The 72,089-nt window shown below is 40.6% G+C and overlaps 1 protein-coding gene and 1 long non-coding RNA gene across 2 annotated transcripts in view; both read left to right on the forward strand.

Annotated features, from left to right (window-relative positions):
• The first annotated feature begins 17,436 nt into the window (after positions 1-17,436).
• LOC139782925 (uncharacterized) lies at positions 17,437-37,129 on the forward strand. The gene is made up of 4 exons (XM_071722008.1): positions 17,437-17,736; positions 18,388-21,852; positions 36,859-36,966; positions 37,019-37,129. Exons 1-4 carry the CDS (start codon positions 17,437-17,439, stop codon positions 37,127-37,129), a joined length of 3,984 nt encoding a protein of 1,327 aa, XP_071578109.1.
• Positions 37,130-70,719: 33,590 nt separating this feature from the next.
• LOC139782926 (uncharacterized) overlaps positions 70,720-72,089 on the forward strand; it is a 6,109-nt gene continuing 4,739 nt past the window's right edge. The window contains exon 1 of the long non-coding RNA XR_011721061.1: positions 70,720-71,216. This is a non-coding gene — a long non-coding RNA (uncharacterized lncRNA). The remainder of the gene's footprint in view (positions 71,217-72,089) is intronic.

The raw sequence follows: 72,089 nt of genomic DNA on the forward strand, positions 1-72,089 counted from the left end.
AACATTTGAGATTAAAATGAAAAATAAATTTTGAAAACTTTAAAACCTTAAACCTTATAAACTTTAAAACCTTATAAACCTTAAAATCTTATAACTTTGTAAATTTTATAACTTTGTGTCAGCTACATTTATTTTAGCTACTTTTTTGTAGTCTTCCTCGTATACATTCGAGGCATTCTTGATTAAAACATGTAAAAAATGTATTCTTATTACTTTCTTTGTATTTCAATAGTGTTGTGTACTACAACTAGTCTAAATTATCCGGAATACAATTTTGCAAAATATTAAAGTACGTAATGTAGCAGGCTTGCTACAACGAATTAATTACACACGCAGCTCGTTTTTAAAACATATTATTTATTCTGGCCGTTTACATCTCTTCTCTCTTGTCTCCGTCTCTACGCAACTCTCACTAGCGAACTTCACATAACACGGCGTCCCACTAGTCGTGCGCGCTACAATTTGGCCAGACTGACTGGGTTTGGTCCCCAAACCACAGCTACAATTCGGACCAATTCATGACATTAAATGTGATCTTAATTATATTATGACCTTGTATAAGTATACAATTAAAAGTTTAATTAAACACAAAATGAAAACGCATCGCAAATTAAAACATTACAACCTTAAAAGACACACAATCGAGTTTTACATTTTAAATAAATTTGCTAACTAATACATAGAATTGATAATTGAAGTAATAACTTATAACCTATTTATTAACTAATCCGGAGCCAGATCTTTTGGAGTTATCCAAGGACGAATATTACTAACGTCCCACGTACCCGTATACATTTTTTGCGTGTTTTGAAATCCTGGAGGATCCGTAATAACATACCGATTATTTCTCAAAACTTTAGCTATCTCATATGGGCCACGGAACTGTGGAATCATCTTTTTACTTACTCCGGGCGTACTATCAAAATTCTTTAGCATAACCAAATCGCCTCTTACATACTTTTTAGGGGCTTTATGTTTACTATCATACGCTTTCTTTTGTTGCTGTTGCGAACGGTTAATACCTGTAACAGCTTGTTCGCGAATATCTTTCAGATTCCGTTCTGTCAAATTAATAGTTCCCTCGAGGAAACTTTTTAAGTTATCCTCGCAATCACCACGTTGATCAAATCCAAAAACTATTTGACTTGGACTTTTCCCCGTGGATCTATTAACCGTATTATTAATGGCATATTCTACTTTATGAAGGACTTTGTACCATTGTTTGCCTTCTTTATTTTCTGCTAATTTAGCGATAATAGGCGCTATAATTCGATTCATTCGTTCAACTTGCCCGTTTGCTTGTGGAGATTCCGTGGCTATTTTAATGTGATTAACACTTTGATCACGAAGAAAATCTTCAAACTCTTGTGATGTGAATGCTGTGCCTCTATCTGATATTATGTTAATTGGTTTATTGTAATTATGGAAGAATTGTTTTAAACATGTTATGGCTTCACAAGAGTTTGTAGTTTTCGTTGGATACAGTTTGATATATTTCGAGAAGGCATCTACTATTAAAAAGATGTACTTTTTAAGAGAAAACATGTTTATCAACTGGGCCATAATGATCAATGAGAATTGTCTCAAAAGGGATATTACCTTTTGGAATAGGGTTTAGATAACCTTCTATTTTCCCTGAGGGTGGTGAAAAAGATATGCATTTAAGGCAGTTTTTTACGTGATTTTCACATTTTTCTCGGATTTGTGGAAACCAATATGTACGTCGAATAATATCTATCATTTTACCGGCTCCACAGTGGCCCATTTCATTATGATATCTAAACAAAACATGTTTCTCCATTTGTCGTGGAATTAAAAATAACAGATTTTCACCATGCTTTTTGTAAACTAGTCCGTTCCTTAATTCATATTGCGGGTCCTCCATTATTTCAAGTTTATCAATTATTTCTTTAATCCTGGGATCTTTACTTTGTAGTACAATGAGATTCCACTCAAAATAGTTATCCTCGATGACAAGAACACCAAAAGATCTGCTCAAAGCATCTACATGCGCCATTCGGGAACTTGATCGGTGCATAATCCTGAAATCATAATTTTGCAATTCTAAACTCCATCTAGCAATTCGCGTATTAATATCTCGTTTCTCTAGCGTTTGTGTAACGGCGCTACAATCAGAAATGATTACAAAGGATATACCTTGTAGATAAATTCTAAACCTACGTAGTGCATAAACAATCGCTAGTGTTTCGAGCTCAAAACTGTGGTACTTAGCCTCAGCTTCAGTTGTGCGTTTACTAAAATAGAAAACAGGATGCATTCTATCACCACGTTTTTGCATTAAAATTGCTCCGAACCCCTGTGAACTACCGTACGGCGCCTCTGCCCGTCGTCGGGATCTCACCGCTTACGACGGCACGGCGTCTAACGGTCGAACATGAGTTTCGCGAGTTCGATGTCGAGACTCGGAATCGTCTGTAGACGACTTAGGTACCTGGCGGGGTGTTGTACTCGGTAGAGCAGTTACCACGCTGCGATCTGTTGAGACTCAGCCCTCGGCTTGGGGATTCGAGAATAACAACGGAATCGCAATGGAGCTCCGTATATGTTTTTGGATCATATATAGCTAAAATAGGTGATTCTATTAATTTCTTTTTAAGAGTTTTAAAAGCGTTACGTTCTTTATCACCGAATTCAAATATTGTATCTTTCTTGAGAAGATTATACAAAGGTTGAGCTAATAAAGCAAATCCTTTAATAAATTTTCTAAAATATGAAGTTAAACCAATAAACGCACTTCCTTTGTAGTTTTCGGTTCCGGAAAATTTTGAAGAGCTTTAATGCCTCCATCCGTGGGCTTAATGCCGTTTTTGGTTATGTTATAACCCAAGTACTCAACTTCAGTACACAAAAAGGAGCATTTTTCTAAGCGTAATTCGAGCTTGTTTTCAACTAATGTTTGAAAGGTCTTTTCAAGAATATCTAAGTGTGATTATAGTGAATCCGTAACAATTAATATATCATCCATATAGACAACAACCGTTCCTTCTTTAATATATTTCTCTAGAATTTTAATAATAGATCTTTGAAACACTTGCGGTCCGATTTTCAAGCCAAACGGCAAACGAACAAACTCAAATTGGCCAAAAGGAGTTACAAATGACGTATATTTAATAGACTCCGGTGACATTGGAATGTGATAGAATCCATCTTTTAAATCCATCTTTTAAATCTAGCTTACTTAGTAAACCATTTTTTTCCCCGCAAAGCGTCAAGCTGATCCTTAATAAGAGGAAGAGGAAAATTTTCGCTCGCCATTACTTTATTTACAGCACGATAATCTACGCACATTCTTATCTGACCATTTTTTTTTCGGGTCAAGACAATAGGAGATGCGTACTCGGATGTACTTGGTCGAATAATTTTTCTTTTCAACAAATCATCTATTATTTCGCGTACCTTTTCTTTCTCACTATAACTTAATCTTCGCGGCCTAAATTGAATCGGTTTACTATCTTTGAGGGTTAAAACAGCTTCTACTTGCACGCTTGGTATCTCCGGACGTTTCGGTTTCAAATAACAATTAGAGAAAATATTTAAAAAACGTTCGCGATATTTTGGCGCCAGATTCGGATTAATATCAACACAGCCAGCTCCTTTAGGCTGTTCAAAATCGATATTCAATATTTCTTTAACCGCCTTATCATATTCTAAATCTCTGATTAATTTATATCCGAAAGATTTCAGCGTATCTCTACCAATCAATAATGGAATTGACATTGTATCATTTGGTACCACTCCAACAATAATAGGTTTGCTCGTACCGTCTATAGTAATACTACCTTCAACAAGACCCGTTATATTTAATTTAGAATTATTGATTCCTTGATATCTGTTCCAACTAGCGTTCGGAATTTTTACTACTACATTATTCACTAAATCTTTTCTAATTAACGTTATGGGACATCCGGTATCTATCCTGGCAATACAAGAAATGTTGTTACCTCCCTTTACACTCAAATCCACACCTTTTTTAAACTCATCCCTGAGTCCGCTTTGCAAATCCACGAGGTGAATCTCCTCATGAGATACCGATTCATCGTCCAAGTTCGTTTCCTCCTCAGCTGATTCCTTTCCGTCATCAACGATTAGTCCAACCTGGCGTTCTGTCGTTCTTCCCGTTGGCGTCGTTTCCTTAGAATCAATGTGGTCTTTCTTCTTAGCAGTACAATTCTTGGCAAGATGGCCCACTTCCTGACAGTTGTAACACTTGCTGCTTCCTCGCGTCGACACTCTCGATTTGCTCGGACTTTCCTTGTCTGTTTTAGGAACTCCTAGCTTGGGTTTGATGTATTGAGAGAGAGTTCCAACATACTCGCGACGAGGCGTGGTAGTTTCGGGCATTGTTAATTTAATTTTTCGGAATCCTCTTAGTAGCGCTGGCACAGTCTCGAAAGAATGCATCTGCATTGATTTCGTAAATCTTCTGACGGGATTCCTTCGATGATGTAATCTACCATCTCATCTTCTGCGATAGGAACCCGATTTCCCAATATGAGCTTGTCATGACAGTACTCACTAAACGTTTCAGTCTTCTTCCATTTACGGGCCTCAAATTGTCGTCTCCGCTCCAGTCGTCCCAGTGGTTGATTAAACATGGCGTCCATTTTCTCAAGAAGCTCGTCTACCAACAAGATCGAATTATCAGCTAGGGAATAATACCATTCCTGTGCTTTTCCTTTAAGTCTCGACCCCACCAAAATCTTGGCAGAATTCTCATCCAATTCATAAGTATTTTTTAATAAATAAATTTGCCTTCCAGCGTTCAAAATCGTCACTGGAAAAACGCCACTGGTATTCGCTAAGCAGTTCACTAATGTTTTTAATGCTCATAGTGGTTCTTGATACTGTCGAGGAAATACTTCTAGGAGACGACCGCAACATCTCGTTCTCCCTTCGCAAAAACTCGATTTCCTTCTGCATAAGAGCTTTTTCTCTCACCGTTAATGCAGCTTCTCATTGACGCCAATCGTTTCCTGACAATGATTGCGTTCCCGACGATGATTGTGTTCCCGACGACGATTGTGCCCCCTCTTGTTCCTGAGCGTCTACGTCATCCGCCTGTGCGTCATCTTCGTCTTCACCAACGTCAGCCTGCCTGGTCACCACGTCAGCCTGTCTAGCCGCTCTAGCCGCTTCCTCGATCCATGCTCCCGTCGGATCACGTTGTTGCATTCGCAAGACAAGCTCGGTTTTTCTTCCCGAAGTAACCAAACCATACTGCTGCAGAATATTTTTTAATTGAATCACCGTAAATGAGTGGGGATCCATCCTTCTTCACGCCTTCCCGGTACGCTCGTACGTTCTTCTTTCTTCTCGCACGCACACAAAACTCTTGATTTTCTCCGAATACGTATATCACCCGCACGCACACAGCAGAGCGAGATTTCACACGTATCACACTCACACGCACACAGCAATGCGAGAATCTTCCAGCGGAAAACCTATCTCTTCTTCCGCAATCTTCCGAACCGATATCCGTCACTCCCGTCTAGCCTCGCGCACACGTTATGTAACACTCGGCAAAATACGGGACGACTTTGAGAGATCCCACTTCTGAAATTGTAGCAGGCTTGCTACAACGAATTAATTACACACGCAGCTCGTTTTTAAAACATATTATTTATTCTGGCCGTTTACATCTCTTCTCTCTTGTCTCCGTCTCTACGCAACTCTCACTAGCGAACTTCACATAACACGGCGTCCCACCAGTCGTGCGCGCTACAGTAACTTATTCATAGCGCATGAAATAAATATATAGGTTTATTTATTTTCAACATTTATACGGGAAAATATTTGTTTATACTGTTTACATCTACCTAATCTATTGGCATTACGTTAGGAAACTGTAAACAGTACTGGAATTTTACCCCTACTTATGTAGTTGCATATTCCTTCAAGACGCAGTTTTATATTGTAATGAACCTGTACAATACGGCTGTCAGTAAAACGAACCAGCGACGTACTGAATACTTTCATCCTAACCAATACTAATAGAACGACAAGCTAATCAAGTTAAAAATAGTGTAACACTTGAAAAATAACTTACATAAAGCATTAAGCAAGTTCTAAAAAGCACGTTATCAAATGTACTTATCTCATAAAAACTATAATACTGCCAGGAATTGAACAAAACTTATGCAAAACGTTAGATATAGAACTATGAACAATTTCATGATATTTACAAGAGCGCTTTTAGCCGTAGTTTTGTTAAACATAACGAGTGGCATATTCCCCATGCTGGCATATTCCCCCGAGTTACCCTACATATTTTAGCTATATTATATCTACTCTATCTTCAAATTACACTTTATAAATATTTTTTATGTCCTTAAAATATACATTAAAAAATTTTATCTCAATTGTCATTAGAATTAAAAAGTTACGTTTTTCATATAATATAGGCAAAAAATATCTTTTACTAATTTTTCTAAATTAATTTTTCAAATATATTTTTTAATTGTTTTCGAACTATTACATAGATAGATATATAGATATACTTTATTTCCCTCAGGGTTACGAGATTACATACATACAAATTTCTTACCTCTAAGGGCTGTTGTGCCGCTGCCTTGAATTGGAGATCAGGGCCGGCACTGAGTTCTTTGGATCCGCCGATTAGAGGGAGAGAGGACACTGGCGATATTGAGTAGCAGTCGCGTTAAATAAAAAGATAGTTTTATTGATACACTTGTGGATTTCCACTACCCTGACTTGCGGGTTACAATTAACGTTTCGTTGACTCGCGGTACGCGCTCGGTTCTTAGACTGCCCGCCGTTCCTTGGAAGGGCGGGCTTTTTATCGCCTCGGCATTGCTGACCTAGCAGTCAGCGATTTTGACTTCGCGATCAACGTCCTAGCGGGCTGGTGATATCTCGAATGACCATATATGGTCATTACCGCGACGCGTGCTGGCTGTCGCGTCATCGGTCCTCGTCGCTAGGGTCGGATTACCCAGTAATCCGGCCCTCGTTGTTGCCAGGTGCTATAATTCGTCGCAAATACGTTGTGCGCTCACAACAGGGCTATCGCACACAAAATTGCATAAGCTGCATAAACATAGCATAAGACCGCTAAACGAATGAGCATCTAGCACAAAGTCGCCATATTTATTTGCATAAGATGCTTATTGGCCCAGACGGTCTTATGCTATGTATATGTAGCTGTCTTTTTGTGTGCGATAGTCTTAACTTAAACTTCAACTTAGACCAAACTTTGGATAATTGCTTTTTTTTAAATAAAGCAATATTCTGGATGTTAAAACATTTTTTATAGTGAACGTTTACTACGAGGACTCAAATTATACTTTAAACAGACTATTTGGCAATTAAAGTTAGCTCATGAATGTAATGTATTTTCCTAGGACATATCCTCGAATTATACTTTAAACATACTATTCGGCAATTAAAGTTAGGGGTCTCAAAATAATACGTTCAAATTTTACGTAGTTTATATATCGTAAGCTTACTTTGAGGTCATCTTTTATATGATGTCCTCGAAGTAAGCTTACGATATATAAACTACGTAAAATTTGAATGTATTATTTCGGGACATCTTTTATATGATGACCTCGAAGTAAGTTTACGATAAATAAACTACGTCAAATTTGAACGTATTATTTCGGGACATCTAACTTTAATTGCCGAATAGTCTGTTTAAAGTATAATTCGAGGACATGTCCTATAGGAAAATACATTACGTTCATGAGTCCTCGTAGTAAACGTTGAGTATAAAAAATGTTTTAACATTCAAAATATTGCTTTATTTAAAAAAATAACACTTATCCAAAGTTTGGGGATTTATCTAACATGGTTTGCAATTGAAAAAATAGGGTGTCCCAAAAAATACATTTTATATATATATATATATGTTAAATGTATTTTTCGATATATATATATATCGATATAAATATATCTCGTTATACTTTTTATTTTTTATATCAAAATAATTTCGGTACATTTATATATATTACTACAAAATTGAATATATAATTGTACTATATGGTCAATTCTAAAGTAATTTAAAAAATTTCAGCGTTTCTCAACAGAATATTTACAATCTCACGTCATATATATCACTTGACTGGCATAAAGCCAATTTCTCAATCAAAAATAGATGGATAGGCTACAAAAAATTAAGGTAAAATCGGTGCTTTGTGAAAATAAATTTTAGTAATTAATAACCATTATCGCGCTTTCTATAAAATAAATAGCATAATAAAATTGAAATATTTCTTATTCTTTTTATTTATTATATATATCTATATATTGTTTTTTTGCATCGATTTATATATTTAATCTTGGATAAATATATTGTTGCGCCCGTGCTGAGACACCCGTTGCGCGCTGAACTTCGCTCACGAATAGTTTCAAGCCGAAGCGCGATCCCTAACAACGGGATGTATTGATCGATTGATAACAACAACGACTGTCAGATCTACGGGGAGACTCCGATCGTTCGGACGTGTTCTCCACCTGAAACGCTTGTACAGAATTCTTAATAAACCTGAGTTCCTTTTATAATCAAGTGTTCTCCCTCTTTTACTACGCGGGTCCGGGAGTGCGCGGCGCGAACGCGTGTGACTGTGAGATAGCGGAGCGCAGCGCAACATTTTGGGGGCTCGTCCGGGATCGGACGAGCGGACGAGCGGAACTTAATGATGAGCACCGACGAGTCATCGACAGCGCCCGCGACGAGAAAGAGAGCGCGGATGGGAACCCCGAGGCCGAGTGCTCCACGGCTCGAGACAGAGACGGAGATACGACCCGGTTCGAGCGCCCCTCAGCTCTCAGCGGAGGTAGAGATCCTGCGAGCGATGCTGCAGGAGATGCGGCAGATGCGTGAGGAACACGCGGCATTGATGCGACAGCGGGAAGCGGAGCCACAGCGTCGAGAACTCCCGCAGCTAAGTTCTTTTTCATTTAACGCGACCGGAGATACGGGAGCGCGAGCAGCTGCGGAAGAAACGCGTGGAAGTGGTGCGCGTACGGAATCAGGCTTCAAGTTGAAGCCCGACACGTTCGACGGCTCGACGCCGCTGCGAGAATTCCTCTCCCAATTTCTTCTCATCGCGCGCGCGAATAATTGGGACGACGCGTTAAAATCCGTTGCGTTGGCCGCGAGTCTTAGGGGAAAAGCGCGGACGGTATTAGAGTCGGTCGAAAATTTAGAGAACTTATGTTTCAAAGAATTAAAATCGAAATTGGAGTTGCGCTTCGGTGAGGGGGGTTTGTCGCAAAACTTTTATACGCAATTTACGGGCCGAAAGCAGAGAAATGGAGAAGATTTGGCTTCTCTTGGCGCGGAATTAGAAAAACTTTCCCGATTAGCTTACCCCGAGTGTTCTTTTTCGGTTCGAGATAAGATCGCGTGCGCGCAATTTGTTTCTGCAATATCTGACGGCTTTCTGAGGAGGACTCTCCAGTTGGAGGGAGTAACCTCCTTAAAAACAGCCGTCGAAAGGGCGAAAGCGATAAAAGTTATTCAGGGGGATAGTTTCGAAAGAAAGAGGGAATATTTCGGAAAGAATTTTGAGAAGGTGGAAAGGAAGGACGCGCGGAAAGAAGTTGAAGGGAAGAAAGAAGGAAAGGAGGAGGAAAAAGAGAAAGGCTGGAGAAGCCGGAAGGGAAACTCGCGCGGCAGCAAATTTGGCGCCGACCGAAGGGAGTGTTGGACGTGCGGGAAATCGGGGCATTTTCGATCTGAATGCCCCGAAGAGGGAAACGCGGTTTAGTTGAGCTCGACGGGGCGGGCTCAACTCTTGCGAGAAATACCCCGAAAGTTTTTCGTTTAAAAAATGTTGTAGTTGATAAGAAAAATGAAAAAGATTTCTGTTATGATGGTTTTCTAAATAATAAATGTTGTTCCTTTAAGATAGACACGGGCTCCGATGTTTCTGTTGTTAATTCCAAAATGGTTGAAGATAAAATAGAAAGAATTAAAGTAGAGAAATGTAATTTGAGGTATCCAACTGGAGAAAGAGTTCCTTTAGAATCTAAAGTTAAAGTTAATGTTCAATTAGGTAAATATTCTGTCGAAGTTCTAATGTTTGTGGCAGAGATTTCTGATGAATGCTTATTGGGAAAAGATTTTCTTAAAAAAGTAAATTTGGAAAATGTTTTCGAATCTTTCTTTGTTGATCCCGATTTAAATAAAGAGAAAGTTTTCAATTGTTCTCGAGTAGAAGCTTCTTCTGGAGGAGACTCGTCTAACTTAGAAGAACTTTTTATGAATAATTCTCTGTATCTGAATGAGTCCCAAAAGGAAATTTAAAACAACCTGTCTTCGAAGCGCGGATCTAGCTCGCGGCTGGGCGGGGTTAAAAGGAGGCGCGGAGGAACAGACGCGGGGCGAGGTTGGCAAAATGAAGCGTATTCCCAGGTGTAACAAAATAACACGGTTTTATTTGAAAACAAATATTCACGGTATTTACAACGGATTGACATGGATTCGATAACAAATGCTCGCGATATTTACAATGGTTCGAGATGCGCGAGATACAACGATCGGCGTGCCGCGGGCGGCGCGAAGTAAAGCGCGGTGTGCACGGGGCGCGGATACGGCGGCGAGATCGCGGTAATTCGGCCTGACACGCTTGGCTCTAGAACACCGTGACCGCCGGGGCACGAACGTTTCAGCGTCTTATGGAAAAAGTCCTTAAACAATTTTTGAATAAAATTTGTTTAGTTTATCTAGATGATGTAATTATTTTTGGTAAAAGTTTTTCCGAAATGTTGAGAAATCTTGAGACGGTGCTTTTACGCTTAAGGGAAGTTAATCTGAAGTTGAATCCAAATAAATGTACTCTTTTTAGTAGAAGCGTTAGATATTTGGGACATGTTATTTCGGCGGAAGGCATAACTACGGATCCTGAAAAGATAACCGCGGTTAAAGATTGGCCAGTACCGCATACGAGAAAACAATTGCGGAGTTTCTTAGGATTTTGCTCGTACTATCGGAAGTTTATCAAAGGATTTTCTTCTTTGGCGTAATCCCTTTACTCCCTCACGGGAAACCAAACTAAGTTTGTTTGGAAGGAGGAGCATCAAAGAGTTTTTGAGGAATTAAAGCGAGTTTTATCTTCTCCTCCGGCCCTTTCTTTTCCTAAAGGAGAGGGAGAATTTGTTTTAGATACCGATGCTTCAAATATCGGTATCGGCGCGGTTTTGTCGCAAAGACAAGAAGGGAAGGAGAGAATTATAGCCTATTACAGTCGAGTTCTTAATAAGGTGGAGAGAAATTATTGTGTAACCCGTCGAGAGCTTTTGGCGGTTGTGGACTCTTTTAAATTTTTCCGTCATTATCTTTTAGGACGGAAGTTTTTAATCCAAACCGACCATGTTTCTCTGAAATAACTTATGTCCTTCAGAGATTTGGAAGGGCAGTTAGCACGATGGCTGGAAAGGCTCCAGCAATTCGAATTTGAGGTTATCCATCGTAAAGGGGAGTCCCCCAAGAATGCTGACGGACTATCTAGGCGTCAGTGTGAGAAGTTTGGCTGTGGTTATTGTGAGAAAGTTGAGAAGAAAAATTTCGAAGAACAGGACAAGATGGTTGCGCGTTTGATTCTTCAGAAAGAGAGCCCAGAGGTCTGGCGTAAGGAACAAAGTGAGGACACGGAAATTACATTCATTCTTCGAGCTAAAGAAACTGGGATCCGTCCTCCACGTTCTGAAATCCCTGACAGAGACGTTTCCGCCCAGATCTACTGGTTACATTGGGACGCTCTAGTTTTAAAGGAAGGAATCCTATATAAGAGGTGGGAGGCCCCAAATCTGAAAACAAGCTTTTTTCAGCTTGTTGTCCCCCGAAGTCGAGTCAAAGAGATTCTGAGGGAGGCCCACGATTTTCCGTCGGGAGGACATTTCGGTATTAATAAAACGTTGGAGAAAATCCGGAAGCGTTTTTATTGGGCAACTAGCAAACAAGATGTGGAAGATTGGTGCAAATCTTGTAAGGTTTGCATTTCCAAAAAGGGCCCTACCGGAAAAAGGAAATCTCCTTTGCAGATTTACAATGTTGAGGCACCATTTGAGAGAATTCAAATGGATATTCTTGGCCCCCTTCCAACAACTGCATTAGGAAATAAATATCTCCTTGTCGTTGTAGATTGTTTCTCTAAATGGGTGGAAGCATTCCCATTGAAGAACATAAAAGCTAGAACAGTAGCGGAAGTATTTACTAATCAATTTGTCTCCAGATATGGAGTCCCCTCAGAAGTACATACAGACCAAGGAAGGAATTTTGAATCAAAACTTTTTGCGGAGTTGATGGATCTTCTTGGTATTAGAAAGACGAGGACTACTGCCTTGCATCCTCAGTCGGATGGGCAGGTCGAGCGTCAGCATCAAACCATTACTAATTATTTGGCGAAGTACATTTCTGAAAATCAACGAGATTGGGATCGTTGGGTTCCCATGTTCTTGTTAGCTTATAGATCTTCGAAACACGTGTGACGTGACAAAGTCGCGTCCTCCACCCAGGCGGTGGCTCGGCCGAGGGGAAGGTCGGGGATGGCGCCTCGACTCGGGGAGGGGAAGGGCCATTTGCGCTAATCGTTTTAAGTTAGATTTCGTAGGAATAACAGGTGGTGCCGGAGCGTGGGATCACCGACGACGCAGGCATGTAACGACCGGAGTGTCGCAACGAGGGCAGGACGGGCGCTTCGAGAACGCTAGGCGGAGTGGTGGCCGACGGGCGGGTCGCCGGGGCCCGCCGCCGGAGGAGCGCAGGAACAGTCTCGCACGGCACGACCCTGGCCCCGCCGCAGCGTTACCAAGGGTGCACCCCCGCGACTGCAGCGCGGGTGGACGACCCATACATCTCCTCCGACGGCACCGATGGGCCGAGCGGCATAGCCACGGCCTGGCCAGCCGGGCTAAGACGGCAATGGGCCCGTATACGAAACAGCTGATTAAACGGACCGCGGGAAACGGTGGACATTACAAGTGGCGCCGCGAGCACGGCGACACGCACGACCAACCGGCGGGGCAGAAAACTGCAAGCTTAAGGCGCGTGCGCGGGGGCCCAGTGCGGTCCCGCCAGAACCAACCACTCCTCACTGTCGAACCAGCCGCAGCCGAGGAGCCACCTCTGGACGAGCGCCCCGACGCCGCCGAGCAGCAGCGAGCAGCTAACTTGTAAGATCTCCACTCCGGTACTGCCGCGATATTAAGGGCTCGATCTCGGCCACAGCCCCGTACGATTGAGCGTGACTATCGATTAGATTACCGTGCAGATCGACCGGATTAACCTCTGCACGTGGTTGCCGGCTCCCGTTGCCGTGGATGCCGGTTTGCTTGTCGTGGCTTGCAGTTAAGATCGCGGACGCGTGGCCGGCCGGGATCGCAGCCAGGAAAATTAGTGAAGGCCCTCCTCGAAAGCTCCAAACGCGGTCAATTCGCGTTAATTGTCTAATGTTGCATATTTGTGAGTCGTGGGCGGAAGCGTGCCGCGGGCGGTGCGCTTCGGCAGATATGGTTGTATAGTGTTGCGTAGTTGTGAAGATCGGTGCTCGTCGTGCGCGGAGGAGCATCGTGAGTTTTGGGGGACAGTGCGTCGGGCATATTGCGTTGTGCCGAGAGCTTCGCGGATATTTTGCGTCGTGTGTGCGAGCAAGTATCGTCGCGCTTGCTCTAAAAGGAATTTCGCGAACGTATTTTCGAGAAGTATATTGCGTCGGGCATATTGCGTTGCGCCGAGAGCTCCGCGGATATTTTGCGTAGCGTGTGCGAGCAAGTATCGTCGCGCTTGCTCGAAAAGGAATTTCGCGAACGTATTGTGAATTCACGTTTCGTGTACCATGTCGCGTTCATGAGAATCATTGCGTGTTCGAGTTTACGGTATTGCGTACTCGCGGCCGACTGTGCATTCGTGTTTGATGTGTAGCGCCGGGGTTTTGGGAAGGGTTGCGTATGCGGATTGATGATATTACGTACTCGCGTCGTGCGAACCGAGATTATTATACGGATCAAGCTTACCGCGTTTCCGCGACTATACGGATCGAGATTGCTGAGCTCGCTTAAGAGCCTCGCGGGTATTTTGTGCCGTTCGTCCGGACAAGTATTATCGTGCTCGCTCAAAAAGAGAGTCTCGCGGACATGAGGCTATAACGCGCCCCGTGTGTGTGTTAGACGCCGACTCGATTACCGCGGTGCTACCGAACATCGGAACTGTATTTGATCCTGAATTCCAACTATATTGTGCATACCGCTTATATGAAATATATCTATATTGTCATTATTTATCGCTACCACTTATTTTGTGCCGATTGCGTTACGCTCCCTCTCCACCTTCACCCCTCGCGACTTGGAACTACGCCCTGAGCTTGCGGTGAGGCAGTAGGAACAGATTTCGAGACTCGAATTGTCGAAACGTGGTGCGCGTAATCGCACCTGGCGCCCCAATCGGAATGTTTCGTCGGGGGATAACGTATACGGGAGGCACGGTGAGGAAATTGACCGTGAACACCTCGGAGCTGCCGTCTGTCTATTAGCAATTAATTTGCGGCCGCGCCCTTTCGGCTAGCGAGACCGAAGGAAATCGGGTCGCACACGAAACCACTGGTGTAACTCCTGCTGAATTATGTTTTGCTCGAGATCTTAAATTACCTTTAGATCTGTTACAGGGAGGTCCTCCAAAGCTTCGTGGGGAGGAGGAGCAGTCGGTCGGGAGATTTATTGGAAACCTAAAGGGGAAACTTGAGGAAATCCATTCTGGTGTCAGGGCACGTATGAATATCAAGTCTTCTCAGGTTAAGTCCTGGTATGATCGAGAGGCCAGGCGAATTCTTTTTCAAGAGGGGCAGGAAGTCTGGTTCTACAATCCTCGTAGGACGAAAGGAAAAGCCCCGAAATTGCAAAGCAATTGGGAGGGACCCTTCTGTATAATAAAGAAGCTTAGTGACGTGGTGTACTGCATTCAGAAGTCTCCCAGACACAAAAGAAAGGTTGTTCATTCGGATAGGTTAGCTCTTTACTTCGAGAGAAAAGAATAGTTAAGAAAAAGTTAGAGTAGATCGGAGCCCCAAAAAAGGAGAAATAAACAGGCAAATAATAATTAAATTGATGTAAGATTGTAGACGCTTGTAAATAAAAAGTTTCTTTAATGAAGTGTTGGATTTATTAATTTGAAAAGTTGTTCTGTTTAGAATTTACTGCGTGATTATTTTGGTTTTCTCTAGAGGGAATCTGCGGTTTGAGAGGGCTTGTGAGATCTCGACCTAAACCACCGCGGCGGAACAACGGCCAAGACTCCTTTGAAAGAGGAATTCTTTAAGAAGACTGTCTCGCCCACGGTTCTTTTGAGTTGTGGTTTTTTCCGTGGGACGTAGGGCAAATGCCGAGACAGGGACTTGGGGAGTCTTTAAGACGTTGGGTCCACAACAGTTTCCCCCCCCCCCCACCCTTGTCCGAAGATTTCGAGGAAGAGCGGCAACGTCGAGGGTTGTTCCCACAGAAGAGGATGGTTCGCCCTGGTGTCGGAGGGGAGGAGTCTGGCCAGCTCTTTCCCGGGAAGCCGAAAGAAGGGAAGCTACCTACCTCGAGTAAAGAAGTGTCTTACGGCGAGGGAACAATATGGAAAGGAATAGATGGGTATAAAAAACACATCCTAACTAATTAATAATTTTTTCTTATCTACAGATATTTTTTTTATAATACCTAACACAATATTTTACTTACTGTTATCTTTTTTGTTCAAGAAAAATATAAAAATAATTTTATAAAAAAATCTAAATAAAAAATTTATATTTTTAAAATCAATACTTTAATTTTAAGTAGAATTAATTTACGTAACAAAAATTTCAAAAATTTAATTTACTACATATATATACTTTATTCATTCAAATTCACGAAATAAAATTCTGATTTAATAAAATATTTTGATGTATATTTTATTTAACATTTAAAATTTTATTTAAAAATTATTTACATAAAACGCGATAGTTCGTCAACATAATTCAATAAAATAATATGAAACGATAATGAGCCCTTTAAGAGTTTGGTGCGTGCGATTTGTGCGAGTATTTCCTCAAGCACAATCGCAAATACATCAATAAACAGGTGACACCAAGATTAAATATTTGCCATAATCAGATTAGCCCATCAATTTTAAGGCAACGGATCTACGAGATGTAACAAATTTATACTGTAATTTATTGTCATAATTTGACATGTATCGAGATTCATTTGCTCTTTATTTAATTAATCGTGTAGATTCGTTACCTCAGTAAAAAAAAAATTCTGACTTACCAACCCGATGCGCAACAGGCGGAGTTACTCAGCCACGTAGCTACGATGATACTGTAACATACAAATATAAGATTTAAATTAAAGAAGCGCTCAAAATAATCAACATTTCAAAAGATAATTCTTAATTCATTATATTGGCCTCTAACTCTATTAAGTCAAACAAATGTTTCGCTCGACAAAGTAACAACTAAATAAATTCAAACGGCCAATTTCGAGCAATTATCAGGTGTTAAAGAAAAATATTTAATACATTCAATATTGTTCCGTAATTTTCTCGCGATCACGGATCAATACCGTACCGGTAACGCCATCCGTCAGTCGCCCTCCGAATGAAGGGATTTCGCGCCGCTCCCCCCGTCAACCCTCACCGCGAAGTCTCTCGCGGCACGTATCGATCCTGTCATGCCGTGATCGCATGATCCCGGAAACGCAGGTGATTGGTCGATACGCGTCGCGCAAAGGAAAGCTCCCGAAACACGAGAGTTCGCGGTCAGTAGCTAAAAGTACTCCGGTTCACGAGGTCGTATACCGTCGTGCTTCCGTTAACGTACCTCGGTTCACGCGGTCTCAAAAATACCGTCGTGCATCCGAGTTTACTGCTCTGTCAGAGCACCGCTAATTATCGCGCCGTTCGTGCGTGCTGCAATTCGCTCTCGCCTCCGCAAGCAGTGAACATTCGCGTATAAGTCACCCTGCGTGCCTCGCCATTGTGCGCTCGATCATCGTGATCGAGCCGACTTTTGTGAACATTCTCGCGTCTTGTGTTACGAACAAGTGCGACTGCTGTATAACGCCTCAAGTGCGTTCATCGCTTGCAAGCTACATTGCGCGTTTTAATTGCCATCGCCTCCGCGCTCTACGAACACTTTCGTATCACGTGATCAGCGCTCATCGAATCACGTGCGCGCCGAGTGTCGTGCTCAAATGAGAGCGCGGCAACCAGCATTTGTATTAACCTGACAATTAAACGATATTTGTGCATTCCTCCCAAATCAAGTGTCTCATTCAAACCGCACGTCGGATCCCTGTCGGGGTCGACCCGGCATCTTACGCCAATTGGCGAACCGGAGTTACGCCCGGAAAACATAAAATTCGCCAACATAATTTCTGGTCCTTCGAGCCGGATCGGCGTGCTTGTTGAGGACGAGTCAAACCAGCTGGTGCGAAATGGCACAGCAATTGGGCGGTCAACCGCAACTCCAAAGAGTGATCGAGCGTTGTCTTGAGAATTTCAAGAAGCTCGGGCGAAGCAACCTAACGCCAGCAAAGGTCCGTTCGAGGATCTCCGCTCTCAAGGAGACATGGAATCAGTTCGTCAGCGGACACGCCGCTGTAGCCAAGACCATCCCTGAGGACCTGCGAGCATCGCTGTCCTACTTCAAGGACAATCACTTCGAGACTACGCACAACGCCTACCAAGCAGCCTTGGACTACATGTCGGAGAGCCTGGAGGAGTTGGAGCCAGTCGTGAGTCACAACCAGTCATTTGCCGCATCGACGATGCGCACGGATCAGTCCGCGTTTTCTCTTTCGCACCTGCCGCGTATAAGTCTTCCTAAATTCTCGGGGGAGTTTCGCGAGTGGGAAGCGTTTCGAGATCAATTCACAGCCTTAATCATTGATAATCGCGAATTGTTAGACGTTAATCGCTTGCAATATCTGCACTCTTGCGTGAAGGGTGAAGCCAGCGATGCCATACGCAATCTGGCATTAACTGACGCGAATTTTAAGATAGCTTGGAGTTTGCTAATAACGCGATATGATAATCGCCGCCGCTTAGTACATGATCACATACACGCTCTGCACACGCTTCCCCAAGCGACTTCTGATGCCGCAGTGGCTCTCACCGCGTTGCGCAATAAAGCGAACATAGCAATACAGTCATTAAAAAACCTCGGTCGGTTTGTTGAGGCATGGGACGACATTTTGGTTTATTTGCTCGTTCAAAGGCTGGATAAATTCACACGAAAGGCCTGGGAATTGCAACTTGGCGATACGTCAGAGTATCCTACATACGATCGACTTGATAAATTTCTTCTATCACGAATACGTGCGCTCGAGAATGTTCTCCCGGCTTCGTCTCAAGTCAAGGGCAATAAACAAAATACCTCTGTTCAGAGTCACGCAGCGAACGCAAGTTCGACCAAATGTCCCATGTGTCAAAAGACGCACTTCTTGTCCGCGTGTCCGGACTTTCACAATAAGAGCGTCGCTCAGCGGCGTGATCTCGCGAAGAAATATCATTGTTGCTACAATTGCTTGAGTACACGGCACATTCGCGATGCGTGTTCAAGCAAAAACACGTGCCGTCAGTGTCAGCAGAAGCACCATACGTTGCTTCACACGACCGATGTAAATAATAATGGTAGTTCGACAAGTGAGAGCTCACCTTCATCTACGGAAACGAAAACAGACTCAACTGACGAAGTAACTTCGCATCTATTATCTCACACTAGCTTTTCAAAATCAAATATTTTATTAGCTACGGCCTGGATCAAGGTGAGCGGGCTCAACGGTCGACATAGTATAGTCCGCGCGTTATTGGATCAAGGTTCGGTCACTACTTTGATCACCGAACGTTTAGCTCAGCGACTGCGTCTCCCGCGTACGCGCGTCTCCGTATCTATCACTGGGATCGGCGAGACCGCTGCCACCGCACGCAGCGCAGCTAAAGTTCATGTGTCAGCGCGTGACGGCACGGGCCCGGCGCCCTCCGTTTCCGCTCTTGTTCTCAAGTCGCTCACGACTTACATTCCGCAACGCGTTCCGGATATAACGAAACTGTCGTACATTCGCGAACTTACGCTAGCTGATAACGATCCGACTAGCGCGGCGCCGATTGACGTCATTATCGGTGCTGATTTGTATGGCGCGATTTTACTGCCGGAGGTCCGTAATCGCGCCCCTCATGAGCCCGTCGCTCAAAAATCGATTTTTGGATGGTTCCTGTCTGGACCAATGCCTATGCCGTCGCAGTCACGGCCGACTCGCATTCAAACGCACCACTGCACGGTGTTGTCGGAAATCTCCGATCAGCTGAAACGGTTCTGGGAGGTCGAAGAACTTCCTCAGCAAACTCATCTCTCACCGGAAGAGAGTCAATGCGAAGAACACTTCGTGTCTACACATTCTCGTGCCCCCAACGGGCAATATATAGTGCGGCTGCCGTTCAAATCGGGGCCCCCTATCGACATTGGTGACTCAAAAAAGTCTGCAATCGCGTTGTATTCGCGTCTCGAGTCACGGTTAAGGTCGAATCCCGACCTTGCGAAGGAATACCACGACTTCTTGGCGGAATATGAACGTCTTGGCCACATGACCAAGGCACCTCTCGATGACCCCCCTGATGGTCAAGTAGTGTATATACCGCATCATGCAGTTGTCCGCGAGCATAGCGCAACAACTCGTTTGCGTGTCGTCTTCAACGCCTCTCAACCCACCTCCAATGGTCTCTCGTTGAACGACCATCTAATGATCGGCCGTAAATTACAACCCGAATTATCTTTCATTCTCTTGCAATGGCGTCAATTTCGGTTCGTCTTCACCGCCGACATCGCAAAAATGTATCGCCAGATTCTTGTCCACAAAAGCGATGTAAATTATCAAAGGATCTTATGGCGACCCGCGCCAAACGGGTCCTTAATAGCATATTTATTGCTCACCGTCACTTACGGTAATGCAAACGCGCCAAACGTCGCTCTTCGCGTGGTCGAGCAAGTTGCCGAAGACAAAGGCGCTGATTTCCCTTTGGCAGTTCCGGTATTACGGCTTCACACGTACGTCGACGACGCTGTGTTTGGCGCCGATGACATACCGCTCGCGCTTCAGACGCGAGATCAACTGATTTCTCTCTTGAAACGAGCAGGATTTCACCTCCGAAAATGGGCGAGTAACAATCCCGTATTGCTCGAAGGCATCGATCCGCAGGATCATGGCCTTGCTTCCGCAAAAACGCTCGAATCTGACGAGCGTCTCAAGATACTGGGTATCAAGTGGCATCCTCACACGGACGTCTTTCAATTTGACGTCACGCTTGCAGAGTCGGTTCCCGACACGAAGCGCTCAATTCTTTCGACAATCGCTCGAATTTTTGATCCTCTTGGTTGGATGGCCCCAGTGGTCATCACCGCAAAAATCATGATGCAGCAGCTCTGGCTTCTTCGCTGTAAATGGGACGATGTAATCCCTGATGATCTTCTCCGTAAGTGGCGAGATTACTATTCTCGATTACCTATACTGCGACAAATCGTCATTCCGCGCTGGACCGCTTACGGTTCCGATACACTCACCGCGGAGATTCATGGGTTTGCCGACGCCTCCGCCTCCGCATACGGAGCGGTTGTTTATTTAAAAGTTACGCATCTTGACGGAACAGTCGAAATTACGCTACTTCTATCGAAGTCGAAAGTAGCTCCGCTCAAGCCCATGAGTATTCCTCGTTTAGAGTTGCTCGCCGCGGTTCTGCTCGCGCGGTCAATCGCCGCCGTGCGATCCGCGCTCACGATTGCTATTCAGATCTACCATTGTTGGACAGATTCAAAGGTCACTAAAGCCTGGCTCTCGCAACCACCCTCACGTTGGAAAATGTTCGTCGCGAATCGGGTGCATGAGGTTCAGACCCTCTTGCCAAACGTCGAATGGCATCACGTGCCATCACAGCAAAACCCTGCCGATCTCGTTTCGCGGGGCGTCAAACCTGAAAATCTGATTCAGCAATCTCTATGGTGGACCGGGCCTGACTGGCTCAAATTATCGGCAGATCAATGGCCCTCCGAGCCTCAATCAAATTTACAAGAATCGCTACCGGAAGAGCGAGCGCACGTTTCCGTGCACCTTGTGCACCCTTGCCAACGATGGGAGCTCGGAGAAAAATTCTCCTCGTGGAACAAGCTGGTGCGCGTCACCGCTTATGTAATGCGATTCGCTCGCCGCGCTCGCGCAATGAGTTGCTCAAATTCCGTCAATGCGACCGCAAAACCCGCGTCGATATTACTTCTTCCGGAAGAAATTAATCTCGCGCGCGAATTCTGGCTCAAGAAAGTGCAACAAATGTTATTCCCCGTGGAATACGCTCAATTAGAGTCGTTAAATCGAATTTCGAACAGCAGTAAACTGCTACCATTAAACCCGTTTCTCGATAAAAACGGACTTATTCGCGTCGGAGGCCGACTCCGCAATTCGGCGTTTCCGGACGACAAGAAACACCCGGTCGTGCTCGCTGCACACCCGTTAGTTACCGCGTTAATACGCGAAACTCATATCCGTGCCCTCCACGCTGGGCCGCAATTCACGTTGCACCTGCTTCTTGAACACTACTGGATCTTGCGCGCGCGTCAAACGATACGAGCTGTTCTTCATAAATGTGTCAGATGCGCTCGTGAAAGCGCCAAAGCCGCGCACGAGTTAATGGGCGACCTGCCCTCGTGTCGCGTCACGTCGACGCCTCGCGCGTTCCTACACTGCGGGATAGATTATGCCGGACCAATACAGGTCAGATCTACTCCCGGTCGAGGACACACATCAAGAAAGGCGTACATCGCGGTGTTCGTCTGCATGACCGTCAAAGCTACTCATCTGGAGTTGGTTGGCGATTGTACGACTCCCGCGTTTATCGCTGCATTCGATCGATTTTGTGCACGTCGCGGCGTTCCCAGTGATATGTATTCGGACAACGCTACGACTTTCCACGGCGCTCAACGCGAAATCTCCGTCACATGGAGTGAGGCCATTCGCGATTCGAATTTTCAAAGTAGCCTAGCAACCCAAGGCGTTCGGTGGAACTTCATTCCTCCGTCCGCGCCGCATTTCGGCGGTCTTTGGGAGGCGTGCGTCCGCAGCGTCAAGTTTCACATGAAACGCGTCATCGGGGCGCACACGCTGACATTCGAGGAGCTAAGCACGCTCCTATGTAAAATCGAAGCGTGTTTGAACTCGCGACCGATCGCTCCCGGTTCAGACAATTTCGATGATTATAATTCAGTGACACCGAGTCATTTCTTGATAGGATCGGCGCTGACAAGCGCTCCCACCCCCTCGTTGCTTGAGGAAAAGGAAACGCGTCTCACTCGGTGGCAGCTACTTACACAGATGCGCGACAGCTTTTGGAAGCTTTGGTCAAATGACTATCTGCATACATTGCAGCAACGCCCCAAGTGGCGTCAAATTTAGAATCTAGCTCGAGTCGGACGCTTAGTACTTCTGCGAAATCCTCTCGCTCCTCCCAGCAGATGGGAATTGGGAAGAATCGTCGAGTGTCACCCCGGCGACGACGGACTCACGCGAGTCGTCTCGGTTAAAACAGCGCGATCCACGTAAAACGGGCCGTGGTCAAGCTATCATTTTTGCCGGTCGATATAAACACTCCGGAGTGACATTCCACGATGCCTATACGACAATAAAACTTTGTAAATACTTGTAAATATTCCTATGTATCATGTCTTATGTAAATTGATCATTCTAGTTTAAGTTGTTTCAGCACTCGCAGTGCTCCGCATGGCAAGCGGCTCGAGATCAACAATTCGTCACGGCGGGCGGCATTGAATTGTTGCGAATTGTTATTCGCGGCGGGCGGTTATGTTCCGTAATTTTCTCGCGATCACGGATCAATACCGTACCGGTAACGCCATCCGTCAGTCGCCCTCCGAACGAAGGGATTTCGCGCCACTCCCCCCGTCAACCCTCACCGCGAAGTCTCTCGCGGCACGTATCGATCCTGTCATGCCGTGATCGCATGATCCCGGAAACGCAGGTGATTGGTCGATACGCGTCGCGCAAAGGAAAGCTCCCGAAACACGAGAGTTCGCGGTCAGTAGCTAAAAGTACTCCGGTTCACGAGGTCGTATACCGTCGTGCTTCCGTTAACGTACCCCGGTTCACGCGGTCTCAAAAATACCGTCGTGCATCCGAGTTTACTGCTCTGTCAGAGCACCGCTAATTATCGCGCCGTTCGTGCGTGCTGCAATTCGCTCTCGCCTCCGCGAGCAGTGAACATTCGCGTATAAGTCACCCTGCGTGCCTCGCCATTGTGCGCTCGATCATCGTGATCGAGCCGACTTTTGTGAACATTCTCGCGTCTTGTGTTACGAACAAGTGCGACTGCTGTATAACGCCTCAAGTGCGTTCATCGCGTGCAAGCTACATTGCGCGTTTTAATTGCCATCGCCTCCGCGCTCTACGAACACTTTCGTATCACGTGATCAGCGCTCATCGAATCACGTGCGCGCCGAGTGTCGTGCTCAAATGAGAGCGCGGCAACCAGCATTTGTATTAACCTGACAATTAAACGATATTTGTGCATTCCTCCCAAATCAAGTGTCTCATTCAAACCGCACGTCGGATCCCTGTCGGGGTCAACCCGGCATCTTACGCCAATTGGCGAACCGGAGTTACGCCCGGAAAACATAAAATTCGCCAACAAATATAGTATACAATTTCGTTAACGTTTCGCGCCTTACTTGGCCTTCCTCAGAACAATAAAAATTACAAAAACGCATATATATCTCGCATTATTCTAAGAGTACAACGAATCAACTCATTACGACGCCACAATTTGCATTAATCCGGTCTCACCAAAGCAATCGGACAGTTAGTCATATTGAAGTCAAAAGTGTCAATTATTCGTCAATCCACGCACTGAGTCGGTCGCTTCTCCCGCTGTATGTCCCTTATTCGTGAAAACTCATATGGATGTAAATTCCTTGTCTCACAACCATCTTAGTGACAACTATGTTAAAAATAGAATTCACATAAGACCGAAAAAATTTTTTGATTTAAAACGAGCTTAGCCACAAATGACTCACATAAGCAGTCGATGAAACAAAGAGCCGGGGTGAATTCATTACAACGTCTCGTACAACGTGTGTTCATCGTGAGAGATAGCGGACGACTGAGACGATACCCGCATTACAAGGACACGAAAACATAAATCTTTGTTATTAACCCAACGTTCAAGATAATCGATTCAAGATGTCAAAATAAGCATCGTTTAGCAGTTCCGTGTCTTTATTTAAATTTATACCATTAATCTGCTCTTTAATATGTATCATTTCTGCGGTTAATCTCTTTTTGTAATTATGCTCAACTTCCAGAATGCGCGTATTATCCCAGTCAAACGAATGATTAAATTTAGTAGAATGTTCCGAAACAACAGAATGCTTTGAATCATCTAATCTTATATTGTTTTTATGTTCCTTTAATCTAGTTTGCAGCTGCCTTTTTGTTTGACCGACATAAGAGGCATCACAATTGTTACAACATATTTTATAAACTACGTCATTATTAGAAAAATGGGCGTTCTTATCCTTATGGACCTTAATGATGCTACTAAGATTGTTAAGAATGCGATATCCCACAGAATTTTCAGATTTATCGATTGCTGAAGCGATGATTTCGGAAGTGTGCCCCAAATACGGAATAACAATAAAACTTTTTTTCTCTGCATTTTCGGAATCATCACTCGTATTGTTATGCTTAATCGACTGAAGTTTCCTCAGTCTCTTGTTAATATGTAAAAAAATCAAATCAATGGGATATCCATTACCAAGCAATACTTTGATGACAAAATTTAAATTTTTATTATAAAAGCTAGGATGTGATAGCATAATTCCTCTGTCCACTAAACTATAAATTGTTCCTATTTTATGTTGAATCGGATGATTAGAAAAGAAGGACAGTAGCCTACGAGAAAACGTTTCTTTATGGAACCAATCTGTTATAATTGTGTTTCCCTTTACAATCAACATCAAATCCAAAAAGCTAAGACGGCCATTATTCTCGTATTCGATTGTAAAATTAAGTCTATCATGATAACCATTAAAGTGATCCAGAACATCTTGAACGCTATCCCTCGGAATCTTCATAATAATATCATCCACATAACGTTTATAAAACGACAAATGGATGTCCAATGCACTCAGAACACTCTCCTCCAAATCCTCCATGACAATGTCGGCCAATGTCGGGGATAAAGGGGAGCCCATTGGAGATCCAAAAGTCTGCTTATATGTGACACCATTAAACGTGAAAAAAGTGGATCAACATAAAATAGGAACAATTTATAGTTTAGTGGACAGAGGAATTATGCTATCACATCCTAGCTTTTATAATAAAAATTTAAATTTTGTCATCAAAGTATTGCTTGGTAATGGATATCCCATTGATTTGATTTTTTTACATATTAACAAGAGACTGAGGAAACTTCAGTCGATTAAGCATAACAATACGAGTGATGATTCCGAAAATGCAGAGAAAAAAAGTTTTATTGTTATTCCGTATTTGGGGCACACTTCCGAAATCATCGCTTCAGCAATCGATAAATCTGAAAATTCTGTGGGATATCGCATTCTTAACAATCTTAGTAGCATCATTAAGGTCCATAAGGATAAGAACGCCCATTTTTCTAATAATGACGTAGTTTATAAAATATGTTGTAACAATTGTGATGCCTCTTATGTCGGTCAAACAAAAAGGCAGCTGCAAACTAGATTAAAGGAACATAAAAACAATATAAGATTAGATGATTCAAAGCATTCTGTTGTTTCGGAACATTCTACTAAATTTAATCATTCGTTTGACTGGGATAATACGCGCATTCTGGAAGTTGAGCATAATTACAAAAAGAGATTAACCGCAGAAATGATACATATTAAAGAGCAGATTAATGGTATAAATTTAAATAAAGACACGGAACTGCTAAACGATGCTTATTTTGACATCTTGAATCGATTATCTTGAACGTTGGGTTAATAACAAAGATTTATGTTTTCGTGTCCTTGTAATGCGGGTATCGTCTCAGTCGTCCGCTATCTCTCACGATGAACACACGTTGTACGAGACGTTGTAATGAATTCACCCCGGCTCTTTGTTTCATCGACTGCTTATGTGAGTCATTTGTGGCTAAGCTCGTTTTAAATCAAAAATTTTTTCGGTCTTATGTGAATTCTATTTTTAACATAGTTGTCACTAAGATGGTTGTGAGACAAGGAATTTACATCCATATGAGTTTTCATGGACGAATAAGGGACATACAGCGGGAGAAGCGACCGACTCAGTGCGTGGATTGACGAATAATTGACACTTTTGACTTCAATATGACTAACTGTCCGATTGCTTTGGTGAGACCGGATTAATGCAAATTGTGGCGTCGTAATGAGTTGATTCGTTGTACTCTTAGAATAATGCGAGATATATATGCGTTTTTGTAATTTTTATTGTTCTGAGGAAGGCCAAGTAAGGCGCGAAACGTTAACGAAATTGTATACTATATTGAATGTATTAAATATTTTTCTTTAACACCTGATAATTGCTCGAAATTGGTCTATTAAGTCATCTTTCAATAAAATATTTAGCAATACAATTACTGTTTACCGAAAAAGATCTTTATAAGAATAAAATTTTAGATAATTTCTCTGTCTTTAATTACTTTTAACTTATCGAAATGAGACAATTCGAATAAATGGAAACGAATTATCAATTTTATGTAGTTAAGAAATGATACTTACCCCAAGGTTGCTCCACCGGTGCCCGATGTCTCTCTCGGACCTCCTCCTCCTCTCAGGACGTTAGGTCTCTCCTCCTTTCTCCTCTCACCGCACAGGACACTCGCGAGAAACACTCGCAAATAACAAATTACAATCGCGCGCGGACTATCAGTAAAAGTCTTTATATCACACGTGCGTGGAAAGTGGCCCATTACGCGCGTGTTTTTTGTGCGACAAATAACCAATTCCACACATCCACTCGAAACAGTGCGGTAATATCTCATTACCGCACTGTTTCGAGTGGATGTGTGGAATTGGCTATTTGTCGCACAAAAAACACGCGCGTAATGGGCCACTTTCCACGCACGTGTGATATAAAATAGTGTGTGTTACACGTGCGGGTTGAAAATTGGTCCAATTTTCAACTTCCCGTACTTGTTACACAAATAACTATTCTCGCGCGATGATACTGTACGGCACTCCCGTTTATAAAGCCCATGAGAAGAATATTCCGTCAAGTACGCCGTAATATTCTTCAAATAGGCTTTGAAAAAGTCTTTTAGTCCGAATACTTGTACGGCACTCCCGAAACAAACGCGACGAACCGGCTGCGGTTCGTTTGTTCAATTAAATCGGCGGACGGAGGGTACGTTAGCTTCCCCGTCTTTGGATTTTTATCCAAGCAGAACGACAGTTTTGCTTGGGTAAAATCCTCGTACTGGGTACTGGGCCTTCCCACCTCGCCAAGGTCGTACCCATGGGGAAGGAAATACTTTACTCTGTAATATAAAAGCAGATAATACAAAATTAAATTATATAAATATGAGATATTTCCCAAAATATTTTTACATTTTCTAACACGGATTTTTCGGGAAAATTTGAAAGAATCCGCGCCGATTGCCCCGATTCGTTCCGCGTTACGTTAATGACGACGAAATGTTCGAAGATGTCGGTAACTTGGCGCGACACCACGCGAATCAAGTGGACAGCTAGTAAAGACACACAGTTAATTAATCAAAAATACAATTAAAATTAAATATCGCACGCACAGAGTACGGGATAGAGCACGATAAATCTCGCAAATATAAAACTGCACTATACCTTGCACAACGAGAAGTTGCGGATTGTTAACTTACGCGGCACGACGAAATACACGAAAATAAGAAATATTAACGAACTGGTGTTGTATCACGTACGGCGCGTGCTATTACTCGAATCACTCGATACGATTTCACGTTGTCACTCTTTTCGAGAAGAATCGCGGAGATAGCTCGCATTACAATTCCGGCACAGCGTTCAAAGCACGACACTATATTTGAGAGTCCAGATATATGGCGACGAAACCGCGAGACGAACGATTATCGCCCGTGAATGCACAACGAAACTGCAAATCACTCACAAATCACATAATCATAATTGCCGTATTTTCGCCTCAACGTCTCCGCCTCAAGCGATTCACACGACACATTCATTCCGACACTGTCCGACAGACACTTTCGATACATTGCGAATTCTTGAGCGCGTAGTCGATTATTCCCGCAAAACGAGGAGCAGGAGTGCCAATCGCAGGAAAAAGCGCGTTCCGAAAAACACACAGCACCCACAGCCACAGCACGGAGCACGGCGACGGACGGGCGCACGGAGCAGTGAGCACAATAACTGTCCGAAATTTACCGGGAGAATGACCGAATGATTTCCGCAGGTAACGGTACTCCGAACATCGAAGAAAACAAGCGGCAAGGCCGCTCACCGACAAGAACAATCGATCGCGCGCCGACCTCGAAGGTACGCCGTTTCTACGTTCAACGATCGCGCCAAGTATGACGTCTGGTTACTGCCGCTGCGCCGCGCCGCCGCACCGGCGGCTCGGGGCGGCGGAACGTGATTGGCCAGATCCGGGGGGCTCGACTCGCGAGCCAATCGCGTTCGAGTCTCGCCCGACCGTGCGGCGGCAACGGCGCGCGCAAGTGGCACAAGTAATACGCGACACGTTCAACGTCGGTGTGAGACGTTCTCGATCGTGTAATTCCTTTCTCGTGAACGAAAAGAAATTCGGTTACGGGGTGTTGCAAGCTGACCGTACGCCGGATATTCCGTTCCTTCTTCGTGTCGACTGAAACGAGTGAGATGCCGTCGCTAGACGAAATAAACGTCGAATGCCGTACATATCACCCTGCCGGCTGTGATTTGGCGAGTCTCCTGCAGTGCGCCGACGTTGGTGATTGAATGGTGACCCGGGAAAAAAAGATTATATATATAATTATATATAAATATATATGATTATATATGAATTATATATGAATTTTGTCTATATGATCATATATAATTATATATAATTATATATGATTATATATAATTATATATGAACATATACATATAATGATATTATATAATCATATATAGGGTTATATATACTTCCATATGAATCTTATATGGATCCATATATGAGTGCATATATGATCTATTGTTCATATCTAGATATATTTTGAATTATATATGTCCATATATAATCATATATGTGGACCTATATATAATTTCATATATAGAGATAAAATTCATATATAATCATATATAATCATATATCTATATATATAAAATAGAATGTCTGTACGTATGTATGTATGTATGTATGTATGTATGTTCTTTATACACTCTTAAACTATTCGACCGAATTTTTACCAAAAGTATATAAAATAGGGGTAGAATTTTCCGGGGAGTGTTATAGAGTGTATAGTTTTTCGCTACCGATCTTTTTGGGAACCGGTATCCGAAATTTTTCCAATTTTTCGGGAAATAATTGACCGAATCTTAAAGAATTGTATATAAAACAGGGGTAGAATTTCCCGGGGAGTGCCATAAAGTGTATAATTTTTCATTACCGATTTTTTGGGAAACCGGTATCAGAAATTTTTTCAATTTTTCGGGAAATAATTGACCGAATCTTAAAGAATTGTATATAAAACAGGGGTAGAATTTCCCGGGGAGTGCTATAAACTGTATAGTTTTTCGTTACCGATCTTTTTGGGAATCGGTATCCGAACTGATAAAGGAATTTTTTTCGATTATGGATATTGAAACACAAATAAAGTCGTTTGAAGAAAAACGACTCCCGGGCGAAGCCCGGGTAACCAGCTAGTATTTATATATAATTATATATAATCTTTTTTTACCGGGGAGTGAATTATATGTATGTACGTACATATATGTTAGAAATAAATGATTCGAAGCGCGATATATCCGAATCTTTTAATGGAATCGTCATTCCGCGTGTCGAAGTCAAACGATAACCTCGGAATTCACGTCTCCTGTCTCCGGACTCCGTTTCGATTTCTTCGAATGAGTGAATCGCGCGGGGAGACGCTTTAATAATGAATAACTTGAACCTCTCGTGCGGGAATTAATAATTAATTAAGTGATTGAAGAGAACGATCGCGCGTTTGATGTTCGCATTTTGCTTGTCGCGATCGCAATAACGATCGCGAACGAAGGAGCGAGCTTGCTCCGAAATGCGTATGAATATCGAGAGTGCGAATAAGCTGAAATGTGTATCCACGAATACAATTCCGTTTTTCGTTCAAAAACAGACACGTAATTTGCTCAAAGCCGTTTTTTGCAATATGGTTAAATAATGCGAAAAATCACGTAAATTTTAATGAAAAATAATTATTTCGGGTAAATATGCAGAATTTGGGCCTCCTCACCTATTTCGTTAAACTTAGGCTTAATCGACGCGTTCTGGCGTGAAACAAAAGAATCTGGCAGAAAAAAGTGTCGCTTTGCCCCGCGAAGCGAGATATTAACAGTTAAAGTTGACGACTATCAGATTATGAGACCTGTCATACCGACAAGATGTAGCGACTACGAACATGCCCCGCGGCCACATGCGCATGCTCCGTGACCGCACGCGCATGCTCCGTAGCGACATATGTAGTGTACTTCGACGCGTCTTACTTAAATAAATATCTTGTTATTTACAACCTGCACATCTTAATCTTACAATGGCATACTCAGTCCACCAATTAAACAATAATCCGTGGCTTGCGATTCATCATTGGCAATGCAAATACGTGGCCGAAATTTATACGGCAAATGTTCTGGGATAAAAATTTTACGGATTATAACCGAATGATTATTGTCAATTTTGCATATATAAATGGGGTATTGGAAGAATTTTTGCATGATGTATTAGCTTTCACGCTAAAAAATGCATACACAGCTAAGAGGAAGCGCAATATTGAGTATAGATATCGATATTTAAATCATGAGGTAATTCTTTCAATATTAATTGATAACTATAGCAAACAAGTATATTGTTCTTTATTCTTTCCCGGGAAAAAATATTCATATCTGATCATAAATGATCATATCAATTTGGACATGTATGGTCAGATATGGAAATTGGCCAGATCTGAGGATAGGGGAGACCGGCGCTAAAAGGTCAACGGGGTTGAAGCGTCAAATCAAATATCTCGGAACCTGTATATTGTGCAAACTCGCTATTAACATTGTAAACGCTGCTTATGGTACCCATGTGACCAACGGAGTTTCGGCAGGTTACCTGCCGTGTTATGATTTTTACGAGGGCAAACGTGTTTTCGGAAGGTGAAAGTGAAATTTTCTGCGCGTGGAAATTTTGTAATATCTGCAATAATATTTGCTCTCCAAATCTCGAGGTACGTGATTATAAAGAGTAATGCATGCTGAACACGAATCCAGTGTAGTTTTTTCATTATCGTTGATGTCTAATATTTCGTGGGCGATTAAACCTGAAACTTGTGTTTGGGGCTAATCAGTCAGTAAGCACCCGGGGCTGGTCAGTCACTGTGGCGCGCCGGGCGCACGACTTCAGCTCACGGCGAATTCGGCGATTTAGGTTTCCCTCGAGCGTGATTCTGTCTTCCCTTGCACGTGTGTCAGTTTGTATAGGAGAGAAATAGTACGCACGTATCGTCGCAAAACGGGTGTTTTGGCCGACCGAAAAGATGGCGGACCGTTGTTTTTGAGATCGCTCGCGCTCATGGCACGTCGGCGAGGTACGGCAAGGCACGGCACGGCTCTGAGATCCCGCGATTTCCGCGCGAGAGTTGACATGCCGCGCGCGCGCGCGGTAGATCGTCGTTGTTGGTCGTTGTGTCAGTGACAGTCGCGCGTGCGACCACATCGTCCAGCGTTCGCCGCATCGTCTCGGCGTCATTGTCGCCGGCGTCGTAGTGGTGGTGGTGTCGGTGGTGGTCATCGTCGTCGTCGTCGTCGTCGTCGTCGTCGTCGTCGTCGTCATCGTCGTCGTCGTGGTGGTCGTGGCCGTCGTCGTCGTCGTCGTCGTCGGCGCGTCGAGGAATCGGCGCGAGGACGCCGTCGAGTCGGTAAAATGGTCGCGCTCCACCGCGAGCTTTTCTAACCCCCCTGTCGCTATTTATCGCTCCCCCGCGAGAAACACGGCTTGGTTAGGTTGCTCGAGGGTCCGCGCTGATCCTATGGCACCGGAACGCCGTCACGCGTGTTCCCCGTGGTTGCCCGCGTTGACAATATGACGTGCCGTTGGGGAGTTTACGATTTGGTTAACCTCTGTATTTACGTGCCTAAATTGTTTTATGGAATAGGTAAAACAATTATTTTTTAATAATTTTTATATTTTTCTCTTAAAAAACAATTATTAAAATGTATCCTATCATTTTTCCGGATTAGATGTACGTATATGTATTGAAAATGCAGTGTGACTGATTAGCCCCGGGGGGGTGACGCTTAAACCCCGGCATTTTTGAGATTTCAATTTTTCCACCGTTGTCGTTTTTGCTCTATACCGGTTAAACAAAGCGACGTAGATAAAAATTTCCTATATAAATTTTGTAGCTAAAGGTTCACTCTTTACAGTGGTATACCATATTTAACTAAAATTATTTATTTTCTTGTTAAAAATCGGCACCAAAAAAACTGACTTTTTAGCCCCGGTCTCCCCTATATGATCTGGTATTATTGTATATGTTAATATCTGATCAGGTATGATTAGGTGCGAACTGACACATCCGTATTTCATCAGGTATGATCTGATACGTATACATTTTAACATATATGTGATATATCATACATCATGTATGATCATATATAATCATAGATGATAATATTCATCCGTACATAATCCAATCTGGACATACATATTTAAGTAAGTTTCAGAAAATTGTTATATATTTTCAAAAGTTATTTTTTAAGAATGTGCCACTTTATTATAAAAGTAGACTCCACGATACAACTAATAAAAAAATTGTGCCGCTTAATAGCGCGAGACAGTGTCGTGTCTTTTGATACCGTTCTTATACTGTTTGTCAAATTTTAAATACGAGAAACAGATCCCATCGAATGCCATCTATCGAATACTTTGAGATGCAATATCTGATCTGATCATATATAATCTTATATGACTATATAGGTTCATATATGATTATATGATTTTCAGTTTAAATTATAAGATATGTTTGCAAAATAATACGATTAATATATTTATTTATAAGAACTATAATATATATTATATAATAGTTTTTTTCACGAATTATTACAGGTAAAATTTCACTGTTTACGAAAATATTCAATAAAAATTAATATGTCAATTAAAAAAGATTAAGTGTCTTATGCAAAATTAGAAAAAAAGGAAAATTTAAATTAACACAAGCAATGAGATGCCGTTTTTGGTCGAAGTGGATCTTGGTGCTTAATAATATTTCACAATATCAATTATTATTAAATACATTTTTCAGTTTTTTAAACTGCGTGCCAATATGGACTTTGTAGGACTTAAGAGGCATAGTTGACGCGCTTTAAACACTTAAATACTTTTAAAGCGCGTCACTAACCTACATAGGTTAGTGACGCGCCTTAAATAGTTAAATACAAAATATCTGCTTTAATGAAAATCACAACTTCAAAATAATACATTCAATTTTAATTATTTATTGGATTCATATTGATCTAACATTTCTCTATGGAAAACGCTGTAACTGTACATACGGCTGGGTCGCATTTGTCCCATATCCTACAAAGAATAAAAAACAATATACTTGTTTGCTATAGTTATCAATAAATATTGAAAGAATTACCTCATAATTTAAATATATATACATTTTAATAGGTTAAAAGGATCTAACTCTTATATATCATTATAATGATATAAAGCTAATGGCACACAATACGATTTTTAGATGTAAAAGAAGAAAAAGGATTACCTTTGATATAAATAACGTATAATTTTCGACGTGATCGACATGAGATCCCGGCCTGCCCGGCCATAGAAGGAAACAGAAAGAGATCAGGATCGGATTTACATGCAGATGGCGTTGGCATAGAAGGATAGCATATGGATATACAAACTTGTCCATTTTGGGATATTCCTACAGTGTCCACACATGTATATCCTATGGATATCTTTATAAGGTCCATGGACATCCCGACAAGAAATGGATATAAAACGGACATCCATAGGATATCCTGTGCTGTCTGGGTATCGATATCTATACTCAATATTGCGCTTCCTCTCAGCTGTGTATATTTAAAGTTGGCGCAGTTTTGCATGCACGTGCGGCCACTGAGCATGCGTATGTGGCCGCAGGGCATGTTCAGTGTTGCTACATTTCGTCAGTATGACGGGAATCATAACCTGATTCCTGTCAACTTTAACGTTTAATATCTCGCGTCGCGGGGCAGAGCGACACTTTTTTCTGCCAGATTCTTTCGTTTCACGCAAAAACGCGTCGATTAAGCCTAAGTTCAACGAAATCGGTGAGGAGGCCCAAATTCTGCATATTTAATTACCTTATTTCGGTGTAAAACAAACGTTATCCGACCTGTGCGCAATATTGGATAACTTTGCGCTTCAATAAAAAAAATCAGCGTTTGTCGTACGAAAAAAATACAAGGGTCCTTTTTTGTTGCAAATTTCGTCCACAACAAGATGCATACAATAAAATTCGTCTCAAATAAATTCTAAGGCCTGAAAACAGCAAAAAACTAAGACTATTCCAAAAAATCATTTGTTGCTTACATAGCTACAAACTAAAGAAAAAAGATTTAAAAAATCGGTTACACCATGAAAGGTATTCTTTGTAGTTCTCAGATGATGTGTGATTTTTGGGGGATTTTTAATTCCATTTTAAATGACGGAAAAAAATCACCAGCGCAACATAAAAAAGAATGATAAAATCGAGGGTTTTCGGGATCCGAGTCTCGGACTTTGACGGCGCGTGCAAGCTAAACGACTGACTTGACGATAAATGTTGTTCAGATCATTATTGTAGATAATTTTACGCTCTACAAAAAAGGTACGTATTTACCCTATCTTGCTTAGTTTTCGAGATATTTGAAAAAAAATAAAAAAAATCGTGTTTTTTGTTGATAATATTATTAATAACTTTTTATTGCGCGTTAATTTCGCGAAGCAAAATAAATCCCACTTATAGCACCTCAGACCAAAGCGATTCATGGTGGTTGCAACCTGGGAAGATTAATTGGAAGGTTCGATGTCTAATATGACTGGCCTAGGTGGCCAGTCTCGCGGCTACAGCATTGGACCTAAAACAAAAACTAAAAAATTTTTATTATCTAAATACTAGAAACTGAAGAAGTACATATGGATTTTGTGATATATAGAAAACTTTTTTTGCAATTAATACTTTTGCACGAAACTTTTAGGCAACAAAATGAAATTTTTTCTTTAAGTATATTTACCATTTCCACAAAAATGAATATTTCTAAATATCCATATGTATACTTCTTCAGTTTCTGGTATTTAGATAATAAAAATTTTTTATTTTTTGTATTAGGTCATTAAGTCTAATATTAATATTGTAGCCGTGAGACTGTCCACCGCTGAGAGCGTCAGTTAAAAAGGGCTTTCAGTGTCTCGGCTTTAGCGCCGCCATTTTATTTAAAAAATTTGAAAACAGATATTTTTTTTCCTTAAAGAGTTGCTTAATAAATGCCTTATTTTCAATTTTGTATTTACTTTGTTATGTCTTCAAAAAAAATCCATAAATTGTGGCGTAATGGATCCAGCACGACCGCTCACTGAGCGGCTACGCAATTAAATGTGATTGGTTGTGTCCAAAGGTAAGAGCCAATCACATACTATTGCTACTTAGCCGCTTAGTGAGCGGTTGCGTTCCTGCGATGCTCTCTATTGGCTACCGCGTCGCTCCTTGTCACACCGCAAACTTTTTCGCGCTCTCTGTGTGGCAGGAGCCATAGCCGCCACTAACGGCAGTCGGCAGTAACCGTTTAACAATAAAAAAGAAGAAATATTTGCAGTTCAGTTATTGATGCAGATTGCAGGGGAGACCGGGGCCTAACCGTCGCCGGGGTTGAACCGTCAAATCAAATATCTCGGAACCTGTATATTGTGCGAACTCGCTATTAACATTGTAAACGCTGCTTATGATACCCATGTGACCAACGGAGTTTCGGCAGGTTACCTGCCGTGTTATGATTTTTACGAGGGCAAACGTGTTTTCGGAAGGTGAAAGTTACATTTTCTGCGCGTGGAAATTTTGTAATATCTGCAATAATATTTGCTCTCCAAATCTCAAAGTACGTGATTATAAAGAGTAATGCATGCTGAACACGAATCCAGTGTAGTTTTTTCATTATCGTTGATGTCTAATATTTCGTGGGCGATCAAACCTGAAACTTGTGTTTGTGGCTAATCCGTCAGTAAGCACCCGGGGCTTATCCGGCAGTCTCGTCACTGTGGCGCGCCGGGCGCACGACTTCGGCTCACGGCGATTTCAGGTTAGGTTGTGACCGAACGGTCCGTAATTGGGCTACGCAACACTCTATTTGTCCTCTGAGTCATCGGTCGCCACTCGGTTTATCCTAATTCCACCGAGAAGGTAAGTATCTATGATTCTATGTTCAATCAATATGGCTAATTATATTGTCATCAAACTAATTAATCCTTCTTTCTTTTCAGTTTCCCGCCACGGATGGACGATCTCCAGCGCCTCCTCTCGGATCACCGATGCCAATCGCCGCCCTGGATCACCGTGGGACTAAGATGGCGGACCACCACTCGATCGGGTAAGTATCAGCACTATGGTTAATTAACTTAATTAATCCTTTTTATTTGCAGGTTCCCGCCACGGGTGCCTCATCCCTGTCGCCGCCCCATGAATCATTGATGCTAACCGCCGACCCAGGTCAACGCGCGAACAAGATGGCTGACCTCCGCTTGCTCGGGGTAAGGATAAGTATCGTGGTTAATCAACTTAATTAATACTGCTTATTTTCAGGTTCCCGTCCCGGATGGCTCCTCTGCGTCACCGGCTGTTGAGTCACCGACGACGATCTCCGGCCCGGATCAACTCGCACACAAGATGGCTGACATCCGCTTGATCAGGTAAGTAGAAGGTAAGTAATCGATAACTCCGTAATTAATTTCACAAATGATTATTTCATTTATTCATATGATTCGTTTCACACAAGTGGTTGTTCACAATTATTGATTCCGCGCAAGATGGCGGTCGCACGTCTCGCTAAGTGCGTGTTTCTCTATTCGGCACTATAATACCGTTCGCCTTTCGTATCGGCGACAATTAACGCGTTATGCGAGCGTTCCCGTTGGTTTCGGACGTCGGGGTAAACTAATTTCGTAACTCGAGCAATTAGCGCGGAACTTAGCGCGACACGCCGAGATATTCGCGCGAGATAGGTGTTACCTCTTCGAGCGCCCACGAGAGACTGCCTCGAGTATTGTTGCTCGCTGTGGCTTCCCACTTTCGAATTTTACCCCCACTCCGGCGTCAAGGCCGCTTTCACTCGTTGGAATGTTCGCCGCGGCGCAATAACACATGTTGTTTACCATTTGCGAACGTTCCAACTGTTTTCGACGGAAAATTTCATTGACCCCGCCTTACGAACGACGCACTTTATCGCCGCCCGGGTAGTGGTTTTCCACTTTATTCGTTTTTCGTTTTTCTTCGGCGCCGACGCGCGCGCGCGTCCTCTCTCAACCTCCGGTATGCGATTCCGGACCGACTTCCCGTAGAAGACGTCCGGGTATACCTCGTGGCGCTCGCCGTTGACGGCGACCCCCGGTGATCGCTTTCCCGACCCTTATTCACTAGATTCCGCGTTTTGTTCCCGTAGCCGGTGTCCGGGTAGCGAGTTCGCGGACTGTCCCCGTAACTTACGTCCGGACCGTCGGATTTCGACGGCGACCTGTTCCCCGGGTGTCCCAGGTTACGCTCACGAATCACAGCATGTTTTTTCCTGGGGATGACGCCTGGTCCGCTATCTCCTTACCTGGTGTTCGGATCGCGACGCTACCCGTCCCTGATCCTACTTTATGTCGCCGCGGTGCGTCAGGGATGATTCTCTGTTGCGCGCGTCGCTCGGTTAAGCAATTTGCGTACGAGCATCCGGATTCTATCTCCAGGCCACGCTGGTTTCGCGTTCTGGCTCGGATCTGCGTCCGGGTGCTCTCCGTGTGAAGATTGTGTGTGGCTCGACGCCTGATTTATTCGCGCTACGTCTCGATTCACGCGCAATCAAATAAGTAAAATGTTGCGGCCGAGCCGAGCACCAAGGTGCCAAGAAAACTAAAAATGTGTGTGAATCGATATTAAATCTTATATCTAAATGAGCCCTAGCCCAGCGACCGCTGTCGCGTAACTTACTTCTATCTTACTTGCTACAGCGCCGGACGGGATTACTTTACTGAAAATCAAACCAAAATAAAATACTTTTATTCACGCGCCTTTTGCGCCGTCACCATCCCCGTCCTCGGGACGCTCTGCGCGATCCTTATTCTAATCGGGGATATCCCCCTTGCCGCCCTGAGAATCCTCTCCGGATGACGGACTCTCAAATTCCTCCGAGGAGTCGTCTCGTGCGCCGGTCGTCGGTGCCCTCGGCACCATCGTCACCGTCACCACTTCCTGAATGGTGACCCTCGTGCACTGGATACGCAGCTCGCCATTGAGGGACTCAGCTGCCTTCCGGAACGCCTCCAGCCCCATGGATTTACCTCCATCCGCGGCCTCGCCTCCCGCCTGCGCCGGTTGTTGCACAGACAGGCCATTCACTCCCCGTGGAAGTGCGTCGGGTGTGCCGCGCTCCTCGATCTCTCGAGGAATCACGGCCGTCCGGTGACCCGCTCGCCGCAGTTCCTCAGCGGATAGCCGCCGCAGGACCACTCGGGGCAAGCATGCGTGTTGCGCGCGCGCCGCATCAGCGCGCGGTCGCAAGGTTTCCCTCGAGCGTGATTCTGTCTTCCCTTGCACGTGCGTCAGTTTGTATAGGAGGAAAATGGTACGCACGTATCGTCGCAAAACGGGTGTTTTGGCCGACCGAAAAGATGGCGGACCGTTGTTTTCGAGATCGCTCGCGCTCACAGCACGTCGGCGAGGTACGGCGAGGCACGGCACGGCTCTGAGATCCCGCGATTTCCGCGCGAGAGTTGACATGCCGCGCGCGCGGTAGATCGTCCCGACTCCCGGCCGCGGTAAATCGTCGTTGTTGGTCGTTGTGTCAGTGACAGTCGCGCGTGCGACCGCATCGTCCAACGTTCGCCGCATCGTCTCGGCGTCATTGTCGCCGCCGTTGTAGTGGTGGTGGTGTCGATGGTGGTCATCGTCGTAGTCGTCGTCGTCGTGGTGGTGGTGGTCGTGGCCGTCGTCGTCGTCGTCGTCGTTGCTCCGTACAAAGCGACGTAAATAACAGAATCCCTGGGTCCTGACGGAGCGATTCCGACGACGTGTCGTCGTCGGCGCGTCGAGGAATCGGCGCGAGGACGCCGTCGATTCCCGTCGACAAGGAGCAACTCAAGAAGGCAGTTCTTGCGGTGAGAAAAGATAAAATAAAAAAAATGCCACACAAACAGGACCGCAGCCTTCGACGACCAGTGGGCGTAAATCGAAATCAAGGAAGCAGCAGCGGTCGGATTCTGACGAAGACTTGGATAATACGTGCTGCGTGTGCTCAAAGAAGTTGACAATAAACAGAGCATATGGGAAACAGTGCATTGCGTGCGAGCGTAGGGCACACAACACATGCGTGCGCTTGTCAGGATCTGTATTCACGTGCCTAAAATGTTTTATGGAATAGGTAAAACAATTATTTTTTAATAAATTTTTATATTTTTCTCTTAAAAAACAATTATTAAAATGTATCCTATTTTTTCAGGATTAGATGTACGTATATGTATTGAAAATGCAGTGTGACTGATTAGCCCCGGGGGGGTGACGGTTAAACCCCGGCATTTTTGAGATTTCAATTTTTCCACCGTTGTCGTTTTTGCTCTATACCGGTTAAACAAAGCGACGTAGATAAAAATTTCCTATATAAATTTTGTAGCTAAAGGTTCACTCTTTACAGTGGTATACCACATTTAACTAAAATTATTTATTTTCTTGTTAAAAATCGGCACCGAAAAAAAACTGACGGTTAGGCCCCGGTCTCCCCTAATAAAGTTTAAAATAGTTATTGTGTGCTGTAGCTGTAAAGCAGTTATAGCCCAGTAGCTAGGTAAGTTTACCCTGCAAAAGGTCGGGTAGTTTTGATTTTTGGATATGTTTTATACTTTGGGGTCCTAATGAAAAATCCAAGTTTTCGACCTTGGCGCACTTCCGCTCGCGCCGCTATCTTGAATAAAATGGAGCACAAAACCGGTTTTTTCGGAATATCTCCTCACCAGTAGGTATTTGGGCAAAAATAGTTATTATCAATTTTGTAGAAGATATAATTCCCTACAACTTTTGTCTGAAACTTTTTTTTGTATATCTAATAGATAGCAAGCTACAGCAATGTAAAGTGGAGCAGTATTTATTCGAAATAGTATTAAAAATTCACACGAAAAATTATTTCGCGAGAAAAATCATCACATGCCTCGGTGATCGAATTGGTGAGACGCCCGCACGGTATGAGGGAGGTCCAGGTTCGAATCCTGGCTGAGGTGATATTTTTCGCAATAAATTCTTTACAGTAATATTTGGGGGGAGATGTTAGATACGATGCGTATTAGCATCAAAAATTAAATCAATTATTGATTTAAAAATATGTAAATGTTCCTACAAGCATGCTGTGTTTCAAGACCGACAATTCAGTTGGCGCGCAGTATTTGTTGGAAATAGTATCTACTAAAAATTCACACAAAAAATTATTTCGTTACTTAGATCCAAAAGCTCGGACTAGACGGCATTCTCACATTATATCGATTTTAAATCTTAAAGTCCTATTACTATTGTTAATGTTGGAATATCCAATACAACGATTCTGCAGCGTTCTGCGCATCCCGACGCGCAGACGAGGAACCGACGTGATGCGAGCCCTTCCTTCACTTGCTCGCTCTCTCGCACGCATATCAGCCGTCCTGCCACGTTGTGCAACCGAATACGTGATCAATATATCTTCCTTTTTGCATAAATCTGCTTCAGTTTTATTAAACCTCATACGTTGTTCCTAAATCCCATAATAACCAACAGGTTATGGGCCCAGGAGAGGTTTAAGCAGATTAAGTCAATATATTCAGTGCACGTGGAAATCGGAGGTTAACCATGACGGACATATTCCGTGCGAACATAACCAAGCTAAACAACGATAATTACTCCGTTTGGAAATTTAAATTGGAGTTGTTGCTGATCAAGGAAGAGTTATGGAGCCAAGTCAGCACGGAAAAACCTACAGATGCAACGGCTGCAGCGACATGGCAGAAAAAGGACGACAAGGCGCGAGCAATTATAGGGCTGCTTGTCGAGGATTCTCAACTGATCCACATACGTAAGGACACCACAGCGAAAAAGGTATGGGAATCACTCAAGAATTACCACGAGAAATCGACGCTGACAAGTAAGGTGTATCTCCTAAGGCAGATTTGCAATTTAAAGCTGAGCGAAACAGGAAATATGGAAGAGCACGTAACGACAATGCAGGATTTGGTAGACAAGTTGACGGCGCTTGGCGAGGAAATAAAGGACCACCTCTTCGTCGCCATGCTGCTGAGTAGCTTACCCGACACATACAGTACGTTGATCACCGCGTTGGAAAGCAGACCGGAGGATGAATTAACGCTAGGGTTAGTCAAGAGTAAATTGATCGACGAATACAAAAGAAGAAAAGGCGTGCCGGATTCAGAGGATTCAGCACTGAGGGAATCGCAAAAAAAAATGCAGACGCAGGAGCCAAAAAATCGTGTTTTTTTTGTAAAAAATCGGGACATTACAAACAAGAATGTTTCAAATACAAAAAATGGAAGGCCAATAAAGAGAAGAAAGAGAAAGCCAATGAGGTAAAGGATGAAGGGCGAGCGAGTTCGGCTTGCGTCAGTGTTCACGAAGCCATGTGCCAAAAGGATGCTTGGTACGTCGATTCGGGTGCCACAAGCCACATGACCCATGATGAGAGTTTTTTCAAGGTTTTAGAGCGAAAGAAGATGCGAGAAGTAGCTCTGGCCAACGGTCAAGGCGCAAAAGTACTGGGAATCGGCACAGGTGAACTATATTGCCTCAATGGGAAAAATGAAGCAGTCAAAGTAAGCGTTAAAGACGTATTATATGTCCCAGACTTCACAGAAAATTTGTTATCAGTGAAAAGGCTCACAGAAACTGATCATACGGTACAGTTTAAGGGCGAAAGATGCGAAATTTCTAAAAATAATATCATGGTGACCACAGCGAATTTGTCATCTAATATGTATGCAATGAGAGTGCATCACAGAGCATTGGCAGTCAAAGAAAGCGAGCATACGCCAGATTGTCAACACAATTGGCACAGGAGGTTCGGACACCGACATCCTGAAGACGTTCAGAAACTGGAGATGAAGGAGCTGGTGACGGGCTTAAAAATCAAGGATTGTGGAATTCGAGAAGTATGCAAGTGCTGCATAAAAGGGAAAATGTCAAGATGTCCAATACCAAAGGAAGCTACAACCAGAACAGCATCCGTGCTGGAATTAATATGGACGAGAATACGTCACGAAAGAGCTACAGGAGTCACTCACAGAAATGGGCATAAAAGTACAGTATACAGCACCCTATTCTGCCTTCCAGAACGGTGTGGCAGAGCGCAAAAACAGAACACTGATGGAAGCCGCAAGGTGTATGTTAATCGACGCGGAGATGGAGAAAAAATACTGGGCGGAGGCAGTCAACACGGCTTGTTATCTACAGAATATTTTGCCGTCAAAAGCAGTCGAAAAGACGCCGTTCAAATTGTGGAACAGCAGGAAACCAGACGTCGAACATCTACACATATTTGGCTGCAAGGGTTACGCACACATTCCAAAGGAGAAGCGAAGAAAGTTGGATGACAAAGCGACATTGCTCACTTTCGTTGGATATCCAGCTGAATCAAAGGCCTACAGAATGTTGAACAAGACTACAAACAAAGTGACCATCAGTCGTGACGTAAGGTTCATCGAGCACGATTTAAAGAAAGAAGAAAACAAGCTTAAAAAAAGGAAAATCAAAGAAAAGAAAAACAAAGAAGAAAGAAGAAACGTCCGAATTAAAGGCAGCAATGTACCAGTACATGGGCAACAAACGAATCGTTCAGAGGAGATCGAAATGACCTTCGGGGACAAATTCGAAGACGAGCCGTATCAAGAGTTGGAAAATCCGACAGAAGAATTAGAAGAGACAGTGGATTTGACTGACGATTCGGTTCTGGAGCAATCATTGGCACCTGGCGACGAAGAGTATATTTTTCCTGGCAACATTGATAATCTCTATAATCAAGGGGTTAGAGTTTCAGACAGACAAACGAAAGGACAACCGCCAGACAGATTTGCGCCTAGTGCAAAGGTCGTGATGGAATACGAAGAACCGAAGAGCAGAGCAGAAGCACTAAACGGAGCTGAAAAACATGAATGGATCAAGGCAATGAACGAAGAAATGAGATCGATGGAAGACAATTCAACTTGGGAACTCACCACATTACCAGAGGGAAGAAAAGCCATTGGTTGCAAGTGGGTATTCAAAAGAAAGAAGAATATCGTAACTGGCTTGATAAAATACAAAGCGCGGCTCGTAGCGCAAGGTTTCAGCCAGAAATACGGGACAGACTACGACGAAGTGTTTGCACCAGTGGTAAGGGCGACAACATTGCGCTTGCTGCTCAGTGTTGCAACACAACGAAAACTCAAGATTCATCATTTCGATGCGAAGACATAATTCCTCAACGGTGAGTTAACGGAGACAATTTATATGAAACAACCGGAGGGATTCGTCGACGCAAAGAAAGAGTTAGTCTGCAAACTCAACAAGAGCATATACGGACTAAAACAGGCTGCAAGATCATGGAACGAGAAACTTCATGCAGCCCTCATCAAGTTGGGGTTTAAGCAAAGCACATCAGATCCTTGTCTGTACTTCAAAAGCACATCGAAGGGTGTCCAATACGTAGCGGTATATGTTGATGACCTTCTGATCACTGCCGAGAACGAGGATGAAATACAAATCACAGCGGACGGACTCGAAGAAGAATTCACGCTCACAAGACTTGGTGAATTGAAGAATTACCTCGGAATAAACATCGAAAGAGACTCAAAAGGAGTTTTTTATATGGATCAAACGGACTATATCCAGAAGATCGTCGATGGATTTGGACTTCAGGACGCAAAGGTATCCAAAACACCCTTGGACACTGGATACCTGAAAATTGCTCGCGACGGAAAGGCAATGATCAACGGGGATGAATATCAAAAACTCATCGGGGCTCTGCTATACGTAGCAACCCACACGCGACCTGACGTAGCAGCAAGTGTGTCAATATTGAGTCAAAAGGTTAAACAACCGACCGAAACCGACTGGAACGAAGCAAAAAGAATTGTTAAATACTTAAAGGGTACCAAACAATTCAAATTAAAATTGACGAGTAACAGGAAAGGACTCGAGGTATATACAGATGCTGACTGGGCGGAGGATAGGAGCGACAGCAAGTCGCGCAGCGGATTCGTATTTCTATATAACGGAGGTGCAATCGCGCATGGGCTTGCAGAAAGCAAACCTGTACAGTCTGGTCGAGCTGCGAAGCAGAATACATCGCAATCGCAGAAGCGAGCAGGGAATTGTTATGGATACGAAGATTACTCGAAGATTTCGGAGTGGAGCAGACTGAGCCAATTCGAATGTACGAGGACAATCAGAGTGCCATTAAGTTGGTAAAAAATGGAGAGTCGAGAAACAAAACGAAACACGTCGACGTGAAATATCATTTCGTGACAGACCTAGTCAAAAAGAAAATCGTCGAAATACAATACTGTCCAACAAACGAGATGATCGCCGATATGATGACGAAGCCACTGGGGGCTGTGAAGCTGAAGAAACATCAAGAACGATGTCAAATAGTGGATTTCGAATGTAGCATCGATTAAAGGAGCACAATCGTTGAGGAGGGGTGTTGGAATATCCAATACAACGATTCTGCAGCGTTCTGCGCATCCCGGCGCGCAGACGAGGAACCGACGTGATGCGAGCCCTTCCTTCACTTGCTCGCTCTCTCGCACGCATATCAGCCGTCCTGCCACGTTGTGCAACCGAATACGTGATCAATATATCTTCCTTTTTGCATAAATCTGCTTCAGTTTTATTAAACCTCATACGTTGTTCCTAAATCCCATAATAACCAACAGTTAATAATAATAATAATAAATTTATATTATTAAAAATTAATAAACAATAATTATAATAAAATATGATTAAAAAGGAGCCTTTTGTGAAATTTTTAATAATTTGTTCCATTTTACAGTGCTGTAGCTCACTATCTATTACATATACGAAAAAATGTTTCAGACAAAAGTTGTAGGGAATTATATCTTCTATAAAATTGATAATAACTATTTTTGCCTAAATACCTACTGGTAAGGAGATATTCCGAAAAAACCGGTTTTGTGCTCCATTTTTTCAAGATGGCGGCGCGAGCGAAAGTGCGCCAAGGTCGAAAACTTGGATTTTTCATTAGGACCCCAAAATATAAAACATATCCAAAAATCAGAACTACCCGACCTTTTGTAGGGCAAGATTTATTTTTTTTCCCCTGCTACTAGGCTATTACTATTGTTACTAAACATGAAGAAACAAAAAATAGAAAACTATTTTGTTCAAGAAAAAGAAGGTAAATAGATATATATTCTTTTAGTATTGTTCATAAACACACAGGGTACTTTCCGTTTCACGCATGATGCGCATAATGCATCATTTATCTTTGTTTAACACTCAATAAATAACAAGGATAAATGATGCATTATGTGCATTATGCGTGAAACGGAAAGTACCCATAGACAAATTCATCGCACTTCAGTAAAAGCTATCACATTATAGTTCACTTTAATGTTGCAATAAATGATTGATTTTCTTATAGCTGAAGACATGCAGCAAGCAGAAACTCCAATTGTAACCTCAAATTTTATGGAAGTCCGGGGAAAAATATTCATATCTGATCATATCTGATCATATCAATTTGGACATGGATGGTCAGATATGGAAATTGGCCAGATCTGAGGATATATGATCTGGTATTATTGTATATGTTAATATCTGATCAGGTATGATCAGGTACGAACTGACACATCCGTATTTCATCAGGTATGATCTGATACGTATGCATTTTAACATATATGTCCATGTATAATCATATACCACTTTATTATAAGAGTGGACTTCACGATATAACTGATACAAAAATTGTGTCGCTCCGAGACAGCGTTGCGTGAGAATAGCGCGAGACAGTGTCGTGTCTTTTTGATGCCGTTCTTATAACACTGTTTGTCAAATTTTAAATACGAGAAACAGATCACATTGAATGCCATCTATCGGATACTTTGAGATGCAATATTCTGATCTGATCATATATAATCATATATAATCATATATGCTTATATATGGCTATATATAATTATATTCTCTCATATATATAGCTATATAATATATTGTTTAAGATTATATTTTCCATTTCTTATATGATCATATATAATCATATATCTACTAATATAAACTATATATAATATAAACTATAATATGAATAAATAAGAGGTTTTTTTCCCGCGCGGGTGTGTCATATCTGGCTACACATAATAATATGTCTGACCATATATGAACTTATATGATCAGATCTTGTGTCATGTATAATGTACGATCTGATCATATATGGCGATAGATAACCATATATGATTATATATGCTCTATATATGGGGATGTAAAACTTATATCAGTTCATATCTCATTTATATTTGTCAGATCTCATTCATATCTCATTCATATACTGTCAGATATGAATATTTTTTCCCGGGGTCGATCATGACGTTAACGATAACGTGAGCGAAGATTCTACGCCTTTGACTTCATTCAAGTTACCATTTATATTACAAGGCGAGTTTTTTAAAGTGACAACGCAAAGTACAGAACAGAAAATAATAGCACAATGTACAAACTGTCATGTTGCAGACATAATTTTTTTACAAATTAACATAAAAAAGATGTGAAAATGCAATGAGTGTGTGTATCATTCTGTATGTATTATATTCTTTAAATTTAAGTTTTTATTCTTCCGGAAAACGCAGTATTTTTTTTCTTTAATAATCTTTAGACAATGCCTACGCAACTTTAGCATATCTGTTGAATATTTTTTAATAGATGGATTTTCTCCCCTTGCTATTGATATAGCAAATGCTGCTGCAAATATACCACACGATGCTAGGTCCGGCTACTTGGTAACTTTTTCAAATATTGCATTATTCTGGGTTAAATTAGGATATCGCTTTTTAATGTATTTTTGTTCAACTAATGTTAGATTGTCATAAGAGTGCGTCTCAAAATACAAACGGTCATATATATGAAGTTTTACACCGTCATAATAAATACAATGCCAGTGATTGCCAGCTTGACAACCTCCAACAATCTGAACATCCGGGGTAAAGATTGGATTAACCCAATGTAAACCAGTAATAAATAATACATCAACACGATTAAATTGAGTGTTATTTTCTATTATTTTCATAATTTTATTTAAAGGTCTATCATCTAGCCACGAATATTTTTCTAGCACGTTTTCTTCTAAAGTTTGTGGGGGTGGATTAATTTCTACTGTATCTGCTACTTTTACACTTTCTTTGTTATCTTTCCTAAATGCCTCATTAGTTTGTTCAGACATTACGTTGAATGAATGTTCTTCTGAATTTTTGTTCTTGTTAGAAGAATTTTCTTTTTTTAATTTTTCCAACATCTTTACACTTGATATTAGTCTCTTGTTCTGCTCGTTTAATCCGATAAAAATAGGTTTATGATCTGAGAAATAAGTTTCGTATACTCCAGCACTATAATTTATTATTTCCTCCGATATAAATATTACATCTATCTGCGTATTAAAGTTTGTAGTTGACACTTGGGTACTAATTGCACGTTTAAATTGTAATTTATTTAAATGTTTTCCTCCTTTATTATACGAGTCGTAATTAAAGTCACCTATTATAATTTTTTTTTACTAACAGATTTGCTTCAAATATTACTCAGTTCGTGCGTAAACATAGTTCTAGGTACTGAGGGAGATTTATAACCGGTAATAATCTCCACTTCATTTATGTTCATGCGTATCAAGTCAGTATGACGCTGTTGTCCATTTATAGTTTCATCTTTTTGTATATGGTCATCAATAAATGCGTTAAGTTCCTTCCTAATAAAACATATTATTCCTTTTGGTAAACGTTTATCATAATTATCTGTTCGGAAAATAATAAGGTAAATGTCCCTATGCCCGACACCTATAAGGCCGACCCAACAAAAGAAGTTGTCAAGCGTGACGAAAATAAATTCGATAAAGAGTTTCATACTGGTGGATAGCTTCATCCATGCACTTTCCAAAAATCGTAGACTCAATCCATTCCGTCAAGTATTTTTCTAGATAGAGAAGAATAAAGGCGCACTAGTGCGTGCCCCCTCTACCGACCAGCTGTGCCCAATTCCGACCGGGCATGCCCCCATTACCGACCACCTTTTTTCAGAGCATGCGAGGCGGAGGTTTCAAACGAATAATAAACATAAAAATGAACATAAATCAATGATAAACATAAAAAATACACATAAATCATGAAAATAGGTATTTTATTTTAATTTGATGATATCAAACAATCAATATCAAAGAGATTATCGCTGACTTGAACGATAAAGAGAATTCATAGATGATCAGATATGTAAAGAATAAGGAATATATATTGAAATACGGTTATATAATCGTAACATAATATCTCGAAATGCTTTTCGTTCGTATAGTATGCATATTACATTTATTTATAACACACGGTCTCCACAATACAAAGATATAATTAATGTATGCTATTTAATAGATATATCTTAAAAGTAGATGCATTGCAACCGGTTGAATGTTACATAGTTATATTAGCTAACTTTCTTTACTTTGACATCTTTTTTTCTTTAACTGCTCTTGCCTTTTCCTCGCCTTTTCTTCTCGTTCCAAGCGTTTCCTTTCTTTTCCTGACGTTTACGTATACGGTACTGGGGACATGCAGGCGTTTTGCTGTGTCTAACCTCGACCATCGAATAAATAAAAAAAATGACAGTTTTTGACAAATTTTTTTTTTCGAATATGGCAATCAAACTGTAACGAACCATTTAGCGCTCGAATTATTCCTTACAAAAGGATTTTGAACGAAATACGGACTATTTAGGCGACCGACAATTCTTAACCTCACTCTTAAGAATACGCGTGGATGGTGACGTGCGGCAAGAAATGCGAAAAAAAATATATCTAATTATTGTACTTACTCTGCACGTTATAATCCTTTTGTACTGCACGAATTCCCGAATTTTTTAACTCCACTAATCAACGTTTTGATGAATCGGTAGCCTCGTAAATAACGTTTCACGTCAAAGTGGTCGGTAGACGAAACATGGTCGGCCATAGGGACATTTACCTTATTAAATCCTTCAAATGTAAAATTGTCTGTTGTGATTGTGTTTCTGCAAAAATTAATAAATCTGCTTGTTTATTAGTTAATTCTTTTCCGTCATTTCTAATCGTTCCAACATGTCTTCGAAAGATACGAGTATATTTTTTTCGAAAAATAGTTGCATTAAATCTCTTATTGCTTCCTCATAGAGGAAGCTTTGTTTTCGTAAATTCGTATATGAACTTTTGATTGTGTATAAAGTTGGTTCTAATCAACCAAATTTAAAAGAATTATATATAAAATAGGGGTAGAAGAAACCAAAGAAAATATTGTTTTTTGAGTTTTTGATGTCAATATGTTCAGTGTTTTAAAACGTCGAAATATTGCATTTAAAAAAATGTCTGTATGTATGTATGTGTGTATGTATGTGCCAAATTTACCGAAATTTCTATAACTCCAGAACTAATCAACCAAATCTTAACGAATTATACATGAAATAGGGGTAGAAAAGACTGAAGAATATAATAGAATTAATTAAAAAAGTTAATAATAAAGGGGTTACCGATTTCTGTTAAAAAAAATAACCAAGTTTACCGAAATTTCTATAACGCCAGAACTAATCAACCAAATCTTAACGAATTATATATGAAATAGGGGTAAAAAAGATTGAAGAATATAATAGAATTAATAAAAATTGCTAATAATAAAAGGGTTACCGATTTTTGTTTAAAAAAACAGCCAAACTTACCAAAATTTCTATAACTCAAGAACTGATTAACCAAATTTTAAAGAATTATATATGAAATAGGGGTAAAAAAAACTGAAGAATATAATAGAATTGAAAATTTTGTACAAAATGCGAGAAAATAAAAACATCAGTACATATGAGGCAATACATTTAGACATGGCAGAGAAAACAAAATTGATAAGAGAAGATCCTGTGACGTGTGTCAGATATATAGAGGAAAGATTCAATTTGATTATGTCTATATTACAGAATGAATATGGCCCATTTGGAGAAAACTATGTAGTTGACCATTTTCAGAGGCGAGAATTTCAAGCAAGAGGTACAGTTCATACACATAATCTTTTATATTGCAAAAATGCACCGATTTACGACGAAGAAAATGAAGATGCGAATAAAAAGTTAATACAGTGGATAGATAAAATCATTACATGTGCTTACGATGATAAAAATCCATTGATACGTTTGCAAATACATCGGCACAAATCAACATGTTACAAAGGTCGAAAAAATAAATTTTCATGTCGATTCAATATTGCAATGTTTGTAATGAAAGAAACTATGATTCTCAAACCATTAGGAGAAAATGAGAAAACAAAAAATGATAAAACCAATAGAAAAAAAACAAAAAGTGTGCAAGTAGAAACTTGCACATTGCTTCCTCATAGTTTTTAAATGTGCAAGTAGAAACTTGTACATTGCTTCCTCATAGTTTTTAAGTGTGCAAGTGGAAACTTGTACATTGCTTTCTCATAATAATTAAGTGTGCAAATAGAAACTTGTTTAAGTGAGCAAGTAGAAACTTGCACATTGCTTCCTTATAGTTTTTAAGTGTGCAAGTTGCACACTTAAAAACTATGAGGAAGCAATGTACACGTTTCTACTTGCACATTTAAAAACTATAAGGAAGCAATGTGCAAGTTTCTACTTGCACACTTAAAAACTATGAGGAAGCAATGTGCAAGTTTCTACTTGCACACTTTTTTTATGGATAGAGTAGGGGAGACCGGGGTCTAACCGTCAGTTTTTTTTTGGTGCCGATTTTTAACAAGAAAATAAATAATTTTAGTTAAATGTGGTATACCACTGTAAAGAGTGAACCTTTAGCTACAAAATTTATATAGGAAATTTTTATCTACGTCGCTTTGTTTAACCGGTATAGAGCAAAAACGACAACAGTGGAAAAATTGAAATCTCAAAAGTGCCGGGGTTTAACCGTCACACTGCATTTTCAATACATATACGTACATCTAATCCTGAAAAATGATAGGATACATCTTAATAATTGTTTTTTAAGAGAAAAATATAAAAATTTATTTAAAATTTTTATACGAAACATTATTAAAAATAGTTACGAGGGTTCCTCTTTCCGCAGAAGTCACTCGCCCGACTTGTTTCACTCCTCGACATCCGATGACTCTATTCGGTGTCTGAACGGTTGTAATTCCCGTCTCATCCATATTCCATATGCAGTGAGCCTGGAAATGCCCGGAAATGCCTTGGAAATGCAACCGGACTGCTTACTGACGGATTAACCCCAAACACAAGTTTCAGGTTTGATCGCCCACGAAATATTAGACATCAACGATAATGAAAAAACTACACTGGATTCGTGTTCAGCATGCATTACTCTTTATAATCACGTACCTCGAGATTTGGAGAGCAAATATTATTGCAGATATTACAAAATTTCCACGCGCAGAAAATGTAACTTTCACCTTCCGAAAACACGTTTGCCCTCGTAAAAATCATAACACGGCAGGTAACCTGCCGAAACTCCGTTGAGATCACATGGGTACCATAAGCAGCGTTTACAATGTTAATAGCGAGTTTGCACAATATACAGGTTTCGAGATATTTGATTTGACGGTTCAACCCCGGCGACGGTTAGGCCCCGGTCTCCCCTATCATTAAAGATAAATTGGTGTTGAATTTGGCAATGATCGGTGAAGGGGTTACTAATTTTTGCCTAAAAAGTGTACAAGTCATACATGTAATCTTATATATAAGGTATCATTAAAGGGAGGTTGTTTTGAATTTGGCGAAGATTAGTGAAAGGGTTACCGATTTCTGCCTAAAAAATGTATAAGGTAGACCGAGGCAAATCGGATTACTAATTAGAACGATAAAATAGCTCGTTTAAAATAAAACACTAACAAAAATTGTCTTAAAACTTATATTAATCCGATTCGCCTCAATCTACCCTAAGTTATTGGATGGATAAATTTTGAAATATTGGTTTATTTCTAATTTTATTATATTCTTCAGTCTTTTTTACCCTCATTTCATATATAATTCTTTAAGATTTGGTTGATCACTTCTTGAGTTAAAGGCATTTAAAATTTTGAAAAATTTAATATAGAGAAAGAACCTTTTTACCGATTATCGCCAAATTCAATACCAACCTTTTTTTAATGATACTCTATATAAAATTACATGTATAACTAATACATGTAACTTTTTAAGCAAAAATCGGTAACTCCTTCACCGATCCTCGTCAAATTCAATACCTTTCTTAAATGATACTTTATCCATCAGATAACTTACACATTTTTTAAGCAGAAATCGTTACACATTTTTTGAACAGAAATCGGTAACCCTTTCGCCTCGCAAAATTCAAAACAACCTTCTTTTAATAATACTCTATATAAAATTACATGTACATCTTATACACTTTTTAAACAGAAATCGGTAATCTCTTTACCGATTATCGCCAAATTCAATACCAACCTTTCTTAAATGATATTCTATCGATTACAAAAAAATTCAACCCGATATCTCAATATTTGCGGAAATTAGAGCAACCACGGACATTTCTAAAAAAATCGGTAACCCTTTCACCAATCTTCGCGAAATTCAAAACAACCTTCCTTTAATAATACGTTCTATATATAAGATTACATGTATAACTTGTACACTTTTTAGGCAAAAATCGGTAACCCCTTTACCGATCATTGCCAAATTCAACACCAACCTACCTTTAATGATACTCTATCCATAAAAAAAAATTAAGCTCGATATCTCAAAATTTGCGGAAATTAGGGCAATCATGTAGATTCTTTTAGATAAAAATCGGTAACCCCTTCATTATTAGCAATTTTTATTAATTCTATTATATTCTTCAATTTTTTCTACCCTTATTTCATATATAATTCTTTAAAATTTAGTTAATCAGTTCTTGAGTTATAGAAATTTCAGTAAACTTGGCTGTTGTTTTTAACAGAAATCGGTAACCCCTTTATTATTAACAATTTTTATTAATTCTCTTATATTCTTCAGTCTTTTCTACCCCTATTTCATATTAAATTCTTTAAAATTTGGTTAATCAGTTCTTGAGTTATAGAAATTTCAGTAAACTTGGCTGTTTTTAACAGAAATCGGTAACCCCTTTATTATTAACAATTTTTATTAATTCTATTATATTTTTCAGTCTTTTTTACCTCTATTTCATATATAATGTTTTAAAATTTTGTTAATCAGTTCTTGAGTTATAGAAATTTCAGTAAACTTGGTTGTATTTTTAACAGAAATCGGTAACCCCTTTTATTATTAACAATTTTTATTACTTCTATTATATTCTTCAGTCTTTTCTACCCCTATTTCATATATAATTCGTTAAGATTTGGTTGATTAGTTCTGGAGTTATAGAAATTTCGGTAAATTTGTAACATACATACATACACACATACATACATACATACATTTTTTTTAGAACACTCTGAACATATTGACATCAAAAATTCAAAAAACAATCTTTTCTTTGGGTTCTTCTACCCCTATTTTATATATAATTCTTTTAAATTTCCCGGGAAAAAAAGATTATATATAACTAGATTTTTCGCCCGCGCTTTGCGCGGGCTCAAAATCTGTTTCCCTCTCCCAAACTCACCCATTAATTAGGAGAATAGAACCCCATGGGGTTCTATTAACCAATAGAACCCCATGAAACCTCCAATTTTCAACCCCATAGTAGCCATCCCCATTCAATTAGTAATCTTTTGGTACCAGTTTTATCAAGATCATCAACAAAAAATTAGAAAAATTTTGGCACTGGTTTCAAGAAAATTGATCCATTAATAAAAAATTATCCATTAATAAAAAATAAAACTTATCCTTCAAAAATTAAGACTTTTGGCACTGTTTTCAAGAAAATCGGTCAATTAATACTTATTATTTCTCGAAATATGAATAATTTCCAAACCTGTTTCCAAAAAATCGGCAACAGAAAATTATCCATAAAAATTATCCATTAAAAAAAATTCAGCTTGATATCTCAAAGTTTGCGGAAATTGGAGCAATCACGTACATTTCTTTTTTTTTACAGAAATCGGAAACCCCTTTACTATTAGCAATTTTTCTAATTCTATTACATTTTTTAGTTCTTTCTACCCCTATTTCATATATGATTCTTTAAGATTCGGTCAATTATTGAAAAATTGAAAAAATTTCGGGACCGGTTTCCAAAAAATCAATAACAAAAAATTATACACTTTATGGCAGTCCCCGGATTGCCTAAATTATACCATCCCCGAATCCCTCAACGGGTGGTCGCTTTTATTCGCGGCGATGAAAAGTATTTGCTTCTTCTTTTTCCCTCTCCCCGCACTCCCCGGAAAATTCTACCTCTACTTCATATACAATTCTTTGAGATTCGGTCAATTACTTCCGGGAAAAATCCAAAAAGATCGGTAACGAAAGATTATATACTTTATAGCGCTCCCCGGGAAATTCTACCCCTACTTCATGTACAATTCTTTGAGATTCGGTAATTCGGAACCGATTTCCAAAAAGATCGGTAACGAAAAATTATACATTTTATAGCACTCCCCGGGAAATTCTACCCCTACTTCATATATAAATCTTTGAGATTCAATCAATTATTTCCCGAAAAATTGGAAAAATTAGAAAAACCGGTTTTCAGAAAATCGGTAACTAAAAACTATACACATCATGGCGCTCCCCGGACCAAATCTTAAAGAATTATATATGAAATAGGGGTAGAAAAGACTGAAAAATATAATAAAATTAGAAATAGCCCAATATTTCAAAATTTGCAAAAGTTAGAGCAACCACGGGCATTTCTAAAAAAATTCAAATTTTTTTAAAAAAGAACCCCTTTACCGATTATCGCCAAATTCAATACCAACCTTCCTTGAATGATACTCTATCGATTAAAAAAAAACAGCCCGATATATCAATGCAGTTAGAACAACCACGGACATCAAATCCGCACATACACACACACACACACACACACACACACACGGACATTTTTTTAAATGCAATATTTTGACGTTTTAGAACACTCTGAACATATTAGCATCAAAAACTCAAAACCAATCTTTTCTTTGGTTTCTTCTACCCCTATTTCATATATAATTCATTTAAATTTGGTTGATTAGACCCAACTTTATACGCAATCAAATATTCATATACGAAATTTATGAAAACAAAGCTTCCTCTATGAGAAAGCAAAACCGGTTTCCAGAAAAGCGATAACAAAAAACTATACACATCATAGCACTCCACGGAAAATTCTACCTCTATTTCATACACCTTTGGTAAAAATTCGGTCCACTAACAAATGAGTAGTTCGCGATCAGACAGACAGCCAGACAAACAGACAGAAGACGGTACTTATATATATAGATCCAAACTGGTTTCCAGTGGCAATTAAACCCATCTTCGAAAAATTAATAAAATTTTTGAACCAAAAAATTGGAAAAATTTCTGAACCGGTGTCCAAAAAAATTGGTAACGAAAAATTATACACTTTATAGCATTCCCCGAGAAATTCTACTCCTACTTCATATACAATTCTTTGAGATTCGGTCAATTATTTCCCGAAAAATTAGAGAAATTAGAAAAACCGGTTTCCAAAATATCGGTAACAAAAAACTATACACATAGTGGCACTCCCCGGAAAATTCTACCCCTATTTCATATACTTTTGGTAAAAATTCAGTTCAGGGGTTTGGGCTGGGCGTTGATGAGTGAGTGAGTGAGTGAGTGAGTCAGTCAGTCGGTCAGTCAGTCAGTCAGTCAGTCAGTCAGTCAGTCAGTCAGTCAGTCAGGACATCTTCCTTTATACATATATATATATTGATTATATATGGGTCCATATATGATTATATATGGACATATATAATTCCAAATATAACTAGATATGAACAATAGATCATATATGCACTCATATATGGATCCATATAAGATTTATATGGAAGTATATATAACCCTATATGATTATATAATATCATTATATATGTTCATATATAATTATATACAGGGTGTCCCATTTTAACTTGGACAGCAAAATATCTCAAAAACTAAGCTCCACATACAAAAATGTTTCAGACAAAAGTTGTATGGTTTCAAGGGGGACATAAGATGGTACCATTGGTTTGACCTTGAACAGTTTGTTGAAGGTCACGTGAAGGTGACTTTCAATTTCTTAAATGGAACGTACCTTTTCTCATTACATATTCTTGTAGATTATCTCGAGAGCTTTCCAAAACACTATAATTAAGTGTACTTCTACCAAGTACTTTTCGAGTTATGAGGCCCCAAAGTAGTACTTTGCAGTATATTGGCACAAAGTGCAAAATATCTTGTATGTTGTATTGTTATGGGGTCAAGTTGATCCTTACGTATCATTCAGGTTGATTTGACTGACAAAAGCAAGATCGAGGTCTAGCCAAAGCAAGATCGAGGTTGATCCGGCTAGCAAAAGCAAGATCGAGGTTGATCCGGCTAGCAAAAGCAAGATCGAGGTCTAACCAAAGCAAGATTGAGGTTGATCCGGCTAGCAAAAGCAAGATCGAGGTTGATCCGGCTAGCAAAAGCAAGATCGAGGTTGATCCGGCTAGCAAAAGCAAGATCGAGGTCTAGCCAAAGCAAGATTGAGGTTGATCCGGCTAGCAAAAGCAAGATCGAGGTTGATCCGGCTAGCAAAAGCAAGATCTGGACTATAAATGTTCAAAGTGCCCTCCTTGATTATTCAAACACAAAGTTAATCTTTGCCTGAAATTTTGTGTGATTTCTACAAGTGTTTCCTGCGTAACCGTACGACAAGCTCTCCTTATTCTATCCATCATGTCAGCTCTTGTTGTTGGAGCTATTTGATACACAAAATCTTTTGCATATCCCCAAAAGTAAAAATCAAGAGGGTTCAAATCAGGAGATCTTGGAGGCCACAATACTGGACCGTTGCGGATGATCAGACGATCCTTAAACCGCCGTCGAAGAAATCTGCTAACACGTTGATAGTAATGGGCAGGAGCACCATCATGTTGGAACCACATTCTTTGTCGAACATCTAAAGGAATTTCTTCCAAGTAACCAGGTAAGTCGTTTCGGAGGAAATCCAAATACATTTCACCATTGATCGTTCGCTCAAAGAAATGTGGTCCAATAATATAGCCATTTATTATTCCTACCCATACGTGAAGACTCCATCGGTGCTGATTCATTCGCTCTCTCATCCAGTGAGGGTTAACGGGCGACCAATAATGACTATTATGCCTATTCAGATTGCCAGTACTGTGAAATGTAGCTTCATCACAGAAACAAACGAACGAAAAGAAATCTGGATTTTCATTTAATATATTCAGGGCCCACCTACAAAAATTGACTCTCAACAGTCGATCATTCTCACTCAGTTCCTGAACAAGTGTAATATGATAGGGATGATAATTAACGGATTGTAACAAACGATGAGCGGTTGATCGAGGAATCCTTAATCGACGTTCGATATGCCGAGTACTAATATGAGGATACAGATGAACCATACCCAAAACAGCGAGAAGCCTTGGGTCATTATTATTAATGTTTCGGTTTCGTTGTCTTTGGCGACGATTTACTATTACACGAGATTTTCTCTCAATATTTATAATTTGTTGCGGTCCTGGATGACGACGATCGGGATAACGTTGAGCATAAAGACGTGAAGCATTTCTGTAATTTCTATGGCTTTCGCCAAGAACTGACAAAATATCAACTATTTCATTTGGTGTATAGCCTGCCATGGTACACAACTTCCTATTCAAATACAAGGTAGTTGACAAGGTAGTTATCGATCATGAATGAGAAAACGATAAGGAATTATGTTTACGTGCGTGCGGGAATATCTCATTTCTCACGGCCTCGAGTGAGAAATCTCTCGCGCGTGCGGAATCGGCCATCCGTCGCACAGATGACGCGCGCGCAATAGGCCAGTTTCACGCACTTGTAATATAAAATAGTGTGTGTACACAAATAACTATTTCCCCACGTGGCCCTTGCTCGCATTACCCTTTCACAGAAATCTTGAAATAACCAATTCAATAAAGCGAATATTATCTGCTATTTTTGAAATATTTTTTGAAATGCATTGGTAATTTGACAATATCAAATTAGCAGATTGTGAGAGGCAAAGAGACTCACGTTAATCAAGTACCCCAAAAAGAACGGAATTCTACTACGTTCACGTAACGAGTGGCATTCACTTGGAAACACTATGGATTGTACGGTTCCACGTGGGCGGTGTAAAAACTGAGCGGTGTACAACTTTTACCTAAGTCACGGAAGACTTAAGTTACGAACATCAAGTCTAACTCGTGAACCCTTCGTTGGAAGCCTCGCAGACCACAAAGGTATCAACCTCGATCTTGCTTTGGCTAGACCTCGATCTTGCTTTTGTCAGTCAAATCAACCTGAATGATACGTAAGGATCAACTTGACCCCATAACAATACAACATACAAGATATTTTGCACTTTGTGCCAATATACTGCAAAGTACTACTTTGGGACCTCATAACTCGAAAAGTACTTGGTAGAAGTACACTTAATTATAGTGTTTTGGAAAGCTCTCGAGATAATCTACAAGAATATGTAATGAGAAAAGGTACGTTCCATTTAAGAAATTGAAAGTCACCTTCACGTGACCTTCAACAAACTGTTCAAGGTCAAACCAATGGTACCATCTTATGTCCCCCTTGAAACCATACAACTTTTGTCTGAAACATTTTTGTATGTGGAGCTTAGTTTTTGAGATATTTTGCTGTCCAAGTTAAAATGGGACACCCTGTATAATCATATGGCCTCGGTTATTGATTATTTGCTAGTTAACACGGAGGGGTGGGACTTGCTAGAGGAGTTTGAGGTCAAGAGTAGGATAGAATCAGACCATATGCCTCTGGTGAGTGTATGGACGTCGAAAGAAGGCCTGAAGGAGGAGGGGAGAAAGGAAGAAAGAAGACAGGTTGAGAGGATAATTCAGTGCTGGGACGAGGAGAGCACAAGAATCTTTGCTGAAAGAACGGAGGAGATTAGTTTGTCGGAAGGGGCTTTGCTGGAGAAATGGGAGGAACTAAGAGGCAAGGTGGGAGAGGCGGTAGTAGAGAAGAAGGTCAGATGGAGAAAAAGGAAACTAGGCTACAAGAAATGGTGGGACAGAGAGTGCACCAGAAAGAAGAGAAAGGCAGAAAGAAAGCTAAAGAGATGGAGAAAAGGGTGTGGAAGCAAGGAAGCGGTGTTGCAGGTGAAAAGGGAGTTAGTGGAGCTCTGTGAGAAGAAGAGAGAAGAGTGGAGTAAAAGGGAAATGGAGGAGTTGAATGGAATCAGGACGGAGACAGAAGTCTGGAAATATATCAACAAGGAAAGAAAGGTCAGGGACAAGGTGAATGAAGAGATAACCATGGAGAGTTGGAGGCAGCATTTTATGGGTGTGCTGGAGGGGACAGATGAAAGGATTTTAGGGGAGGAAAGGAGAGGGGGTGACGATGGGGAGGACCTCACGGACGAAGAGATCGAAAAATAGATAAGGAGACTGAGGAGGGGGAAAGCGGCGGGGCCAGATGGCATAAGGAATGAGGCTTGGAAGTTCTGCAGGGGTCAGGTGAGAGAAAGGCTGAAAGAAGTGATCAAGGGGGTGTGGAGAGGTGAAGGTTGGCCGGAGTCGTGGAAGGAGGGTGTAATCTCCCCGTTGTATAAAAAGGGGGATAAACAATCCCCCGCTAATTACAGGGGAATTACCCTATTAAGCACGGCCTATAAGATCTATGCGGCGGTGCTGGCGGAGAGATTGATGAAGGATGTGGTGGAGAAGCAGATTCTTCCGGAGACCCAGGCTGGCTTCCGAAAGGGAAGAGGTGTAATGGATAATATCTTCATCCTGAACCATCTGGTCGACAGGGAACTGAATGGAGCGGGAAAGAAGGTGAATGCCTTCTTTATTGATTTAAAGGGGGCCTTTGACAGGGTGGATAGGAGTGTGCTATGGAGGGTGATGGAGGAGAGAGGGGTAAGGAGAGGTCTAACGGAGAGAGTGAAGCAAATCTACCAGGAGACTTGTAACAGGGTTAGGGTGGGGGACAGGGAGTTTGGACGACAAAGGGGGTGAGACAAGGATGTCCTCTGAGCCCGTTGCTGTTCTCCATCTTTATATCAGATCTGGAGGAGGAGATGGCCGGGGGGTTGGTAGGAGGTATGAGAATTGGACAGGGGAGGATTTGGACTCTGGCCTACGCGGATGACATCGTTCTGCTGGCTAGAGAGGAGGGGGCGCTAGAGGAGATGATTAAGAGGCTGGAGAAGTACTTGGGGAAGAGAAAGCTAGAATTAAACGTAGGAAAATCAAAGATCCTGAAGTTCAGAAGGGGAGGAGGGGTGGCAAGAGAGAAAGACTGGTACTGGAAATGCCGGAAGATTCAAGAGGTGAAGGAGTTTGAATACTTGGGTTTCATACTGCAGAGAAACGGAGGTCATACGAAACATATTAGGGAGAGGGTAAAAAGAGCAACGTTAGTGATGAAGAAGACATGGAGCTTGGGGGAGAGGAAGTTTGCTAACGAATGGGGGAGGAGGATGATGTTGTTCGATAGTTTAGTAGGTAGCGTGATGGTATATGGGGCAGAAGTGTGGGGTTGGTTAGAGCATAGTAACGTGGAAGGGGTGGAGACACGGTATCTAAGATGGTCACTGGGCCTGGAGAGATGCACGTCAGGTTATGTGGTCTTGGAGGAAACCAAAAGGGACAAGATAAGGATAAGGACGGCCAAGCTGGCGGTGAATTTTGAAGAAAAGGCAAGACAAGGACATGGACGGAGAAGATGGGTGGTGGAATGTATTAAGGAGAGGGAGGGAAGAGGAACGTTGACAAGAGGGAGGTCGGAGAGAGAGGAATACTTAAACAGGTGTGGAGTACAAGATGCGGATCTGGAACAATGGAGAGAACGGGGAAGGTGTGTGGCAGAAGAGCTAAGTAGTAAAGATAGAAGGCGTCAAATGGAAGAGCAAGAGGTACTAATTGAGGGGGCCAGATATAACAAACGATACAGGAGGATCAAGGTGGCTGGGCTCCCAGAATACTTGAGGAGGAAAGGGGAGAGTGGTAGTCACAAAAGGAGGGCGAGGGCTAGATGCGGGAATGAAGAGTTAGGAAATAGGTACTGGTTGCGAGAGGAGGAAAGGAATTGTAACATATGTGGTAGGGAAGAGGGTACTTTGGAACATCTGATGGAACGGTGCGTTTGGAAAAGTACTAGCAGAGTGGTGATGGATGATATAATAGGCGAAAAGGAGACAGAAGGAAGTTACAGATGGCTCAGGGAGTGGGAGGATAAAAGGAAAGAGGAGAGTAGAAACAGAAGGGTTGCTCAGAGTCACGTAGGACAGGGGGTCAGGTTAGGCCGGAGGAGTGCTAGTGTGTGTAGGGGTTCCCCGTGGGAAAGGCCAACCAAGTCCTCGCGAAGGGGAGGGAGGGTCTAGTATGTGAAGGGTCGCCTATGGCCAGGTCGGGTAGAGTAAGAGAAGTTTTGTAAAGGGTTGGGTACGTCCCTACAAAACGCCATTTCTGTAATTCTCTGGAATTGGAAATAAACTATACTACTACTATATATAATCATATATAATTATATATAATTATATATGATCATATAGAGACAAAATTCATATATAATCATATATATTTATATATATGTAATTATATATAATCTTTTTTTCCCGGGTTGGTTGATTAGAGCCAACTTTATTAGATTCATATACGAATTTACGAAAACAAAACTTCCTCTATGAGGAAGCAATCCCAGGTAGCACATATTAGTTTTATATACGTTTTTTGAACGTATACATAGTTTCATAACCGTAAAGAACCATTAAGAAACGTTTGAACAAAAATGTCTTTGAAACCACCCGGGAAAAAAAGATTATATATAATTATATATATATATAATTATATATAAATATATGTGATTATATGTGATTATGTATAAAATTTGGTGCTTTATATAAAATTATATATGGGGCCATATATCATTATATATGGGCATATATAATTCCAAATATAACTAGATATGAACAATAGATCATATATGCATTCATGTATGGATACATATAAGATTCATATGGAAGTATATATAACCCTATATGATTATATATAATTATATATAATTATACAGGCGATTAAAATATATTTAAGTATATATATAAGGGGCATTCTTTCTCAACGTTACACCCCCCCTGCCCATTTTAAATTTTGGTTAAAAACATTTTTTTTGGGCTCAAATTACAGCAAATTTTATCTATTTTTCCATGCCGTGTGGCAGTTTTAAAAAATTCAACATGGCTAACCAAAAATGGCGGATAAGCGTAACTGCAACTTGAAATACGAGATTAAAATATGTGGATTTTCATGACACTTGGTACGTAAAGGTTTTTGGGGTCGCTGAATACAAATCTGAAGTTAGTTGTTCAAAATTCAAAATGACGGATCCAATATGGCAGACGATTTTTTTAAAAAAGCGATCCGATTTGCTTAAAAGTTGTTCGCGGCATCAAGCGACCACGCGGCTGTACGCAATCGTTACGCTCGCACGCGTCGAAATCTTGCAAAGTGTAATTCGTAGTGATTATAAGGAGATATAAGACTGTGAAGGTATGTGTGCGTGCGTGCGTGCGTGCGTGTGTGTGTGTGTGTGTGTGTGTGTGTGTGTGTGTGTGTGTGTGTGTGTGTGTGTGTGTGTGTGTGTGTGTGTGTGTGTGTGTGTGTGTGTGTGTGTGTGTGTGTGTGTGTGTGTGTGTGTGTGTGTGTGTGTGTGTGTGTTCAAAACTCAATCCCATACACATGTCATGAATTTGCAAGATAAGAACATATATTTTGGTAACCAAAAAATACTACTTTTAGCGCTACCCGGGAACAACGACGTGGACGTAGTAGTTTTCTGTTCCCATTGGGGTGCTTGATTAAAGTGAGTCCCCTTGCCTCTCACTATTCGTGGTGCTTGATCCTGATATCACTTGAGCTCTTACCCTCTACCTTTTAAAATCTCGATATGAAAGAGTCGATCTATCTCTATCATGGGAATATCTCTTTATTACCATTTCTTTGTTGATTGGTACGAAAGAATGATTTCTCATAATATTTGGAACTGGTGGAGAGATTTTTGAATAGCAGATTTAATGTTGCTCCACCAGTTCCAAATATTATGAGAAATCATTATTTCGTACCAATCAACAAAGAAATGGTAATAAAGAGATATTCCCATGATAGAGATAGATCGACTCTTTCATATCGAGATTTTAAAAGGTAGAGGGTAAGAGCTCAAGTGATATCAGGATCAAGCACCACGAATAGTGAGAGGCAAGGGGACTCACTTTAATCAAGCACCCCAATGGGAACAGAAAACTACTACGTCCACGTCGTTGTTCCCGGGTAGCGCTAAAAGTAGTATTTTTTGGTTACCAAAATATATGTTCTTATCTTGCAAATTCATGACATGTGTATGGGATTGAGTTTTGAACACACACACACACACACACACACACACACACACACACACACACACACACACACACACACACACACACACACACACGCGCGCGCACGCGCACACACACACACACACACACACACACACGCACACGCACGCACGCACGCACACATACCTTCACAGTCTTATATCTCCTTATAATCACTACGAATTACACTTTGCAAGATTTCGACGCGTGCGAGCGTAACGATTGCGTACAGCCGCGTGGTCGCTTGATGCCGCGAACAACTTTTAAGCAAATCGGATCGCTTTTTTAAAAAAATCGTCTGCCATATTGGATCCGCCATTTTGAATTTTGAACAACTAACTTCAGATTTGTATTCAGCGACCCCAAAAACCTTTACGTACCAAGTGTCATGAAAATCCACATATTTTAATCTCGTATTTCAAGTTGCAGTTACGCTTATCCGCCATTTTTGGTTAGCCATGTTGAATTTTTTAAAACTGCCACACGGCATGGAAAAATAGATAAAATTTGCTGTAATTTGAGCCCAAAAAAAATGTTTTTAACCAAAATTTAAAATGGGCAGGGGGGGTGTAACGTTGAGAAAGAATGCCCCATAAATGTTTTATATACATTTTGACATATTATATATAAGTTCATATAATTTATATATAAATTATATATAAGAAGCATTTATCCATGTAAATTATATATGATTATATATAATCATATATAAACTTTATATTCGGATTATCCAATAGATGGCATTCGATAGGATTCGTTTCTCGTATTTAAAATTTGACAGACAGTGGTATAAAAATGTCTCACGTCAAGCAGTGCCAAAGTTATAATATATGGAATAAATCATTTCACTTTTGATTCTATAGCTTTTGAAAAAATATAAATCTTAATTTATCAATGCTTTATTATCGAAGTTAACAGTTCTTTTTCAATATATATTGACTATATATGGTCATATATGATTATATCTATTTACATATATATAATCTCATTGTATATGTTCATGTATGTTTATATATAATTATATATAATTATATATGGGACGGCAGTGTGGTCTAGTGGTAGAGCGCCAGACTCGTAATCTGAGGAACCAGGTTCGAGTCCACTAGAGCCATGTAAACATGGAATGTTTTTCCGAAGCTGCTCCCCTCCGTGCGAGATAGGCTCTTGTGCGGAGCAAACTGGGCTCCGTCTTTCGGAAAGAGACGTTAAGCCGTTGGTCCAAAGGGTTAAAGTGAGAGGAGAAAGGGTAGTAGTGTAAAGGTTTGGGTAACGTTCCTTATAAAAACGACTTGCAAACCCTGTGGGGATAAGCAATAAAGAAAGTTTATGAGAGTTTTTATAATTATATATGATCATATAGAGACAAAATTCATATATAATTGCATTATATATAATCATATATATTTATATATAATTATATATAATCTTTTTGGACTTCCGGCTGAGTAAGGAAGGAGGGCAGACGCTCCGAAAAGAGAAGAAGAAATCAACGATGGAATAAAGGAGTAAGAACCGAGGAATGGAGTAAGAATCGAGGAAACACATAAAGGAAGGACGGAGGAAGACGCCCACTCGGCATGCAATATTTCAAAGGCATTTCTGCAAAATTCCATTTGAAATATTACATTTTTCATTAATATTTCAGAAATTTTTCACGACCGTTTCTACATCATTTCGGCAATGTTTTAATGTCCGCAATTATTTCAAATGCGACCATGCTGAAAGATTTCGGCAATGTTATGAAGTATTTCTCAAATATATCTACGAAATATTGCGGAAACACTTCAGAGATGTTTCAAATACATTTTACACTAAAAAAATGTTTCGTATTAGCAAACAAAATTTTCTTACTGACGCAAAAACTATTTGTTGATATGTGAAAAATAAAATATTTTATTACCGGAACAAAAAAAATATATTAAGCCGTATATGTGTGTATAGCCGTCGCGCGTTTGTCCGAAGAAATCCGCTCTCTCAACCGGTCACCCATCCAAGTAGTATACCGGCGCCTTGTCGCTTGACATCGATGATCGAACAGGGTAGTGGTGATCCTCTGACTCTGACGCTTCTTTCTTTCTTATACTTGCTTATTTTGGTGAGCATAAAGCTATCGCATAACAATATTAACAATACAGATATACGAATAAATCTTTTTTGCCAGTCAGCGTCGAATATTATTTTATATTAAATATTATTAAATATTTTATATTTTATATTAAAAATGCCATATGACAAAATTTGGAATATCAGAAAATTATTAATAATAGAGAAAAAATGCAATAATTATATAATAATAAATTTAATTTTTTATAAGTTCTAAAGTCTGTCAGCAACTTTTCGGAAATATTACAAATGCAATGTTGTATGTGAAACATTCAAAAATATAACGCGTGCAATGCAAACGTAATAATAGTTTTATCATGTATCAGAAATGTTTCTAAACCATTGTATCTGCAATATTTCTCCCGCAATATTGTAGAAAATTCACTGCCTGCAATTCAATTTTTCATTACCGACGCAATCTTTCGGAGATTTTTCACAGGTATTTTAGATGCGGTGTTGCGTTTGATATGTTACAGAAATATTATTCGTGCAAAGTAAACGTAATAGTGCTTTTGTAGTGCTTTGGAAATGTTTCTAAAATATTGCATCTGCTACATTTTTTTTGCAATATTACAGAAACTTATAAATATTGTAAACAACTTTCTGAAAGATTTCAGACATATTGTTAATGCAATATTGCAAAAAACATGGTGCAGGTACATTTTTAAAATATTTTAGATGCATAGTTGCAAGTGAGATGTTAATGAAGTGTTTCTGCATTGTTCCCGAATATTTCAATATTTCAGCAACATAACATGCCGCAGTGGGCGAGCACATGGAGGAGAAACTGGAGGCATAAAGGAATCGGAGTAAAACAGGATGAAAGTGCGGGGAAAAGTGAGGTTAAGTCGGAGCGAGACTAGGCCAGGAGAGGAGGAGAGAGAAGAGAGAGGATCGTCAAGGAAAGGGGCCGGAAATAGTAAGAAGAGGAGAGGGAACTAAAAGAGAGAGCGAACAGAGAAGTATAGGTGGAAAACGGGAGAAAGAGAGAGAGACGAACGAGAGTGTGAAAGACGCGGGCACGGAGCTGCGAAGCACGGAGACGCGTGTGGTGAGTCTGTGAGGCGAGATGGCGCTGAAGCGAGGACCGAGGCGGCGCTGGGTGTTGGCGGTGAGAGGCCCCGGCTAGGGCTGAGACGGCGCGGGGTGCCGGCCTCTCCGAAAGAGTGGGTTGACACCACTGCGAGGCGTCGAGGCGCAGCATTGGGACGCGCGGTGCCTGCGCGCGCGGCGACGAATGACAGACTTCAGAGGAAAAATTCAGCCACCTTTCAAAAGTTGATCTCGATGAAAAAAAAGTAGCAGCATGGAAGATAAGGAAAACGTGAGCAAAATGAAAGTGAAGAGAAAAGAAGCGACATTTAGGAGAAGAAACGAAAAGAGGAAGAGAAACGTAAACAGGAAGAAGAGCAAAAGAAAAGAAGGGAGAAAACGTAAAGAGGAAGAGAAAAGGCGTGAAGAAAGGAGAAAGCAGGAGGAGGAGAACTTAAAGAGGAAGCAGGAAAAAGAGAAGAGAAAGCGGGGAGAGTTTAAAAACTAGAAGAAAAACAGAAGAAAGAGGAGGAAAAGAAGAAGAAATTTGAGGAAGAGCTAAAAAGACAGGAAGAAGAGAGACTCAGGAAGGAGGCAGAGGCGCGACGACAGGCGAAAAATGAGGTCTGAGGTATGACGAAATAACAGAGAAAGTCAGCCACATTTCAGAAGCTGATCTCGATGAAGAAGGAGTAGCAGCATGGAAGATAAGGAAAACGTGTGCAAGAGGAAAGTGAAGAGAAAAAGAAGCCACATTTCAGAAGTTGATCTCGATAAAAAAGGAGTAGCAGCATGGAAGATAAGGAAAACGTGAGCAAAAGGAAAGGAAGAGAAAAAGAAGGTAACAAGAACATCTAGAAGAATGATAAATAAAGAAGGTTATGGACACGAGAAGGAAGAAACATAATAAAAATATTCGAGAAGCGACGCATAGATGATAGTAGTAAGAAAAAAGAGAGAGGAAAATTGAGAGAAGACAGAAACTCGAAGTATAAAAGTATTAGCAGTAAATGGCAAAGATATGGAGAAACAAAATGACGTAGTGGATAGAATAGAAAATATAAGTCAAAGCAGGATCAAGTTTTACCAATGAGGAAGAGGAACAACGGCGAAGAGAGATAAAGAAAGAGAGAAAGAGAGTACTTGCTCGGCAGTCAGGGTGTGCTCAAACCAGGGCCCCTGACATAACTTCTTTAAAGAAAGAGAGTAGAATGTAAAAGGAGGGGTAGAATAATGCGTGTTTATTTAGGTTGCAGGTAGGGAAGAGAGGAAGGAAGCCAAAAAGGAGTAGCCGGACAGATGAGATAGAAGCAGGAAGGATGGATGAGAGGAGGTTATGAGGAATATTCAGAGGAACCGACAAAGATGGAAGGAAGCCAGGAGGAAGGAAAGGAAGTAAGTCTGAAGAGAAGGCCGGGGGAGTAGTAAGGGGAAGGGAGGGTGGGTGTAAGCATGTGAGGTCGCCCAATGGCCAGGATTTGAAGGGAATAAATGAAAGTTGTAAAGGTTTGGGTACGTTCCTTAAAAACGCCTTGTAAAGCCGCGAGGCGCACAATAAAATAATTGATTGATATATAATCTTTTTTTCCTAGGCATGATTTAAGAAACGTATTTTTTTACGTTTCTATAGTTAACAAAAATACCTATTTGTTAAATTTTTCCTTTCAAAATTATAATTGCTTTATCTATATATATATATATATATATATATATATATATACAGGGTGTCCCATTTTAACTTGGACAGCAAAATATCTCAAAAACTAAGCTCCACATACAAAAATGTTTCAGACAAAAGTTGTATGGTTTCAAGGGGGACATAAGATGGTACCATTGGTTTGACCTTGGATGGTCGTTTAAAGCTCACGTAAACGACACCTTTAATTTCTTAAATGGAAATCCCTATTTTTCAATGCATATTCTTGTAGCTAATCTCGAGAGCTTTTCAAAACACTATAATAAAGTATTTTTTCATTAAGAACTTTTGGAATTATGAGGCTTGAAAGTTCTAGTATTTTGACATAAAATACAAAATATCTTGTAAAACATTAAGTTTTCGGTAATGTTACCTTAATACTTTTATGCACAGAATAATGAGACGAATCAATTGGTATGAAAAAAGGCACAGTTCCTTTAAGAAAAAATATGTAATTTGCAACACGCATCTGCATACTTTTTCTTAAAAGCAACTATGTCTTTTTTTCATACCAATTGATTCGTCTCATTATTCTGTGCATAAAAGTATTAAGGTAACATTACCGAAAACTTAATGTTTTACAAGATATTTTGTAATTTATGTCAAAATACTAGAACTTTCAAGCCTCATAATTCCAAAAGTTCTTAACGAAAAAATACTTTATTATAGTGTTTTGAAAAGCTCTCGAGATTAGCTACAAGAATATGCATTGAAAAATAGGGGTTTCCATTTAAGAAATTAAAGGTGTCGTTTATGTGAGCTTTAAACGACCATCCAAGGTCAAACCAATGGTACCATCTTATGTCCCCCTTGAAACCATACAACTTTTGTCTGAAACATTTTTGTATGTGGAGCTTAGTTTTTGAGATATTTTGCTGTCCAAGTTAAAATGGGACACCCTGTATATATATATATATATATATATATATATATATATATATATATAATAGCTTTAATAACCTTTTTTGAAACATTTAAATTTATATTGCACTAATTATTATTCCAGTCCAATCCAATCCAATGGCGCAAACAGTCCGAGTCGAACTTAGGCCTCCCCCAAAGTCATGTGCTTGTGGTGCGCACGCAGGAATTATTATTGCACAAAATAAATCATTTTATCCATGCACATATATCCACTTATTTACTTAAATTAATTTTGTCTTACCGGTCTTAATCTATTTGTCATCGGACAAATCTGAGCTTAGAAAACTTTCAACAGTTGCAAAATAAACGTTCTGCTGAACGTGGTCATTGAAAGAACATTTATACGTGTGTTCTGTTTTGAAGAACTTCCTGAACTGGTGCACATCAGTAATGCAATTAAGTTAGAGTGAGACAAGTATAATTTTGTTTCACTTTAACTTATTGCACGAATGTGCACCAGTTCAGGAATTTCTTCGAAAAAGAATAGACGTCATAGATGGTATATGCATAAAGCTTCTAGAACATTCTCACGCATATATGTCTCAAAGACGTCATAAACACGTTCAAAAAACGTGAAAAGTAGGAATTTCAAATGTCTTTATCTAAAATGTCTTTATCATTAAAACAAAACATTTCTATAATAATTTTTTAAACGTTATTTTATCGGAAAAGAAACGTTCCAACGAACGTTTTTCGAATGGACGTTTTTACTCATGAGAAACGTTTCTAGAAATCGGTTATAAAACGTTTCGGAAAAACGCTTATAAAACATTTCTGAAACGTGTATGTGCTACCTGGGAATACTTCTTCTACTTATAAACCTACGCGTTATATGCTCTGGAAAGCACTTTATCTCATCTTGCCCTCAATACAGTCCAAAAACGCTACAACAAAAATTAGCTATTATCTCGAGATATAAACTCTGTTACAATTGATTAGGATCACATCGTGTTTCAACCTGTCGAGTAACGAAACGTTGTCAAAAGTGTGGACGCAAGCACCACACTACGATACATCAATCAAACGCATCTCCGTCTAAGGAAAAGGAGAATTCTGTTTGTAAGAAAGAGTCTCTGTCAACCACACCTCAAAAATCCGAAGCTAAGGTTCTACATTCGTCAAGTAATATGTCATTCGGATTTTCTATTTTGTTAGCTACAGCACAAGTTATTATAGTTTCCCCTTCAGGACTTATGAAAGTCAGGGCATTAATCGATCAAGGTTCCGAAGTTTCAATAATAACAGAACGAGTTACTCAACAACTCAAATTGCCGCGTAACCATTCTTCAATTTCATTGACTGGTATTGGCGCGCAAAAGGTAAATAAAACAAAGGGTGTTACTTCTTTCGTATTAAGATCACATTTTAATTCAGAATTTGAAATTCAAGTTAAAGCCTATATTTTACCAAAGTTAACTTCTTCACTTCCTTCTATTCAGCATGATAGGGATACATGGCCTCATTTGAACGGTCTTAAACTCACAGACCCCGAATTAAATAAACCAGGATTTATCGATTTAATATTAGGAGCCGATATGTACGGACACATAATTGAGGAGGGCATAGTAAAGGGAAAACCAAACACTCCTATTGTTCAGTCCACCAAGATAGGTTGGATTATATCAGGTACAACAAGTCCTACGAATCCAAGTACTAAAGTTCAAGGCTATCACGTTACAGTTAACGACGAACTTCACGACTTGCTCAGACGCTTTTAAGAAATTGAAGAAATTTCAACTTTCAATAATACTTTATCTGCTGACGAACAAGCTTGTGAGAATCACTTTAAAGTAACTCACTCTAGAGACTCGGACGGAAGGTACATTGTAAAGCTTCCTTTTAAAGAATCTACTGATAAACTTGGAAATTCAAAAGCTAAAGCCATTCGACTAGTTACAAATTTGTTTAATAAATTTTCTAGTAATCCGACTTACGTCAAATCTTATACAGATTTTATTCAGGAATATGAGAATTTGCATCATATGCAAAGACTGAAGATACACAGAATGAACCTCAGAGAGTTTATTATCTTCCGCTTCACGGAGTTTATCGCGAACAAAGCCTCAGTACAAAACTACGAGTCGTCTTCAACGGCTCTAGTAAAACGACAACGGGATATTCTCTCAATCAACTTCTTTATTCAGGAGCAAAGTTACAACTTGATCTTTTTAACGTTTTAATTTGGTTTAGAT

Source organism: Temnothorax nylanderi, unplaced genomic scaffold (genome assembly GCF_030848795.1).
Source record: "Temnothorax nylanderi isolate EJ_2023f unplaced genomic scaffold, tnyl_v1.0 TNYL_tig0452_pilon, whole genome shotgun sequence".
Classification (NCBI taxonomy): domain Eukaryota; kingdom Metazoa; phylum Arthropoda; class Insecta; order Hymenoptera; family Formicidae; genus Temnothorax; species Temnothorax nylanderi.

Bases quoted from the DNA above. Each gene is read 5' to 3' on its own strand.
- LOC139782925 (XM_071722008.1), top strand. From the start codon at position 17,437: ATGGCACAGCAATTGGGCGGTCAACCGCAACTCCAAAGAGTGATCGAG. The intron at 21,853-36,858 runs GTTGGCGATTGT...TTTTATTTGCAG, and splicing joins AAGCTACTCATCTGGAGTTG to GTTCCCGCCACGGGTGCCTC. The intron at 36,967-37,018 runs GTAAGGATAAGT...GCTTATTTTCAG, and splicing joins CTGACCTCCGCTTGCTCGGG to GTTCCCGTCCCGGATGGCTC.